This window comes from Cyprinodon tularosa, unplaced genomic scaffold (genome assembly GCF_016077235.1).
Source record: "Cyprinodon tularosa strain WSP-4 unplaced genomic scaffold, ASM1607723v1 ctg377, whole genome shotgun sequence".
Lineage (NCBI taxonomy): Eukaryota > Metazoa > Chordata > Actinopteri > Cyprinodontiformes > Cyprinodontidae > Cyprinodon > Cyprinodon tularosa.
The window spans coordinates 431390-496278 of NW_024039093.1; the positions used below are offsets into that span (position 1 = coordinate 431390).

Below are 64889 nucleotides of genomic sequence, written 5' to 3' on the forward strand. Positions count from 1 at the left end.
ATTATGTGTTGGCATTTGAAAACCTATCAATCAGTTTTTGAGAATGTCCATAGTTTGTCCATAGCTACATGGTTGCCGTAAAGATTAATCAGATTTTAGTTGAAAGCCTTAACTGTGAGGTGTTAGTCTTCCTACTCACGCTGAGTGTTTTGTGGACCACGCTCTCTTTGTCTGCTCTCCTGTAATCACTCTCAGAGTGAATCATCCACCACTTTGAATACATTGTTTCTGACCAGGTTAGAAGCTGTGGTGGGACCTGTGCTGCATCACAACAAACAGCAGCCAGACTTATATCTGCAGCCTTCTTTTAGTTTGCACTCATTACCCCCCTCTTCAGTTTAAATGAGCTAATCTACGGGTGACAAACAACATGAGCATCTGTTTTTCTTTGAACAGATACAGAAATGGCACGGTGGCAGAATGAAAGGCTTTTAGGCTGATGTTTTGCTTGAACAGATTGAGCTGAAGGGCCTCGACAATTTAGGCCAAAACGCACAAGCACAAGCAAAATATTGTTAAAGGGTGAAGATTATAACAGAAATGCTAAATGTTACAGTAAAGGACATATAAAAAAAGCAGAATTAAAACAGGAGATAAAAAAAAATGGAGAATGGAGTGAAATTTGCTCCATTATTTTGTGCAAGCAAAGAATTTTTTTTGTAGATGGAAAATGTAAAAAAGAAATTCAATTCAGAGATCAAAGATCAAAGAGATTGTGATTGACTTCAGGAGAAGACCCCCACCTCACTCCCCCGTGAACATCCAGGGGCAGGACATGGAACCCGTGGAGGGTTTATAATACCCGGGTGTTCACGTCAATGATAAACTAAACTGGACTCACAACACAGAGCTGCCTCCACCTCCTGAGGAGGGTGAGATCCTTTGGAATGATCAGGCCCATGGTTAAAACCTTCTATGACTCTTTGGTGGCATCAGCCCTCCTCCACACTTTTTTCTGCTGGGCCTCTGGCAGAGCAGAGCGGGACAGAAAGAGACTGAACAAACTAGGGAGAAAGGTCGTTTCTGTCCTTGGCTGCATTCTGGAGTCAGTGGAGGAAGTGGCTGAGAGGAGGGTGATGTCCAAGCTTCTCCTTAGTCTCCCCCTCCCCTCAGGTCAAGAGTCTGGGTGTCATCCTCGACTCCTCCCTCTCCTTTCAGTCTCACATAAATAAAATTACCAGGTCTGCATACTTCCACCTTCGCAACATTAACCGTCTCCGTTCCTCCCTCACCACTCATACTGCCTCTGTCCTTATCCACAGCCTCATCACCTCCCGTATTGATTATTGCAATTCTCTTCTTTTTGGCCTCCCTCATAAATCTCTCCCTAAACTTCAACTTCTTCACAACTCAGCTGCTCGTGTCATCACCAGAACCCCCTCCTTCCATCATATTTCCCCTGTCCTTCACCAACTCCATTGGCTCCCAGTTCAATTCAGAATTCAATTTAAAATCCTTCTCTATACTTTCAAAGCCATCCATAACCTTGCTCCTCCATATCTGTCAGACCTCCTTCACATTGCCACCTCCTCCCGCTCCCTTAGATCCTCCTCCTCCATCCACCTCACTGTACCTTCAGCTCGACTTGTCACCATGGGGAGCAGAGCCTTCAATCGCTCTGCTCCCCAGCTCTGGAACTCACTTCCTCCCGACCTCTGCATTATTGACTCTCTCCCCTTATTCAAAGCCAGACTCAAAACCCATCTGGTACAGCTCGCTTATCTGTGAATACACTGCTCTTTTCCCTATCCATAATTGTTTTTTTATGTACCTATATCTGTATTTTGTATTTTCATCTCTTTTTATTTATCTTTTGTATTATTTGAAAAGTGACCTTGAGTGTCAAGAAAGGCACTGCTAAATAAAATGTATTATTATTATTATTATTATTATTATCCATCATGGACAACACCTTTCACTCTTTGCAACAGACTGTAAGGAGCTGAGCAGCTCCTTTAGTCAAAGACTTTTACACCCTGTTTGTAAAAAGTGGAGCTACCGCAGGTCATTCATCCTTCCTGCAACCAGACTCTACAATGAAACACTACAGCAGCAATAACTTGTGCAATGTATAATGTGCAATTACTATTTGACACCCTGTGCTATAACCTGTTTCTTTATATTAGACACCCTTTAGTTTTTTGAAACATACACTCTACACTACCTCAACAGGCGTGTATCCCGCTCTTCATGTACAAAAAAACTATTTAATTACTTACTTTATGGTGTTTTTTTTAAGCATATGGCGACCTGATCTTAAATTGTTTTTTGTACATGACTAAAGGGATACATTCCCGTTGAGCTAGTTGAAAGTGTATTTTTTTTACAAACTAAATGGATTAACGGGACTAGCATTCGTGTATGCAAATTGGACGTCTTGCGCATGCGTATTGACTATGGGTATGCTGATCTGACAGAACACCGGTCCCGGATAAGATGAATATGAAAACAGGTACAAGGAAAACACAACGCCATCATAGTTTACTCTGCATTTGACACTATAAGCACAATTTGTTCACAAGCTAAACCCAGCTGCCAAGACTTTTAGGACATTTTAAAAATTTCCACAGCTCTCTATCAAGTCAAAAAAATCTTTGTTTGTTTACTTTACTCTAATTAAAGTAAGATGGATATTTCTTAGATTGAATCTCCCCCAATGAAGATTCACTCACCTCAGCATGCTGGATGCTTAGAACCTAGAGTGAAGCCGATGATAACTTGACCTACTTTGTAAATAATCCAGCTAGTACCTATCTGACCACATGGGGGCACTCACAGATCATTTAAACTGAATGTCCAGACAATCAGATGATCCCTAAATAGGAAAAAAAGAAGGTCAATATAAAAAGTGACATCACATGAATCACAGCAGTATGCTGATGTCCCCATTATAATCCCCACTAACTGTGCACTGTTCCAAGAAACAGAAGGTGTGATTCTGGTGACTGCTTAACTCGCGCAGACAATCTTGAAATGCTTTGCCCCGAACACAATGACTGCAATAAAAATATTAAACTGCTATTGCTGCTTTCACCTCCCCATAACTATCCCTCTGCCTTAAATCTGTCATCTCTTCCACATTGACAGATAATGCACCAACCGCTAAATTATAGGCTAAAATTATAAGAGCACAAAGTGTTATGTCCCTCGTATCAAGGCATATTTTTTATAGGTGCAGAAGCTCACACCTTAAGACCTGTGATAATCAATTTTCACTTGCATACTCCAGCTGACACCTTGAAGCAGGAGGGAGAGCAGATTAGGAGCTTTAGCACTTATGAACAAAAGCTGTGTGCAGACCTTTGTTTTTATTTTTATTGCACACATTTTAATATTTGTCGTGCCTTTCACAATCATATCAGAGTTTTTTCTGTTCGGATAAGTGTGCAGCGTGGACCCTTAAGGAGATTTCTTCTCCGGTTACCATGCCTACCATGCACCACTGGTCCACTTGAAATCAGTCAACTGCAGCCACCTGCATGCAGTTAGCATCAGTTGTTATTTTCACCCCACTGCACACATAACACTTGGATTTGTGATGCACTTTACTTGCTGTACCTTTTTATATGAGGAGTAATAAATTAAGCAGCTTGTTACTGTTTAGAGATAGAAAACATTTTACTCATTCCTACTTAATGTAGTTATTTCTTTCTAAGCATATATGTTTTTTTTTTAATCACATGTATTGTGTGTACAGTTGGACTAAAATTCAGCTAATGCTGATTATACTTGAAGTTACTTGAAACTCCAAGTAGTTAAATAAAAATTAGCTTGACTCATTAGTAATTTGGCATCTTATTATAGTGCAGGCAACAATTTCCTCCCAGGTGTTTTTTCGAGGCTGATCAATGACAGAGGTTCTGTTTGCTGACATGGTTACTCTCTTGCATGGTCTGAGTTGGCGGCTTCCCTTTTTTCCATTTTTGCCTGATGGAGCTGGTGTTGGTCGTTCCTTTCAGCGAAGCTGTCTCCTCACTTTCACTGTGCAGCACTGAGACAACCTGGCACTCTGCCCTGCCAGCCTCCTTTTCCTTCTCCTGCCCTCATGCATTGTGTTTCCATCTCACCTGTTGTGTATCCAGCCACCTCCACCCCCCACCACCCCTGGGGAGCCACAAATGTGCTCCATCAAGTGAAGTTGTAAACCAAGCTAGTCCAACAGCAACACACCCTCTTCCATTATTCATTTGCTGCTTTAATGAGTTTTCCATCCACCTTCAGGTGTATCAATAAAAAAAAAATCTTTGTTTACTTTAATCTCATTAAAGTAAGATGGATATATCTTAGATTGAATACATCCAACATGTTCAGTGCCTTGAACGATGGTTAAACCCCCATCTTTCCTTTTTTTGCCAACATCATTAAGGTGTGGATTGAGTTTAGGCTGAGTTTAGAGTATATGCACTGGTAGAGGTCAGGCTTTGAGTTATTGTCTGGTTTAAGGCATAGACGTATGAAGGACCAACTCTGCCACGTCGAGAATCAAGAATCCACCTTTCGTATTCCATTTTCAGAGTTTTTTAAAGTGTTTAACAGAGACGTTAGCACCTCGACGTCGGAGTACACAGAGTGAAGCGAAAAGACTACAACTGTGTAAACAGGCCCCATTTCCGTTTCCGGTGGCAGGGGAATATTGACTATTCCAACAGAACTCAATGGGATTTACAAAATGCTAAATAAAACACTACAGGGACGTTTTTTCTTTCCGAAACTTTTTTTGGAACGTCATTGAACAGCGCTGACGACCCGGTGAGTAGCATATTTAAAAAAAAGAACGTTTAAGGTTGTTTCAAGGACATTATCGGACATGCACAATGGAAGCCATTCTAAAGCAGCCAGGGGGGGATTCTGCATGAGCCAAAAAGCAGAGACAGGACCAATTGTCAAAATTTTGGTGTCGATCATTCGATTTCATCCTGGACACTACAGAAAATGGGCTAAAAGTGTTAAAAACCGGAATTCTCCTTTAACTTAGTACTCTGAGCTCTGTGAGTTAAGAAGATGGGCCGCCAAGCCAACCAATGAGCAGAAGTTGACTCTCTAGGATACGCCCCCTCCTCATTTGCATAATGAGACAGAAATGCATAGAGAAATGTAAAAAGGGCAGAGAGAAATGTAAAAAGGGCAGAGAGAAATGTAAAAAGGGCAGAGAGAAATAAACAGCGGCGAAGAAATAACTAAGGTAAAAAAATACAAAGGAAGAATAAAACAGACAAAAATATTATAACATGCACATAAATAAATACTTAAAAATATAAGTAATTAAAAAATAAAGTTGAAGATTATAAAGGACAGAAAAATAAATAAGGTAAATATTACAAAGGCAAATAAATAAAGAAGCTAATTAAGAGTTATATACATTTATGTCTCACTTTTTTGTTGGCAATTAATTGTATGCTTATACATTTATTGAGCATTTATTTATTTCTGTATTTATTTTTAAATATGGCAGAGTTGGTCCTTCATATAGACGGGTTGTAAAGGACTGAAAAGAATCAAGGAAAGTGTATGTAGTGAATTTTTTTTACCATTATTGTTAAAACAAAGTACATTTTTTGTAAATAGAAAGAATGTAATCCAGAAATTAAACTTAAAACTTGATCAAAAAAGGCTTTGAGAGTAAATGTCAATATTTCTTAGATTGGGTCTTTTTTTCATATAGGGTCTAATTTATGTTTCATTATTATATTTTTTTTCTTTACAGTTTTTATTAACAGACTTTTCATTTTTACTTTTGAAAATTTCTGTAAAAAAAAAATTTAAAGTGAAACTTTGAAAAAGGAACCAAATTTAAAAAACTTCTAAGTCAAGAAATGGTTTTGAGATAAGCTTTCCTTTTTTTTTTTTCTTATTTTTTTTTTTAAATTGCATTTTTTGATGTGTTTTTAAAATTCTATTTTTCAGATTTAGTTTTATTAACTGCCCTCTTTTTTAAGTTGCATTTTACAGATCAGATTCTCTTCACTAGTTAGTCTAATGTGAGGACTGAAGAAGCCATTTTATTTTAGCCTCAGAAGGATTCTTGAATCTTAAATCCCTTCTCTCCATCGCAGACACAAGCTAGCTTCTGTCACCTTTACCTACTCTGCCGCTTTCTTTGCCTGCAGGATTTTTCTGATCTACAGCTGTCCTCCTTCTATCTCCTGCTGTTAGCCTCCAGAGCCTCCTGAAAATCCAGGTCCGCCATGTTAAAGTTAAACCGACAAACACTAGATGATGTAGTGGAGCCTTTTAACTGCTTTCTTAATCAATCCATTGTGTGAATTGCTGTCGCTCATCAGGTGAATTTCTGGCAAAACCAGTGAAAAGATTTTTTTTTTCCCTGCTGGTTGCTTGTTTGGTATTAAAGCACTAAAAGAGCCTGGTTCTGCTGGAGGTTTCTCCCTGTTCAAAGGGAGTTTTTCCTCTCCACTGTCGCTACAAGCATGCTTAGTGTGAGGGATTGCCTTTAAGCCAATGAGTTGATGCAATCAACTGGTTTTCCTTAGATATAAAACTTTGAATCAATTTGACTGGATGATCTGGTTGAACGGCAAAGAGCCTTGAGATGACGTGTGTTGTGAATTAGTGCTATATAAATAAACTGAACTGAATAGAAAAGAGGCTCTGTGTAAAGTATATCAACACACAGTCCCCATAGTGAAACATGGTGGTGGCAGCATCATGCCGGTGAAAATGCTTTGCTTTAGTTAAGTAGGAAGAAATAACTATAAGTATTAAATGTTCAGGTTGGGAGCCAAATACATTCCTAACCCTATGGCAAGAAAGAAATTACATTCACAGACGCTTCCGTCCAAACAGACGGAGTCTTTTAAAAAAGAAAGAAGCATGGGTCAAGGTGTCAGAAAATAAAGGAATCACTCTTGCGTTGAATGAACCAAGGTTTAATAAAAGAGTGGAGCAATTTATCACGAGTAATTTAATACTAGTAGTGTCCAGATGCAATAGTCCTCTTTCACAGCCACACTTACTGCACAGAAGTGATTATACTAAACCAGGTTTGCTCACTGGAAAGAACACATCTCTGTAACGTTCCCTGCAGTCTGATCAAATCTTGCTGGAATTAATTTGGGAATTAATCCTCAGCTGTGACCCTCTATTCCTTCTAACGCTGTAGATGTGTCTAGGCTTTCACTAAGAGATTGTGTGTCAATCAAACATAATATGTTTACACGTATGATCATGAAAAGGAGGTCATATAAATATTTGATGGCTTCTTCAAGTTACTCAGGGACCATAAAGTTGGACCTCAGCACCGGGGGTCACTGTTAAACACCTCTGCACAGATTACATTTATGGACATGGCTCTGGATGGTTTTATGGAGGGAATTTTTTTTCATTATTGTTGCAAGCAAAGAAAACTTTTTGTAAAAAGAAATTTGAAAATTATGAGATCCAGGAATAAAACTTTGAAATTGTTTTGACTAAAAAAAATGTTTTGGTTGTTACTTTTCCTCAGATTTTTTCCCTTTCTATTCGTTTTTTTCTTTTGCTTTATACAGATTTTGTATTTTCAATTTGTATTTCTTAAATGTTCTCCTTTTTAGATTAAGTTTTACAAATTGTATATTTTGCAAATTCCATTTTATGGATTATTTTAGTACAAGCCCAATCCAAACACTCGCTCTTTAACCTCACACTGTGGAGAATTTAATTTCAGAAAAAAAATGCAATTTATAAAATGTAATCTGAAAAAGAGATTTAAAATCTCTTTTTCAGATTACATTTTATAAATTGCATTTTTTTTCTGAAATTACATCTCCAGAAAAAAACAAAAAAACATTACAAATAATGATTTAAAAAGTTTTGAGAAAACAAAAAATGATTCTTCTTTGCAGATTTCTTTTTTTTCCTGGCAACTGATTCATTTCACCTTAAGGGAAAAGTCCGGCCACCAAGGAATAATCAGTGGATCATTATTTATACCTAGAACTAGTACGTTTGCAGTGATTTGATTAATTTAGTGTTAATCAGTAAAAAATAAAAAACAATATTTTTACTTGCGATCACTGAGTCTGAGAGCGGCCATTTTTATATATATATATATTGACCCCTCTCTCCTGCCATCTTCCAGCAGTGACGTCACGGTGCGGTAAGCCTAGCGTCATTCTCCCCGCTTTACAAGCAAAATCAATGGGAACTACTAGACACATCTGCAATCAACAACAATTATTGAAGATTTCTAGAGGACTTCACCATTGAAATTCACCAGAGCTATAGTGAAACTGACAATGCCCACGTGCATGGCAGCTGGATGCTGGAATACATCGGATAAAAGTTAAAAGAAAATTACTTATTTCACCTTTCCGATTTCTGACCCTCCACAGACGGGTTGGTCGTTGGATCGCCAACTTGAAGAGGGAGGATTTGCCATCGAACTTCTGGCCAGAAAACAACACGTAATATGTAGCCAACATTTGAAAGAAGAATGTTTTCAAGATGACTTGGATAATAGCGCGTTGTGACAAACACCAGATACAGCACTGGGACTTGATCTACAGCCGATACCGCACCGTGACGTCACAAACTAGTAGGTGGCAGTAGTGTTCTTTGACAAGTACATTCAAATGAAAAATACTCTCAATTAATAACACTTATCATTTATTGAACACTATGTAATAATTTTATATTTAAAGTACTTTCAGAAGTTTGGATTCTGAATATGAGCCGACTTTTCCTTTAAAGACTCACATTCTCCACCTCACCCAGTCCTCTACTGACCTCAGCTTAACTCTCTGACACTTGCATCTTCCACTCATGTAGGAACTCCCTGTAGATGGGGATTAACCAAGCATGTGTCTGCACTCCTTCTGCAGACATTCGGCAAGTCTTGCTGCGCTGCTTGAGTCATCCCACGCTCACCTTCACTGAAATATTAAGAAACTGACAGACATTATTTTGTTAATTTATCATTTCGTTTTCAAAGTAATGACAGAGCTTTTACACCAGCAATTAAAGCCTGTATGTTGTGAACGATGGCTTCCATGTCGTGCAAGAGGATTCAGATCTCTTGAACTTCTTCCATATTTGGTGTCGTTGCACAAACATTTTGTGGGGAGATGACAGAAAGTAGTGTATAGATATGAAATGGAAGGAAACACACATCAAGATTAAAGTGTGGCACAAACTTTCTCTGCAGTTCAAAGACTTGAGTTTGAGACCTCTGCTGTAGACGCATCTAAAAAAAAATTTATATCACTGAAAACTTCATTTATTTCAGGAACTCCAATTATAAAGTGGAAAAACATTGTATAAATTAATTACAAACCTTATGTGTGGTTGTCTGATGATAATTACCTGCTTATTGCTAATAAAATCATCATTTACTATTAGAAAATGACATCAGAACAATAAACAAAACCTAATTGGGAAGGATATTTTCATATATACTTTATTTGTTTCAGTAAAAAAAAGGGTTAATACCTGCTGGAATGTTGTTATTTTCTAAAGTTACTCTGACATCAGAATGCATATCCTAATTTACGGACTATTACTGTATTTCTCTCATATTTTACATCTGAAATGTGTCAGACAGGCAATGTGGACTACCCTTTGCAAGGGAGTATTCTTCAAGGATGACTCACCCCTAAATCAACTTATTTTTCATAATAAACGACATAAATAGTTGTCTAACTGTGTAATCTAAATTTCTCCTGCATTGTTTCAATAATTTACTTCACGTTTGTTGAAATCTTAATTTTGTCTCTAAAACCCTCCCTTTGGTTGCTCCCTTTCAATTATTCAAAATAGGGTAATATATCTGATTTGACTGCATTTAAGATATCTGCAACGATATTATTTAAATTTATCTGCTGCTATTTTAAAGGATACTTTCAATGCATTAACCCACCAAGCCTTAAAAGTGGAGCAACTTGAAGAGACTATTTTAATAGACTATTAGACCCTTTTTACCTTTTTTGTTAATCTGTGCTTATTTTCAGTAATGTTTAGTGTTTGCATCGATATTATATACAATACTTAAGTAATAGGGATTGTTTTAAGGTAATAAAGGTAACCATATTATAACCCATGTTCTTTTGTAGTTATTTATGCAGTGAACTATTTATCACGCAGATCGGATCCACCCTCCTTTGGTTTACATTTGAAGACCCAGAGACAGTTTCTTTGGTTGGTGATTACCAACTGTTGATAGCCATAGTCAAAATTACTACATTGGTGGAGACAACTGGATTTTAAACGGGATAGAGGAGCCCAACCTTTAGTAAAGGACTAAAGAACCTTAGTGAGTAAGCAGGTTACAGTTATACAGTTTACTAATAATCATAAATTGCTTTTACCCTTAATTTGAATGACCTGTTAACTGACTAAACTTTCAGTTAAAGTTATTTAATATATTCATAATCTGCTTGAAAAAATGTACCACAAAATTAATGTATAAATTTCCTTTAAAACTGTTATTATTGTGTCATTAGCATGGATTTATCATATAAAGTCCAAACAAATGTGGAAATGTCACTCATGGTGTTGTTGGGTTAAAGATATGGTTTTAACAGTACTCTAATTTATCATGACCTCTCTTTACCTTGTCCCTTCTATGGCATCACCATGTAAAAGCAACCTTCATGCCTTTTTAATGATGGTTTTTAGGACACCTGACATTCTGATCTTCATTAAAGGTCCAGGTCGACCCAGTAAGACGAGGAGATCCCCAATTAAAGCATCTAATTACCCCGTTGCAACTCTTTAATTACGACATTAGCGGTCCAGGTCTTGCATTATTCTTCATCCCTTTCACTCCTGTTTTCCATGCCGCTGCCTCAACGTTTTTTGCACCATATTTCCCTCGGGGGGTTTCTGAAACCCCTAAATAATGCATGCCGTGTGAAGGGCTTAAAGGGGCTACAAGATGGATCGCCTCCCTTCTTCTGCAGCCGTTAGATTCTTTTTGGACTGAAGCCTATTCATCATTTCCATAATAAAACTGCTCTCAGGTGGATTTCTAAATATCTATATTTACATCAGACAGACATTATGAAAGAGCCCAACCCCCCTCCCCCAATGATCTAGTTTTTACGTGTGACATCACAGGAGAAAGGGGTCATTCAAAGAGATGTTGATAAATCGAATGTATCCAAACTTTTTAAGATATTAGGGGAAATAATTTAGCAATGCAAAGGTGATAGGGATATTTGGATGATCTATGGAGGACTTTGATGAGGTACAACAGAATTGTCTGAGCTGAGTAAATAAAAAAAGGCCTGACTGACTTAAGATAACCATTAGATGTTTATGAATGTCTGCAAAATGAAATCTGCACAAAAGAAAAAGTATGCTGTACAAACTAGAAATATAGCTGCACAGACGCTTGGCAAAGTTTTTGTCAAAGCTTAAGATTATAAAGGAAAATCAATTTCAATACAGTTTATTTATATAGCGCCAATTCACAAAAAATGTCATCTCAAGGCACTTTAAAGACATAATGCAACCAGATCATACAGTCGGATTGATTCAAAGTTTCCTATCTAAGGAACTGACTCATTGACTAAACAGCAATCCTTCACATGAAGCATGCTTGTAGCGACAGTGTAGAGAAAAACTCCCTCTCAACAGGAAGAAACCTCCAGCAGAACCAGGCTCAGTGTGAGCGGCCATCTGCTGAGGCCGACTGGGGTTCAATGAGACAGAAGCAGAGATAGAAAAAGCAGCTGTAAAAGGCGGCCCCGTCCAGGAAACACACAGCCAGGCAGACGAGCTCCGAGCCAGCTCCCATGTCAGAGGATGAAGAGAGCACATCCAATTAGTCACAGTCAGAGAAACAGGACTACACTGAAAAAAAAGGCCAAACACCAACATCTATAAACACAGGTGTTGATGGCAGCAGCACAGCTGATATTTCTCTCCAGGATGGAGTCACAGCCAAACAGGAACAGACCAGATGAAGCTACTATGAGAAAACGCAGAGAGAGCAGAACGTTAGAGATTGAACTAACAGATTCTGCAGAGTGAGAGAATAGAGATAGAATGAAGCAGAATGATGAAAGTGGGGTCCCTATGTCCTCCAGCAGTCTAAGCCTATAGCAGCATAACTATAGAGATAGCTCAGAATAACCTGAGCCACTCTAACTATAAGCTTTATCAAAAAGGAAAGTTTTAAGCCTAGCCTTAAAAGTAGACAGGGTGTCTGCCTCACGGACTAAAACTGGTAGTTGGTTCCACAGGAGAGGAGCCTGATAACTAAAAGATCTGCCTCCCATTCTACTTTTAGAAATTCTAGGAACCACTAGTAAACCTGCAGATTGAGAGCGAAGTGCTCTGTTAGGAACATAAGGAACAATCAGATCTCTGATATCAGATGGAGCTTGGCCATTTAAGGCTTTATATGTGAGAAGGAGGATTTTAAATTCTATTCTGGATTTAACAGGAAGCCAATGAAGAGAAGCCAGGATAGGAGAGATATGATCTCTCTTTTTCATTTTCATTAGAACTCTGGCTGCAGCATTTTGGATCAGCTGAAGGCTTTTAACTACAGTTTGTGGACTTCCTGATAGTAAAGAATTACAATAGTCCAGCCTTGAAGTAACAAATGCATGGACTAGTTTCTCAGCATCACCCCTGGACAGGAGATTTCTAGTTTTTTGCAATATTCTGCAGATGAAAGAAGGAAATTTCAGAAACATCTAGAAAGACTAACATTACTTCTTGGACACTGCAAGCTATTCAATTAGCCATGCTAAAGGAGCTTAATTTACACTTAAAACACCTGTCCCTTTAGCTTCTTCACTTTCTTACAGTCAGTGATTTCAAAAGTTCACACATTTGTTACTTAAGTAGAAGTATAGATACTGCAGTATAAAAACACTCTGGTAAAAGTTGAAGAATCAACTTGACCTCTTTACTCAAGTAAAAGTGGAAAATGTATGTGCTCCAAAAAATACTTAAAGTATAAAAGTATAAAGTAACCTTTAAAAAAACAGCCAGATGCCACTATATGAATTGAAAGCTAAATTTTTCGATTATTTTGAAAAATTCTTTGAGATAGGGCCAAGGATGAGGGAGGTCTTGTTGATCTCCATCTCCCAATACGCTCTCGCCTGTGTCCGACCTTTAAGACATTTCAACATCTTTTTCTGAATCTGACATTGTCGCATGGCATAGACAATTCACGTTAGCAGTTTGGAGAAAACCTGCTTGCTTCTGATGATTTCCTTTAGCTAACCAATGAGTGTTTGCGTTATATGACTCCATAGGCGTAACTTCCTTAAGGACTGGTGTGGACATGTCCCCACCAATCTTGACCGGTAGGGGGACAGTCCCCACCAATATTTTGTACACGTATTTTGCTTTCGGTGCTGTGTATATCTGATTAAAACCCCATTCATGCCGCTCCTCAGAAAGAAAATAAAAAAAGTTCTCCCCGCTGCTCACCGTCCACAAACCCCGACAAAAAACTCAGAAAGAAAGAATCTGTTGCCTCTCTCTTTCTCCCCATCACTTGCAGGTGAGAGGGACTTGTGGAAATATTAAGACCTAATTTTAGTCAGGAGAGACTTAAAGTAGTAAAAGAATAGAGAATAGTGTAAAAATAAGTTAATACCGTATTTAAAATATAACTGAACCGTTGGAAAAAAAACTCAAACCACTCTTTTCCGGCCCTGTTATGTCAGCTACACTAGAGTCCTGCAACGGGTCGGGTACCCGCGAAAAATACATAAAAAAAAATAAACGGGTCGGGCGGATATTTTTTTAGTGCGGGCGGGTAGTTGGTGATTTTTTTTTATGCGTGTGTGTTGTTATGGACATCAGAAATGTTAATCAGGCACTGGGTGCAGCGCAGCGTACAATAGCCTATGATGGGTTAACGGGTCGGGTTGCGGGTTAAATATCAACGGGTCGGGTCGGGTTCGGATTTGAATTGAAGATATCCGGGGGTGACGGGTCGGGTTCGGCAGTCATCCTAACGGGTTCGGGCGGGTGCGGGTTGGTAAAACTCGACCCATGCAGGTCTCTAAGCTACACTACATTCAGTATCGTTGCCATAGAAACAGACAACAGCGCCAATATTTCAGAATTATACTAAAACAACGCAAATAATTTCCCACATAAAAAACAGGACTTTCAGTCCATTACAGTTTTCCGTTTTTAGAGGGTTGTTTATTTTGCGTTTATTAAGTGATGGCTGTGGAATATTAGCTTTCACTGCTATAAGCTTTCTCAGCAGTGATTGATTAATTTAAACACCTGCTCTACTGATGGTCTATCAGAGTTGGTGTTTAGGTTGAACATAAAGAACACCTTTTATTTGAAGCTTCGTGTAGCTACTGTTTTAATCCCGGCTTTACTTAAAACTTTTTCCTGACTTTGATAGTGTTGCCATTCAGTAGCAAGCACTGCGCCCCTTTTTCTTTTATATGTACATTTAAGATTTAGCGTGTTATGTTGACAACTCATGAGCAAGCTGCTTTTTGCAATCTAGCAGGAAGGTAAGGATAGGATCTTGCAGGTGTGACGTCACTCTGCAGGGGGTCCAAAGATAAAAGATTTAAACAATTTTGGCATTGGAATTTCAGATTTAAGGGAGTTATAAAGTTCACTTAGTAAAAGTGCAAATAATAAATCTGATTACCGATTACTTTTAAGCTGGTTGAACATACTGCGACAGACTGGTGACCTGTCCAGGGTGATCCCACCTCTCACCCAGAACGTGGCTAGAGATATGCACCAGCACCTCCTGATCCCACTGAGGGATAAGGTTAAAGAAAATGGATGGTTGAACATAGTCCGCTCTCCCAGATTCTATCAAATCAGTATTGATATCCTCAGGGGCAGATTTAGGAAATTTGGGGCCCTAGGCAAAGACAGGCAGGGGGCCCCCTGAGAAGAAAACCCATAAAACAGACCCATTCTACAGATAGAGAAATGTTAATAGAATAGACATCCATTATTTTTTCTAGGTTTTGTCCCTCTCTTCTTGTCCCTTTTTCCTCTCTATTTATCAGCGTTCTGATGGCATTTTAGCCAAAGGATTTTTATCAAAAACATAATTAATGTGCACAAATAAGGATTAGTTGTATTAACCATACATGGAAACAGAGTTTTATGGGGCCCCCAGCAACTTGGGGCCCTAGGCAACTGCCTAGTATTGCCTAATGGTAAATCCCCCCTGGATACCCTGCTGGTGGATGTTCTTGACAGAAAGACGGAGTTGCTTAATCATATTCTGCTTAAGGCCCCATAAGATCTTGTCCGAGTCCTGGCTTAAAAGTAAATTAATTTTAAAAAGTGACCTAAAATTGACCGTCAATAAATGTTTTACAAAATTTATATATTTATTTGATTTCTTTGATTTGTACTGTCTGTTTAGATTTATGTGATATTTTTTGCACAAAATATATAAATGAATATTTCCAACAGTTATGTTTTCAACTGTAAGCATTAAATTGATAAATGTTATTCGCATTTTTTTGGCTTTATCCTTTCCAACAAAAAAAAAAAAGGCGTCGCGCAGGTAGCTCCCTTTCCTTATGAGCCGTCCCCACCAACTTTCAACACAAAGTTACACCCTTGAATGACTCATCCAATCACACTAGTTTCCACTAGATGTGGATGGAGCCAATGATCTGCATTGGATGGAGCACATGACGGGAAATAAATATTTATAAACATAAAACAGAAGCCAAGAGTAACGAGTAACGTTTGTTTTAAAAATGTAAGGAATAGAAAGTACAGATACTTGTTTGAAATGTAATGAGTAGAAGTCAGAAGTAATAAGAAAAATAAGCAATGGAGTATAGATACTTAAGAAGTGTACTTAAGCACAGTAACAAAGTATCTGTACTTTGTTACTTGACACCTCTGCTTACCGTCTATAAAATCAAAGACTAAACAGATTCAGGGAGCAACAGCAGATGATTTGGGACCACAGTAAGGCGCCCACTCATCACTTCACCTTGGTTCAGGTGGAGTGATGAGTGGGCGTTTAGAGAAAAGACTCGTTTTTTGTTGTGATTTGAAGTCATTAAAGGAAAGCCCTTAAGTAAACTTTATTTCGGTGTATAGTTTAGCAGGCTTCCTTTAATCCCGTGGGAAATGTTCAGTGAAGCCCGGACGGTTTTTAGCTCCTCCAAAAAAAGAAAGAGATGAATCATGAGACTCACTCTTGTCTCTTTTTAGCAAACAAACGGGGTCCCAACAGCATAAACGGTGCACTTTGGTTAAAGGACTAATCCAGCTGAGGGATATTTTGCTGCATTGTTCAAAGGTAAAGCTGTGAACATGGTGTGACCCCTGCTGGATAAAGAATGGTTAAATGTATAGCTGTCAGCATTTTCTTTGTTGTTTTAAATCTTTGCTAACCAGCCTGTGTCCTGGTGGTATTGCTGTAGTGGTAGAAAGGTTTCTCTCTCTGCTGCATTAGAGACACATCTGTCCTCCCTTTGGTTCAGCTAAGTCAGATGTAGTTGCAGGCTCAACTTCCCACTTTTTCCTCGCCTGACCTTTTTGTCATTTAGAAGATTACATTACAATCGGTCTCCCTAGAGGATTTCCTTACAAACCCTAATTTCTGTTTGCGTCACTCGCAAGGTCCTACAGCTGTCATGAAACATTTATCCAACCTTAGTCTTTGTGTCGCCCCCCACTCCGCTTTGTGGGACATTTCTGTCTATGTAGGACACGTTGGTTCCACATTTAAACAGGGGACATTTAATTGGACCGGTTCGCTCCTGAAGACTTCACAGCCCAGATGCCTGGAGTGGTACCTCTGACGTCATCCCAGAGCTTCTCTGAGCCTGCTGTGCAAATGGCTCCATCATGTGGATGCATGCAGGGAATGATAAAGGAGACATGGCCTGAAAACTCTGGAGAATAAAGGGCATTGTCGGCCAAGGTGACTCATTTCAGAGTCTGAAAGCAAAATGGATTGGATCATGTCTACAGTGAGTTTGGGGATGTCAGAGCTCAGTTAATACACAGCTTTGTAGTTTACAGAACAATAATGATGGATGAATGGTGCATGTTGTTGAATTGATCAAGTCAGGTTGATGATCCGAACTTCTTTTCCTTTCACGGCGAGGAAGTGGACCATATCCTGCACTCCAGTCCATCAAACCCAAGTCCAACTTAAAAACATTTACATCTATTTTATTAACGTTGATTTATCCTTATTATAAAGGCATTTAGTCCTTGTTGAAGATTATTTCCTATTGTTTGGTTTAACCAGCATCACCTTCCCAAGGTGATTAATTATAGTTGAAACTTCTTATTTCATAAAAATCCTGCTATCTTAAACGTGTTGAGTTAGTGTAACATATTTTAGTTTTTATCAGTACACTGAACATTTAAAGCTCTGGATTAATCTGGATTACATGTGTATTATTAATAAAGAAAAATTAACTGTAATAAGGAAATTCTGATGCAGATTTTGAAAATAAGACCCATTGGCTGAGAGTTTGGTAGTGGGTGCGTCTAACACAATAACACGTTGGGTTTAATTCGTTCTCTTCATACTATATTTTTTATGTTTTGAGGTTGAGTTATTAATAAACATTGTATGAATAGTTCTAACCAAAGGACCATAATGGGAAATAATATTGGAGAGATCAAATGTGCTGATAATCAGATTTATTTATGGCTTTCAAATCTGCATTTAGTGATAGGATTAGAGAATAACTTTCCAACGGCAGTCTTTAATTCTGGATTAAAAATTCCACTTTAGGCAAGGCAAGGCAAATTTATTTGTATAGCACAATTCAGTACAAAGACAAAGCAAAGTGCTTTACATGATTAAAATACAGGAAGATAAAACAGAATCAAAGCAAGTAGGAAATAATTAAAAAAAAATAAAAAATAAATAAAATAAAATAAAAAATGCAGAAACAAAAAAAAGAATATTAAAAACAGTTGGATTAAAGAAAATATGTTTTAGTTGAATTGTTTAACTAGAACAGTCGAAGGCAATCCTAAACAAATGTGTTTTTAGTTTTACTTTATCTTTATTTTTTTAGATAAAACGCCTTTTTAAACTGGATTTCTGATTCTGGGTTTAGATGTTTAATTTGATTCTCCTAATCCTCCACAAATGTCAGAAGTCCAACTTCATTAAAAAAAGAAAAATTCCAACAATTTTTCGACTTTAAAAAAATTCAGTTTCAATTTAGTTTATTGATATAGCGCCAATTCACAATACATGTCATCTCAACGCGTTTATAATTTACCAGATCATACAAGTACTCATCTCCTCTGTCTTCTTTCTGTCTCAGCTGTTCCTTTCTTACATCCGATATCATCTTCTTTTCATTTCCCCCTCTTCCTTAACGTACAGTATATTCTCATTGGTTCTCGCTGTTCTGCTCTTGTTTCTTCCATCACCTCTTCTTCCTTTCATTCTCCTTCTTACTGCTCCATGGTCCATGTGCTTCCTGTGTCACCTCCTTGTGCAAGACTATTTATGTACGTTCCTTTATTTTATCGTTAGAATACTAAACATCAATCCTGTTAGCTTTGCATATATGTCCTTCAAACGGAACCCTGAGTTACATTTGCATTCTGTACTCCAAATACTCAGTCTGCTTGCACATGAGTCATGATGGAAATGGGAATCATTGACCCACCTGTAGGCCACTGCTACCATTATAAGGATTGTGTGAATACTTTCTAATGGACAAACCGAGTTCCTCTTTCACCACCCAGGAATCATTATAATCCCACTAGCAGAAAGAAGGGTCAAAGTAAACCTGCAATAATATCACCACATGATGGATGAATCGTACTTTAACAATCTGGGTCTTTTTAGCTTACATAAATGTACAAAGGATAAATCTGCTGACATGTGTTTGAGATTAGGCACAAATAAAGCAGAGGGTTTTCTAAAATTGTTTTCATTAAAAGAACAGCAAGTCAGAACAACTGTGATCATATATAGAGGGAATCTTTTTTCCATTATTTTTATTGACGGTAGTTTTCTATTTTCTTTATTTATTATTTTTACAGATTTTGTATTTTCATTTTTGAGAGAGAAGTGTATTTTTTCAGTTCTTTTCCTTTTACCCTCCATATTCCTGTATTTTAATAAATATTTTCCTGGTCTTTTTTTTTATTTATCTATTTGATTATTTTTTCAGGGACAGTACAAAATGCTTGTGCATCATTTCATGATCATTACGGTGCCGCGTGTTATGCATAAGTTAGGCTGTACATGAGTTCTGGACTCGTAATGAATGCTCTATGTATTGCCCAAAATTGAAAAAAATAAATATTCTGAGCTTCATCCTGAGAAAAGAATTAATCTTTATTGGAAATGTCCAAGAATTTCTGACAACCATTAATGCACCAATCTGAAATATTATGAAACGTTATATTGTTTTCTGTTTTCACTGTTTGTTTGTTTTTTGTTTTTGTTTTTTTGGTCTTACACAGTTAAGTTTTAGATATTTGCCTGTTTTTTTTCATTAACTTGAATACATTTTGGTGTAAAGAAGAAAATATCAATCAATCAATTTATTTATTGTCAACAACAAATTGCATTGTAAACGAGATTTCAGTTTCAGTGCAAACCGTTCATCACATACATCACATAAATTGTGGTGGGGTTGGAAGGGCGAACTATCTACTGATGTCATGTGTGCCGCAGGTTTGGCTGGTTCTTATGACTGCCAAGGGCCTCATTCTGAGGCGGTTCCCCATAGCGCTGCCGTTATTCTGTGGAAAGATAGTAGCCACATTGGGGAGGGAGAAGGAAAAAAAACATAGTTCACACTTTATCTTTGACAGGATGCAGTTTGAGATATATATATAAAAAAAACAATAAGCACATGTTGCGGGGTTAGTGTTTCTGTGCCCATAACTTCCAGGGGAGATTTTGATAAATCCAAAATAACACCTATTGTTTTGAGAGCAGGCTGCACAAGAATTTTCCACAGGCTTGAGTCTTGTCTAAAGAAATACGGAAATTACTCTTTTACTCTCTTGCCAAATGACTCATAAGGGTCGTTTGAGTCTATTTCAGACTCTGGCAGTAAAAAGACTCATGAATATGACATGTAAATGGTAAATGGCCTATACTTATATAGCACTTTTTCAAGTCAGGAGACCTGGCCAAAGTACTTTACACTACATTCATTCATTCACCCATTCACACACTGATGGTGGCAAACTGCCCTGGGGCTCACTGACAGAAGCAACGCTGCCGTACACTGGTGCCACCAGGCCTTTTGACCACCATCAGTAAGAATTTAATGTATACAGTGCCCTCCGCAATTATTGGCCCCCCTGTTTAAGATGTGGTAGAGGACTTTAAAAAATTATTCTCTTCTTTTAAACAACAAAGAACCTAAATGCAAAAAACAGAAAAATCCAACCTTTTATTTAAGTACATTACTTTGATGGTAAAAATAAAATCACACATTTAGAAATCAATTATTGGCACTCCTAACAATTCAGCTAAAAAATGTAATTGATTTTCTTTAAATGTGTTTTTCTGTAGTTGCTAAAGTTGATCAGGGTATCTAGGAACTTTTAATTAGTAATTCATGACTTCCTGTTCCCCTGGGGTATAAATATGACGTGACGCAGAGGCCTAATTCTCTTACCAATGAAACAGCATGGCAAAGACAAGAGAACACACAATTCAAGTAAGGCAGATGTGCGTCGGCCTTCATAAGTCAGGCAATGCTAACAAGATAATAGCCACTCGCCTTAACTTACCTGTATCTACGGTCAGAGGAATCATTAAGAAGTTTAAAACAACTGGAACAGTGAGAAACAAGGCTGGAAGAGGTCCCAAGTTTATCTTGCTACAAGGCACAGTGAGGGGGATGGTTAGAGAAGTGAAAAGAAGTCCTACGCTTACTGTCACAGAATTGCAACAAAGAGTGGAATCTTGGGGTCACAAAGTCTCCAAAACAACCATCAGATGCTCTCTGCATGCCAACGAGCTGTTTGGAAGGCATGCAAGGAGAAATACTTTTCTCACCAACACTCACAAACGTAAACGTCTAGAGTTTGCTAAGCGGCACTGGGACTTCAACTGGGATCGTGTGCTTTGCTTTGAACTTTTTGGCAGCAAACGCTCTAAGTGGGTCTGGCGTAAATCAAAAGATGAGTATGCCGAAAAGCACCTCATGCCCACGGTGAAGTATGGTGTAGGATCTGTAATGATGTGGGCCTGTTCCTATTCCAAAGGCCCTGGGAAGCTTGTTAGGGTGCATGGCATCATGAACACTTTGAAATATCAGGACATTTTAAATCAAAACCTGATGGCCTCTGCCAAAAAGCTGAAGATCGGTCGTCAGTGGGTCTTTCAGCAGGATAATGATCCGAAACATGTGGCAAAAACCTACACAAAAATCGTTCCGCAGTCACGAAAACAAGGTCCTCCCATGGCCACCTCAGTCCCCAGACATCAACCCGATAGAAAACCTGTGGGGCGAGCTAAGAAGGAGAGTACACAAGAGAGGACCCAGGACACTGAATGATCTAGAAAGATTGTGCAAAGAAGAATGGTCAAAGATCCCTCTCTCTGTGTTCTCCAATCTTTTGAAATGTTATAGGAGATTAAGTGCTGTCTTGTTGGCAAAAGGGGGCTGTACAAAGTATTAACATCAGGGGAGCCAATAATTGTGGAACATATGATTTCATGTTTTTTACTTTCTAAATGTGTGATTTTATTTTTACCATCAAAGTAATGTACTTAAATAAAAGGTTGGATTTTTCTCTTTTTTGCATTTGGGTTCTTTGTTGTTTAAAATAAAAGGAGAATTTTTTTAAGTCCTCGGCCACATCTTAAACAGGGGTGACAATAATTGCGGAGGGCACTGTATATTCAGGTTTAAACATACGTACATACTCTTCAGTATTATGTTATTCTTATGCACTTTTCTAAGGTCCATATTTGTGGGACCATTTTTCCTATAATCTCTTTGCTACTGTAAACCCAGAATTTCCCCATTGTGGGAAAACAGGGATTTTCTTTTCTTTTTTATTCTATTCTATTGTATTCTATACAATTCGCCCTTATTTTCATCGACGTTCTAACTTCAGCTCGGTAGGTGGCGGTAAATACACCTCCAGTTTGTTTGCCAGCCGTCAAAAGAAGGAAGCGTCTTCTAACGTAGCTGACGTCACTTCCTGGAGTCAGTAGACACAATAGATTTATAAACAAAACCAATTAAAGCCTTAACAAACCATTGGAGTAGGTAAGTTTGCGTTAGCAAATCCATTTCCGTTTTTCTGTGAAGCATCTTCATGTGTGCACTTTGAGGTAGTTTGTATAAGAGTAAACTTAATGAGTGATGAACAGCTAACGGCTAACATGCTAACCGACGGGCAAATTGGTGAATGAATTGCGCAAGCTTTTGATGTTTTTATGATACATAATTATTGCAAGATGCGTCTTTTCTGTGTGTGTTTTTTTATTAGTTCAGGTGTTGAGTCCGACTAGGATGAAGGTGGTGAATTTAAAGCAAGCCATTTTACAGGCTTGGAAGGAGCGATGGAGTGCCTATCAATGGGCAATTAACATTAAGAAAAACTTCCCTAAAGGGGCAACGTGGGACTACCTCAACTTTGCAGGTTTTATGCTCACTTGACATTAAATTGGTTCATTTACTGACGTTGTCTCCTCGGGTTTAAATGCTCTGTCTGTGTTTCAGAGGCTCTGATGGAACAAGCGATGATTGGACCATCTCCCAACCCACTAATTTTGTCCTACCTTAAATATGCTATAAGTTCACAGGTAGAAGAAAAAGTTCTATAACTGAGCATGATGTTAAACTATGTTCTGCTAATTAAGTAAGTGTTTGATTTGTTTCAGATGGTGTCTTATTCCAGTGTGCTCACAGCCATCAGCAAGGTAAACTAATGGCTTATAGTTTGTTATTACAGCCTAATCTCTGCTTCATGATTTTTTTCATGTTTTCCAGTTTGACGGTTTTTCTCGGGAGCTGTGTGTCAAATCACTGCTGGAGATAATGGACATGTTCTGCCATCGTCTCAAGTATGTTTACATTTAACATCTTGTGAATTATGCAAATTATAAACTAGAAAATACCCAAATATTCACTGCAATATCAATTAGGGTTATATGACAACAATCCATATAAATAAATATCCATATAAATATCTGTAAATTATGACATTAGTTTATTTGTCTGATATCATAACCAACTGATGTGTTTGTAAGCGTATGTTTTTGTTATTATCCATGGGAAAAATGATTGGATTACTCCCTCATAGCTGGAAACAACTTGGTCATCTTTTTAATAATGATTAATAATACTGTTTTTTTTTATCTTAAATTAGAATCCTGCTATTTAATGGAGAAGTCCGGTCAGCAAGGAATGATCAATGGATCATTATTTACACCTGAAACTAATACATTTGCGGTGATTTAAAAAATTTAGCTTTAATCAGTAAAAAAATAAAAACAATAGTTTTCGTCGCAATCACTGACTCTAGGAGTGGCCATTTTTGCCCAAATATAGTAACCCCTCCCTCCTGCCATCATCCAGCAGTGACGTCACGGTGCGGTAAGCCTAGCACCATTCTCCCCGCTTTACAAGCAGAATCAATGGGAACTACTAGACACATCTGCAATCAACAACAATTATTGAAGATTTCCAGAGGACTTCACCATTGAAATTCACCAGAGCTATAGTGAAACTGACAATGCCCACGTGCATGGCAGCTGGATGTTGGAATACATCGGGTAAAAGTAAAACATGAGTCATTTCATTTTTCTGATTGCCAACTTGAAGAGGGAGGATTTACCATCGAACTTCTGGCCAGAGAAAAAACCCGTAATATGTAGCCAACATTTGGAAGAAGAATGTTTTCAAGATGACTTGGATAATAGCGCGTTGTGACAAACACCAGATACAGCACTGGGACTTGATCAACAGCCGATACCGCACCCTGACATCACAAACCAGTAGGTGGCAGTAGTGTTCTTTGACAAACATGGATTCCTCCAGTAAAGCACATTCAAATGAAAATTACTCTGAATTAGAAACACTTATCATTTATTGAACAGGATGGTATAATTTCATATTTAAAGTACTTTCAGAAGTTTGAGAAGTTTCAGAAGTTCTCCTTTAAAACCTGTCTTTTAGCTGTTTCCTAACTGGCATTAGGGATGACACAGTCAGTCAGATTAATCCTTAATAATGGATTACTGAAATAATCGTCAACCAATGTAGTAATTGATCAGTCATTAACTGTTGTTTACACCCACTAACATGTGCCAATAGCTGCCAAAGCATCTACCCGGAGCAGTAATTATGCCAAAATTGTAAAAAAAATAGGCCTTGTTCTGGTTCAAAGCCATTATATTGCTCAACAAGCTTAATTTTTTATTGATGTTGATTAACTTAGCTCTGAGCTGACGCTTGTTCTTGTGCATTAAAGAAGCACTTACTAATCCACTCAATTTCTGACGAACGACGAACTTTACTTTTCTTTGAGCAGATATTTCTGAAGGATTGTTAATCTTGCACAGCATTCCACATTTAACGGTCAAAAACTGTAGAGCTCAGGTAACTACACCACATTCTAATTTCTTTCTGAACTGACGTGACACTTTTCGTATATTTTCAATGACTTCTTTTAGGTGGTGCTTTTCTACAAAACATAGAAAAATGGAACCTTATTGTTAAGAAAATATCTAAATATGCCGAAGGCATACACAGTAATGAACAATGTTAAAAAATGACATTTTTGGCTCTGGCATAGTGTTTTATTTACATTCAACAGCAGATTTAATGAAGTAATGATAGTTAATGGTCATAAGCATGGTGACCCTTTTTTTTTTCTTTTCTTTTTTTAAATCGACGTTCGGTTATATCAGTTAATCTTGAGCATCGGTATAAGAATTGATTCTAAATTTGAATACTTTCTTTTAACACAGCCCTACTAGTTTTCTAGTGCTTATTGTATCATTTTTTTTCTCTGCTAAATACACCAAGATTAAACTCGTAACTTTCTAAAAAAAAAAAAGTAACGTTCCACGAGGCTTTTGGAAATAAACAAGAAGAGTCTCTCTGCTTTTTGTTTGGTGCCCATTCAGCTGCCACGGGAAGGCTGAGGAATGCATCGGATTGTGCCGGGCCCTGCTGGTGGTGGTGGTGTGGCTCCTGCAGGGATGTGCGTTTTACTGTGACAAACTGAGAGAACTGGGACCATCGGCGAGCACAGAGGCCGTCCTCAGAGCCTGCCAGGAAAGGCTGCACGGCCTGGTGAGCAGCACCAAGAACAAAGCTCTGGTCCATATCGCCCGGCTGGAGGATCAAGGTATTTAGAGTTGCATTAGAGCCTTTGATATAAGAGCCTGACACCCAAAAGGAAGGAAACCACGTCTCCACATCTTTGAAGCACCCTGCTCTGCCTGCCAGACCTTACAGTTTCTGCTTCTCCACAGGTTCCTGGGCTAACGTTGAACAAGCAATGATTAAAGTGACAGACGGCCTCTGTGACGTACCAAACCAGACACTGAGGACTTCAATCGAGGAAACCTTGTCTTTGGTGAAAAGGTGAAGATGATGAATTTGGTTCGACTCCAACAGGAACCTCAGTCCGACATGATTAACCGTGTCTGTTGTCCCCCAGTATTCCCCACATGCTCTCTGTGCAGTGTGAGCCTCCTGCTCACGCCTCCTTCCCGTCTGTCCACGCTTTCATCATGCTGGAGGGAACCATGAATTTGACAGGGGAGACGCAGCCTCTGGTGGAGCAGCTGATGACGATTAAAAGAATGCAGGTGAACCTGAGCATTTGAACAAACTACGGCTACAACTAACGATTATTACAATAAGCTGATAGCCAAAGGTTTCTTAAAGGAAAAGTCCGGACGGCAAAGAATAATAATGGATCATTATTTATACCTAAAACTAAGACATTTGCGTTGATTTAATGAAATTAGCATTATTCAGTTAGTAAAATAAAAATAATTTTCATCTTGATCGAGTCTGGGAGTGGCCCTTTTCTCCCAAATATAGTAGCCCCTCCCTCCTGCCATCTTCCAGCAGTGACGTCACGGTGCGGTAAGCCTAGCGCCATTCTCCCCGCTTTACAAGCTAAATCAATGGGAACTACTAGACACATCTGCAATCAACAACAATTATTGAAGATTTCCAGAGGACTTCACCATTGAAATTCACCAGAGCTATAGTGAAACTGGAATACATCGGTTAAAAGTGTAAAAAAAATTACTTATTTCACCTTTCTGATTCCTGATCCTCCACGGACGGGTTGGTCGTTGGATCGCCAACTTGAAGAGGGAGGATTTGCCATCGAACTTCTGGCCAGAGAAAAAAACACGTAATATGTAGCCAACATTTGGAAGAAGAATGTTTTCAAGATGACTTGGATAATAGTGCGTTGTGACAAACACCAGATACAGCACAGGGACTTGATCAACAGCCGATACCGCACCGTGACGTCACAAACCAGTAGGTGGCAGTAGTGTTCTTTGACAAACATGGACGCCTCCAGTAAAGCACATTCAAATGAAAAATACTCTTAAGTTATAATTTTTTAAAAAGTATGTAATAATTTCTTACTTTCAGAAGTTTGTATTCTGAATGTGACTGGACAATTTTTAGAAACGTAAACAACAGAGCAGATTGACAGACAAAAACTTTTTTGTTATCTCTAGTGTTTACATGTTTTTCTACAATGTTATTATTGCTGCTCTAAGTGAGTCGCTCTGTCAGATAAAGACATGTTTTAGAGTCTCTATACTCCTGTTAATGATTAATCAATTACTAAATTAGTTGACAATTATTGAAATAGTTGAGTGATCACAATTAATACGATTAATTGTTTCAGCCCAAGAATAAACCCTTCAACTAAACACCCAGAGTCCAACTAAACTAAGAGGTCAAACAGCTGAAAGTACCACTGAATGTTTTATTCTCAGAATGAGCTCACCAAGAAGCCTTTGATCAACTTTCTAGGTTAGGATTCCCTCGCTGCAGACAAAAGGAGAGAAAAAAGATTGTTACTAGCAAAGCATTAATATGTAGTTTCACTCTGGTGATCAGGTGTTAGAACTGGCTTCATTTTAAAACCTTCATGTCTGAAAAGTAGTGAGGAGAGGAGCAGCTTAACCAAAGAGAGGGATTTTATATTTATGGAGGACAAGTCTCAAACTTCTAAGGCTTCAATGAAAACCTTGATTTCCATTCATTTTCTGACACACTTATCCCGAGCGAGGGTTTCTGGTGCCTATCTCCAGCTGTCTATGGGCAAGAGGCGGCGTACACCCTGGACAGGTCGCCAGAAAAAACCTTGATTTATTTATTGTTTTTTTCGCTTAGATGTGCATCGGTATGTTTTTGCCCACTCTGGAGCTTTGACTGCATTTTGTTGTTGCTAATCTTGTAGCTAGACATGAATGTGATGCTTTTTGGGGCTGCAGCTCTACTGAAATCTTCTGCTCTTGAGTTTGTCTTGAAGAAGTGGCTAATGGAACGTTGCCCCTTCTGCATTTTGAGGTCAGGCGCTCGGTGCTCTGGGCATTAGGCTGCTCTGTTTGTTCTTTTTTTTTTTTTTTGCAATCCAGACAGTGGCTTGTCTTTATTGACTCTGAGATAAAAATAAAAAAAAATAGTTGTAAAATGTGTTTAAGCATTTTTTTCAACCTGCAGTGTGATCATCAGGATTTTGATCCGACTTGAATTTCTTTTGTTGTTCCAAGTGGCAGAAAAACTTTAAAAAAGGTTCAAAGATAATTTGGAAAAAACTTCTAAAACTACATTTTAACTTCTATTTTTTAGATTTATATAAAACAAATCCCCCACATCATTTACTGACTGAACTAATCTAGAGCTGCAGCACTGATCAAGAATAAACTGATTGATTATTGCATTTGTAGCTAGAGCTAATGATGTTCGTTGGTGCATCAGCTGAATTTAAACATCAACAAAGGTGATAAATGAGGTTTATACTGAGAGAAAAAGTAGGGTTTATTTCCTCTAATTCTAGCAACTTCATTATAGTTGATTAGGGGAAATAAGAATCTCAGAGAGATCCAATCGTTAGATCCGGTATCATTTTCCTTGTTTATTGATTGGATTGCCTGTTCTCCTCAGCGGATCCCTGGTCCCCTGTTCGTCCTGGAGATCTGGAAGGCTTGTTTTACGGGCCTCATCGAGTCGCCGGAGGGCACTGAGGAGCTAAAATGGACCGCCTTCACTTTCCTCAAAGTAAAAGGAGTTTTTAAAAGGAATCCAACTTGTTTTTTTTTCTCTTTGCCTTTATCTTTTCAAACTTTTTCTTGAACATTTTTCTTTTTAGAAATATCCTCGTGTATGATCTCTTCACTTCAAGCTTGTCTTTTCTCCGTTTCTTTGCATTAGCGTTCACATCAATAATTCAAACAGGCTGACGTATGTGGTCTCTAGTCCTCCATGATGTCTTTATATATTAATAAAAACCCTGGGTCCTTGTCTTTTGTAGATTCCACAAGTTCTGCTCAGACTGAAGAAATATCCTCAAGTAGACAAAGGACAGGTAGATATTAGCAGCCTAACCGACATTCAGTATTTTAGTTTTAGTAATAATGTAATGAGGACAAATGTTTTGTTTTTTTATTTTCCAGGATTTTACAGAGGATGTAAATATTGCGTTCCAGTACCTCCTGAAACTGACACCACTGCTGGATAAAGCTGATCAGAGATGCAAGTAAGGGATCCAAATCGGCCTTTTGTTCCAAATACTCAGTTTCTCTACCTGGAAACTCAGGTGTTCTAATCATATCCTACCCGTCATCTTTTACCCTCAGCTGCGACTGCCTCGGCATGCTCCTGCAGGAGTGCAACAAGCTGGGACTGCTGTCAGACGTCAACACAGAATGCCTGACTTCCAAACGGTACGGCTTGTTTTTTTTTTCTTTTAGAGAGCAGTGAATTTATAGATCTTTACAACCCAGGAACTTCTCAACATTTTGCTAAAAACCTGTATATCCTTTTCGTTTTTTTATTTTGTCATGGACTTTATGTAATAAACCAACACAAAGCAAGAAGAAAAATGTTGCATTAAAGTTCTCTCTGTTCTCTCAATGTTCCACTGCGTTTTGCACCATATTTATTTATTCCCACTGCACTGAACCTTTCTATATCAATGCCTTTTGTACCATGACTTTAAACAGGTTTTCCTTTTCTCCTAAACTGTTGACATTCTGATCATTGTTGCACTTTATAAATGGAAATGTTCATTTCAATGTTAAAAGCTGCTCATTCACTGCTGTAAGCTGTATGCATCAAAATGTAGTTTTGTATACATTCTGTGTATAGTTAGACTCAGACCAAAATTTGTCATACACAGAGTGTATACAAAACAAAATTTCATTCAGTACAGCTCTCAAGACATTTCCATTTCTCAAATTGCAGCAGTGATAAAATGTAAACATGGTGATCAAATGTAAACATACAAAATGACAATAAAGTTTGTCTAAGTCTAACGGAACCACAGAAGGTTCATTCTGGATCATTGGATCCATTGAACAGTGGAAATAATCCAGACTGAGCTTTGAATTGATTGTTTCGACTCCAGCATCTCTCCATTCTGGTATTACTTCCATTGCTCAAGAACCAATAACACCGCCCTCTAGTGGACATCGGATACACTACATCACTGACCTTCCTAGAAGAGGTTATTAAAGGTACACTATGCAACCGGTGTTGATTTTCCAGCGAGGCTCCCCCCAGAGGGCGAAAGTAAAAGTGCACCGTCGTAAATATGCTCAGCTGTTCTCCTGGTTTCTCCGTCAAACCAGGCGCGGTTGTTTTGAGCTTAGCAGACAGGCGAACGCAACGAATGACTGACACAGTGAAAGTATGAACATGCCCACAGAGAGAGAGAAACCATTCCAATGTTACTTACAATCGCATCAGCAGAAACGCGAGGTCCGCGTCAGCCTTGCAGCCTTCTTTTTATTTTAGCTCTCGCCATTCGGAAAAAGCTTGCCCGATGTTCACCCGTGTACGACTCCTCTCTCTGTCCGGAGTCCTTTTCCTCTTTCCTGCCTGCTCCGACATGGGCTTTCGCTGTTTTCACGCTGGTTCCGCCATGATAACTGCACAAAGATCGCCACTGCGCTAGCAACGAGAAGGCTTTTAACTGGGGGCGTGTAGCAGTTCTCGCCGTAAAGCAAGACCGACTCTCGCGAGACTTCTGAGCCTGTGGGTGCGGGTCGGTGCTCCTGCAATTGCAAGTGCGGTATTTTCCCCACAGACCACCAGGGCGGCCGAGAATATCTTTGTTCAACCTGAAATGACTCATTTAATCATCCAAAACGTTATGGAACACATTAATTAACTGAAAAATGTTGCATAGTGTGCCTTTAAATTAAATATTTAATATAATAAAACATGAATGTACGGAAGAGGATTAGGGCCACTGGAAAAGAAAAAAGTTAACTGATTTTTGAATTTTATTTTAGTTTAGTATGGGGGAAAAGTCCGACTTCTGACTTTAATCTAAGAAGTCTGACTTTTTTCTCAGAATTCTGACTGAATTCTGACAATAAAAAAAGTCAGAATTCTGAAAAAAAAAAGTCAGAATTCTGACTAATCCTCTTCCGTATGAATGGGCAGTTAATCACGGATAAAGTATTTGCTAACATTGCTGTATCAAAGACACGTCAGAATCCCTATTGAATGGAGCTGACTGAGGCTCTCAGCACTTTGCGTGTTATTTTCTTATTTTCTTAACCTAAACCTGCTTTAAAACTTCTGCATAACTTCCCTTATCTGCAGTTTTTTGTCCTTCATGATGCGTGCATGCGCTCGTTGATTCGTTAGCACATTCAGCGGCCGTGCCTTCAGATCATGTTAAGCTCATACGTTTTAGCTTCATTCGCTACCCATTAAGGTTTTTTGGAGACTTGTTGATTTATTGTTTAAATTTTGTCCAACATTTTTTATCATTCTCTCCTATTTTCTCCTGTAAATGAGAAAACTATCAGGGATAGTTTAGACTGACGTCAAAATAATCGGCCTTTAAAGTACAGATCTGGTCGTCCTCTGCTTTTATCTCGGTCTATCACATATTATTCCCCTCAAAATTAACAGTTAAGTTTGTGTTTGCAGCTTTAAAACATGCATTTAAAGGTTCAAAGGATGCCAATATTTAGACTTCTTCATTTGCTACTAAATAAAATGTGTTAGTTTTCTGTAAATGGTGGCTGCCTTCTATGTTACCACCTCGACTGATTCTCCATCTCTCCTCCTTTTCTCTGCTGTACTTCTCGCCTTGTTTACTCAGGAATGAGGACCGGGAGTTTGCCCCAAGGCTGAAAACGGCAGAAAATGCAAATATCCAGCCTAACCCGGGCCTCATCCTGAGAGCTGAGCCAACTGTCACAAATATCCTCAAGGTAACCAGGCCTGGACAGCCATGCACTGTGCTGTAGCATAAGAAATGGAACAATCAATGCTTGACTGACAGTAAATCACATCAGTAACTCTGAATTTATTATTTAAAGGGTAAATTAAATATTTTTCCTCTTGGTGTTCTTTAGACAGTAGATGCAGACCATTCAAAATCCCCAGAGGGGCTCCTGGGGGTTCTGGGACATATGCTGTCAGGGAAGAGCCTGGACCTGCTCCTGGCAGCAGCCGCCGCCACGGGTAAACTCAAATCCTTCGCCAGGAAATTCATCAAGTGAGTATCTCAACAATACATCATAACCAAGGCTACGTCTCTTAGATGGCAGTTTTTTTAAAGATGTTTTCTACCTTCTTTGAGGCTCAATGAATTCCCCAAACACATCAGCGGCGAAGGATGTGAGTTTATTTCTAAAATCAACACCTTCTTATGTGAGATTTGAATAAAAACTCATCCTAACTTGATGATCTCTTTAATTTTTATTTTTTTTTGTCTTTTAGCCAAGCCTGCATCTGTTCGAGCCTTGCTCTTTGACATTTCCTTCCTCATGCTCTGTCATGTTGTGCAGACGTACGGCTCAGAGGTGAGTTCTGGTGATCAATGGAACAATTTATTATATCAAAGCCATTCTGGGTCTGATTAAATAATTTAGCTCCAGTTTCCTAGATTATATTAAAACATTACAACCTACAGTTTCCCTAAATTTGTCTGAAATAATAAAACCAAGGCAAAGTTTTTGGATGGGAAAATAAATCTCCCATTTGAAACTGTTGAATTTGACCTTTTTATCTGAGCCTAAAATAAAGAGTTAAGGTTAATTTAGACACTAGCTATCTTAGTTTTTTCCACCAGATGGCGCTACTTCCACCAAATGAAAGGATTCAATAAGAATTCTCCACTCTATGCTGCTTTCTGCAAGGCTGCTGGAGGTGTTGCTGCTGATGTTGGATAATATTGTGTGTTTAGAAATTTATCACCATGTTTCTTAATATGTATTTATTTATTTTTTATTAAAACTGAGTTGATCTTTTTAAACATACTGACCTTGAAAGATTTAAAATCCCAAAAATCCATATTGCTTCAATTTGTACAGGAGCAAAAATGTAATTCATGTTATTTGAGTTTATCTTTAGGCTTTAAAAGACTGAAAATAACAATATATTAACTTTTCTGGAAGCTGTTTTTATTCTAAAATTTTGGGTTTGAGGTTTTTATTGTTTTTAATTCAAAATAAAAAAAATATTAAACAAAGTGAATGTTGCTGCCAATTATTAACCTAACAATAATAAGTTAATAATAATAATATTACTGAAATATTCCTTTATATGTATTGTGCGCAGATATGGATTGCCTTAAAAATAAAACCAAAAGCTGTTTGTGCTTTTTAAAAACACTGCCTTTTAATTTAATAGCTTTTAGCATTTGTGAGACTTTGTCAACCTTGTTGGTTTATTTATTTTATGTTTTTAATTGTTTCTTTTTTTTTTTTAGCCTAATTTATAAATTCAATTGATTGTAATGTATGTTTTTTAATTTTCTGCCAAATATAAGCACTTAGTTTAGTTGTGACTCACATAAAAAGCTTTATTTATAAAGTTGCTTCGGTAAACTTAAAATCAACCAATAATAAAAGATGGTTAACAGTATTAATTATCGATACTTTGGAGTAAAATTGTTGTAAAAGGATTAACTTATTTATTTATTTATTTATTTATTTATATGTCTTTATGTTCAGAAAATTGAGAAAGATCTTCTGAAAATAAAATAGAAATTGATCTTATGGGGATTTTTTTTTTTGATTTAAGCAAATCTTATAAAAAGATGATGCACCAATGATAAAATACTAATAGATGATAATGGATGCATCTTTCTGTGGCAATTATGAAATCTATTTAGTGAATCAAGGATGTAAAGTTTAGTAAATATACTGACATTTAAAAAGATAAATAAATGATTTTCTCTGTTATAAACTAAAAGACTCAGTTTTAAGGGTAAAAAAAAGTATCTGCATATTATAAATATAAGATAGACTTTTTGGAATTTGGGCACTAAGACCTATAAAGGACATGTAAGGAGATCAAGGAGCTTTGATGAAGCATTGATGGTTTGCTAATGTCTGGCTCTCCCTCTCTAGGTGATCCTGTCGGACCCCAGTCCCTCAGGGGAGACGCCCTTTTTTGAAATATGGCTGCAGACGTGCATGCCGGAGGAAGGGAAGACTCTGAATCCGGACCACCCCTGCTTCAGACCGGAGCCGGGGAAAGTGGAGAGCCTGGTGACTCTGCTGAACAGCTCTACAGAAATGAGACTGGTGTAAATGCATATTTTTACTAAGCATCTCTTCACATCTGGTAAAAGTTTATCTCACACATTCTGTATACGCTGTATCAGTCAGATGAAGTGGCACGAAATCTGCCTCAACACTCCGGCAGCCATTTTGGAAGTTCTTAATGCGTGGGAGAACGGCGTGCTGTCTGTGGACGTGGTACAGGTCAGTCCTCGCTGCGCCTTCTTTTTATTATTTTTGTCACTGTTCTTGAAACCGATTATTTCGGTTAATCAGCTTCCAAAACAAACACCACTGCTTCTGTTTGACTCATCCCACCGTTCTGTGTGAAACCATCATTACAAACTTGTCACAGCAAACTTGCAAAGAGATGTAAAAGCACAGCACAACCAATGGGTATATTATAAGTGATGCAATAAACTAACACCCTGATACTATCGCTGAATATTAAGTTGCCCCACTCTTGCCGTCCCTCTTCTAACCCACTTCTCCTTCCTTTGAGAGTTTCACTCATTGTTGGCGGTTTTTGTTTTAGTCAGATTCTTTCTGCAAACCAAAAAGTCGATTTTGTTTTCCTCTTCTTTCTTTTCTATTGAGTGCAGAGGATTACAGACAACATCAAGGGGAAGGTGTGCAGCATGGCTATTTGTGCCGTGGCCTGGCTGGTGGCGCACGTCAGGATGCTTGGACGGGATGAGAGGGAGAAGCCGCAGACTATGATCCGACAGCTAGTTACTCCCCTATATGCGGAAAACACTCTACAGTTTTATAACGAACGGTAAAAAAACACAACAAAGTGTCTGGATTCTGACTGCCTAAATCTGCTGAGGGTAAACAGGTGAAATCATCTTCCTCTTCTTTCAAACCCCCCTTTCAGCGTGGTCATAATGAGCTCCATCATGGAGCAGATGTGTGCGGACGTCTTCCAGCAAACGGGCGCCTTGTTGCGTTCCCCCCTAGAAGGCCAGGAGCCCATCCCGTACCGCAACCTGCTGCCTCCCAAAGAACCCATTCACCGCTCCCTCAGCCAGCAGTTCCAGGCTGTGCTGCGCAAAGGCTGGGTGGACAGTCGAGCTCTGCACCTGTTCGAGGGTCTGCTCAACATGGGGGGGGTCTTCTGGTTTACTAACAACCTGATCAAGGTAACTGGACTGAATGACAACATTTCTTCACATCTCGTCATGTTCAATAAACTTTTATGCTGAATATCTCGGACGAAACACAGGAGAAAAAATGTCGACTGAAAGGTATCAAAAGTTCTTTTAAACAAACAAAAACTGCAGTAAAGTCAAGTTCATTTAAAACACAGTTCAGTACGAATAATAGAATAGGTTTTACATGAAATAAACGGTAAATAAAAGCAAGTAAAGATAAAAACAGGCAGCAAACAGTTGGACCACAAACTTGATTTTATGATACTTCAATTAACAGTTTAATGGTGAATTCACACTGAATGCAGTGAAAGCCATGGATTTTCATGCCGTCTCTATGGAAACCGTGTGGGAAAGTGCGGTAAGCAGCCAGCTGTGAGCAGTCACCGCTTCGCGCTCTCTGTGCTGCTTAGGCGTTGTCATGCAGAGAGGTGAAAAAGATCTAAACTTTCCTGTGAAATGGCATCGCAGCAGCCAATCGAGCTGGTTGTGACGTAGGTTAAAGAATTGCAGTCGAGGCAAAGCTTTTTTTTTAGTTAAAATGGAAAATAGAGAAAATAAGAGACCAAATATGAAATAAGGAACGCTCTGAAGAGGTTTTAGATGGCTTTTTAAAAAGCTGTTTAAGTTTAACCCTAAAGGACCGCTTGTCATCCTCCCTTACCTCCAGCTCAGACCTCGGCCCCTCCTGCTGCTCGGCCAGATAGAAGCGCGTACTGCCGAACCCGACCGTCATCCAGACGCAGTTCTGGATGAACCAAAGTGATCTACTTTTTCAGCAATTTTTTTTTTTTTTTTTACTTGATGGCCTCTCCAAGCTGATTCAAAGGTTCTGCATAGAGATATATTTAGCAGCGGTCTGTAATGGTATGTTTCACCTTTTACTGTAAAGTCCCTAAACCATGATCCTGACGGGTAGACGGTTCTATCGAGAACACAGACAGCAGTGTTTTGGATCTGCTGCAGCTTTCTGACGGAGTTTTTAGGCAAACCTATGAAGATGCTGTTGCAGTGATCAGTTCTACTAAAGATAAATGCATGAATGTTTTTGTCTATATCCTGCTGGGACATTAGTCCTTTAATGCTGGAGATGTTCTTCAGGTGATAAAAGGCGCATCGACGTCATCTGTTCTAAGCATCTTGCCAACATTCTGATGGATTCATAGTCTCCTGATGATATTCTGATGTAAAGCTGTGTGTCGTCTGCATACTTATGGTAAATTATGTTTTTGTTTGCTATAATCTGAGCTAAGGAAGGCATGTAGATGTTGAATAGAAGGGACCCTAGAATGGAGCCTTGAGGAACCAGTAGTTTCCAGATCTACCTTCAGCTGCGTCTTTACAAGCTCTGTAAATTCAGGCGTTAATATTTTACCTGAGCTGGTTCAGATTTCACGGTGAATGTCTGACTGTCTTGCCACATATTTTCAGTGTGAATTATGTCTGAAATTTTTGCCGATTTCACAGGAAAATCAAACGATACTGTAAACTTAGGTTAGATGAGCAACAAGGAGAGAGACAGAAAAAGTACTACTAAAGTAAAGCTACAAAAAAGAAAGAGAGCATCAAAGAGGAAAAAATTTGCAAACACAGAAATGAGACTAAGACACAAAACGCATGCAAAGGAGAAAAGCTGCCAACTAGCATAGCATAACGGAAATGCTCCAGACCACTAGGGGGAGATAATCATCTTTTCATAGGCCCCCTCTCTCTCTTCCTTCTCTTCCTGCATGTTGAAAAAAGGTTTTAAGTAAACTCAATAAGACGGTCATTATTGTGATATTTAACCGTTTTTAGCATCATAAAAGAGGCTCCGAAAAACTGCTTGAGCTAATGGTGCGTCAACTTCCACTATCCAACCTAGGAGATTGATGCGTGTCTGACAGTCGTGATGTTTAAAAGTAAATTTTGTCCCCGTATCGTTGCAGCACGGAAAATGTTTTATAAATGGAAATTAAAAAATATGCAATCCAGAAATAATCCTACATAAAACGAAATACTACTAAGAAAAACTACATAATAAAAAAAGGTTTTTAAAGTAACTTTGCTGTTTTCTTAGAATTTATCTTTTCATTTTTTTGTTCAAATGTAAGTTTTTTATTTAACTGAATTTTTTTGAATTTATTTTTTCAAAATAATTTTGTCAGATTGACAAATCTGGGAACAAATTTATTTGAAAAAATTCTGCACTCTTTTTATTAGTTTTTTACCTAATTAGACGATGTTTGAAGTATAGTATAAAAGCAACATCTGCTTTGAGACATTTTCTCGTCTCATCTGTAAACTGAGGATTCAAGATCAGACCATGCTGACCTGTTGGAGAAAAGATTTATTTTGATATTTTCTCTAATTTCTGAACTGTTCAGACGTTCCTTTTTGTATTAAAGCAACAATTGAATTAAACAGCAGCTCCAAAGGTTCATGGCCTCAGTATCTAAATTGATTAAGTGAATTTTATTTGCAGGTACCAGAGTAAATGGGGAACATAAAAATTAGGGATGCACGATATTGGGATTTTGGCCGATATCCGATATGCCGATATTTTAAAACTCATGTAGCCGATAACCGATATCAATACCGATGTTAAAGCTGGACAAAAATAAGTAGTCATTGAAAATAGCAGTCTTGTTATCCATTCTGACACTTTGAAAAATAATATACTCAAATATATTTTCATATGCTGATATAAAATAGATTTTTAAAAACGCGGTTTTCAAAGTCTCGTGAAATTTCATCATTCTGTTACAAACTCTCGTGATATTTTACAAATTCTTGCGAGATTTTGTTAGTAAAATAGATCGATACCGTGTCAATATATCAAATTTCGTGAATTTTCGGGGGATTTGGTAGCATAACGATGACATATAGCAATATTTCATTAGTGAAAGAGATTGATATGGTGTTTTTAAATGGCAATATATCATCATATGAAGATATTGTGATGTTTTAACGTATCAATATTTTTTCCCTCGTCTTTAGAAGTTTTTAAGTCTGTAAAAAAATAAGTTTTTGAGGAAGAAGAAGAAGTATTTTTTTTTTTTTTCCAGACTTTAAAAACTCAGAAGCTGATCAAATATCGGGTTAAATATCGGTGGGGCGGCCGATGTCCGATATTCAGTTTTAAGGCCGATACAGGCCGATACCGATAGGGGGCCGATTATATCGTGCATCCCTAATAAAAATGCATACCACCCTCTATTATCCATCATTTATAGCGTGTAATAACTCTATACCTGCTTATATGTTGTTTCTAACCTGAAATCCAACATAAATGCGTTAAAAATTGTGCTTTCTCTGCTGTTAAATCTTCAGGTCTACGTTTTCTTGGTCTGTTTTATTTTCTGAATTCCTCACAGATATTAATCTTATTCTTTGAAGGAGCTGCTGAAGGAAACCCGGCAGGAGTGGGCCAGTAGGGTGGTAGAGTTACTCTACAGCATCTTCTGCCTGGACAGTCAGCAGATCACGCTAACTCTGCTGGGAACCATCCTGCCCAACCTTCTAACGGACTCCGCTCATTGGCGCAGCCTGGCCGACCCTCCTGGAAAGGCCCTGGCCAAGTAAGAGTGGATATGTTTTTGTTTGTGTGGGTTTTTTGAGCAGATTAATCCATTCATTTTTTTATTTTGTTTGTTTATCTGAGGTTAAACCCCCCCCCCCGTCATCCTATGGAGAGCCGTTTCATTCAAAATTAAATAGATACTGTTTCTTTTAGTATTTAAGATATTTAATATATTTAATATTTATAAAGATTCCATTACATAAATAAAATACAAAATATATAATGAAAAATGTTTTTTAGCTTATGCTTGTTTATTTCCTTCAGAATAACTTCTGCTCCTTTCTTTGAATATAGAGCAAAACAAGTTAGACAGAAATAAAAAGAGCCCCAAAATTAAATCTTTATTTTTAAAATACAAAAAAATACTTTTTAAGATAACTGATGCAAAATAAAACACCACTGTAAAAATAAAAAAAGTTAAATATATATTAAAAGGTAAAAAATAAATCGTAAAACAAAAATTTTAAAATCCAAATATTTTCTCATGTATTTCATTTGTATATTTCATTTATTTGGAGGAATATTTAACTTATTGATGACAGTACATCTTTTTGTGAAGAATTGTGACTGAAACGGCTTTCCGTACTCCGGAACCCCTCAGGTTGTCGGTGTGGTGTGCTCTCAGCTCCTACTCCTCTCACCACAAAGGAGCGTTTTCAGCCCGGCAGCGGAAAAGGCAGAGGGAAGATATCGAGGTGAAGCTGCCTTTCAGTTCTACGTTCACTCTGAGCCAAAGCTGACCTGTTACCTCCGTATCACTAACAACAAGCCGTTTATTTTCTGTTATGTGTGTTTGGGGGGGCGGGACCACAGGATTACAACAGTCTCTTCCCGTTGGACGACACTCAGCCATCTAAACTCATGCGGCTCCTCAGCTCCAATGAGGATGAACCTGTAGCCCTTTCCAGTCCAGGTCAGTTTATTAAGCTTAAGGCTTTAAATCAGATATTTGCCTTTCAGGCTGAGCTTTGAGTTTAAATAGATACAAACATCAGGCTACAAACCAGTTTCTTCCTGGAGGTATTCAGTTTTTTTTTTCTGTGGCAACCAGTCAGTGACTGCGTGCAAATTTATGGGAATCATCTTCCGAAGGCCAGATTCAAAGGTCCATCATAGCGCGGCGCCGAGGTCTGGTTGGATTTTAAGACTCCCTGATATGCGGCCTACAAATGCGTCCTTTTTTTTGCCCTGATTTGAAGGATTTGAAGCAAGCCAGCTGCTCTGTGATCAGAGGAAAAAGGGCGATGGCGCTCAACAGTGGTGAATAGTGGAAGTGCAGTTAAATGTAATACAAGTATGTCAATAGTTCTGTCTGAAATTAATCAAAATTGTTTTTTAAATAGTTATTGAGTCAGATATGTGATGGGTAACGTTTAATTTATCTAAAGGTTTTTATCTGTTACTGTGTAAATGGGTTTGGCTGTAATTTTAGGACAGGTTCTAATATATCTGCAGTGTGGGGACTATAAATCTGATAGGATTTAAATTTTTTAATTGCTATTTTGCACAATAAGTATTTTTTGTTGTTGAATATAAGATATTTTGCAGATATATTTTTATAGATACATTGTTTAGATTTACTTGTATCTGTCTACCTCTTTTATAGAACAGGAATAGAAAATCCCTTTATTTTCCCACAATGGGGAAATTCTGGTGTTTACAGCAGCAAAACGATTATTAAAAAAATTTCACAGAACAATGTATAAGAATTACATAACTGTGAAGAGTTAAAATATAAACAATAAAATAACGTACTGTAAAGTGTTTTAACAATAAAAAATTGTGTACCTGGAGCAGGGGTCGGAAAAACAAACTGCTCAAAGAGCCATATTGGACCAAAAAAATAAAAAATATATCTGTCTGGAGTCGCAAAAATGTAAAAGTCTTCTATCAGCCTCGTATGGCAACACAGGCTCTAAGTGTATTATCCCACAATAGAAAATGACTATGTGGGCTTAAATGTATATTAAGCAATCATGATTAAATGTTTATCCTGGAGCAAATGTCACATAGCAACATGAGGTGAGAGAGGAGCAGTGAACAAACTCACCGCTTCATCGCCCCTCACCGCGCGGTTTAGGTTTTGTTGCATTGATCAAATTATAGAAACACAATAAAGGAATCTTTCTATAGTGGATGTTTTTCTGTTGGGAGGAGATGATTTAGTCATGAGGAACCAAGCAGGAACTGACATCCATCAGAGCAGTTCTCTCTAACCCTGAAATCCTACATCCGCCGTCACCATCGTTCCTTGGTGTGATTTATATTTTTAGGATCTGGTGAAAAAATGGAAGAAAGTTCCCATCCCTGCATCAAAGCGCTGTCTGTTTGATCTGTGGACAGTATTCCATCCTTGCACCCAAGCTAGCAGCAGGAGTGGAGTTTGGAGATGCAATGCAATCCACTTTTTTAATCTATCTTTGAGCTTTTTTTAATTTATCCAAAAGTTCTGCAATGGCACTTTTTCTCCCCCTCCAAACTTGGCTGTCGGCTCCATATTTTGCCTTCCCTGGAAATACCTTTCCAAATTTTTCTTTTTATTGTTTGACAACCTCTCATTACAAATCAAAAATGTAGGCAATCAAATCAAATGATTCGGTCCATTCTTTGAGTCCTCTTTTCTCATCAGCTATCTTCCCTTTTCCCTTTGGGATCCATGGTCCCAGACACACCTGCAGCTTTGTTTGCCCAGCACCACGACACGCTGGTTGCAAGTTGTGACCACTGATCTCTGCGGCCATGAAGCAAATTATTATTTAAATTTATTTATTATACAAATGTTTACAGCATTGGAAAACATAACCTCCTGCACAAACAAAAAAAATCGATTTTCATACATTTTTGAAAAAGCTCCAGGGAGCCGCAAGGGGGCATTGGCGCATGTGGCTCCGCCGACCTGGAGAATAAGTAACCAATATGCAGCTATGGACATTTTTACAGTAATGGGTATTTTAAAATAGCAGCAACATCAGAGATGTGCAAAATCAAAGCAGCATTTTATTTAACTGACTAAGGTTTCTATCATTACATTTGATTTTGTTTGTTCCTGCTCCCAGTGGTTGGCACCTTTTTTCCACCCTGTAATCTCATGAATGTAGTCTTTGTTCACATTACAATAACAAAAAGAAAAAGTTTTGAAAACTTCGGTATTCATTCATTTCCTGCTTTGTGTGTCAACTCTCATCAACTATATTGGAACTATTTTCATGGACTTGGAAGGATCTAGTCCAGGTAGACGGCTTCCTTGGAGCCCATAAATTCGAACGCACCCAGTGTCTCTAGCTATTATTTAAGCAACAACTCGCCTATCAGCAAGTTCTAACAGGAGCTCTGGGAGGGTTGTGTTAAAAATGAGCGGTTCTGAGATTTAAACAAGCTAAAGCTGTATCATTTTGTCCTTTGCACAGAGCCAGCCACATGACTCCAGTAATGAGCTTTTAGCCATCAGGAATTTAAACTTTTTTTTTTTTTTTGCAGCAGAGAGAACCCCAGAACAAGTTATTGCATGACTTCAGAAAAATGTTAACAAACCTTTTCTTCTTTTTTTTCCCAGTGTTGTTAAAACTCAAAGTCTGGTTTTGTTTCTCAGTGAAATTCGTAGAAAAACATGTTTAGAAATGTTTGATTGTTTGAAATAAACCAAAGAAACATGATCTGCTGGGTTAGTTGAATAATACTTTGTCCAGCAGCCTCCCATGCAGTGTTTGGTTTGTTAAGAACTGAACCCAAAGGTTTTTCTCAACAAACTCAAACGATCCTAAACAGAGAACATGTGTTGGAAAGAACCTGATCTGTGAAGTCTCCAGCAGACCAAACACTGCCCAGTAGACATCAATCGATACAGGGTTTAATTTTAGGCTGACCATTGTTACCTCATTCTAACCAATCCTCCATAAATGTCCTCCATATTTACATGATAAAAACACAATGATAACAAATGTTACGTTATAAGGTAGTGAAAAATAAATGGGTTTTGAAATGTAAAATAAATGTAAAGGCTCAAACTGCTGTGGCACATCTCAGCTTCCCTCTTTTCTATTTCTGGAGTTTTTTTTTTTTTTTGTTGGTTTTGTTTTCCACTGTTACTAAAAACAAATAAAAACATGTGACTTCATCAGCTGTTTTGTCATGTCCCGTTGCCTCACAGGAGACCGATCGATGAGCAGTTCTCTGTCTCCCTCCCAGCTTCACACCGTCAACATGAGGGACCCGCTCAATAGAGTCCTGGGTGAGATATTTCTCTGTTGTCTTAAAATAATCCCTAAACAGTCATATATAAACTAATAAACGAATAAAATCTACACTAATTATTAGCACATAGAAATGAATCGTTGAGGGTTGGTAAGTGTAGTCACATGATGGTGGGGAATACCAGGTTTTGGAAACCCCCCTTATGATGAATACAACAAATGGACATAGTGTTCCGTTGCCCGGACGCGGGTCACAGGGGCCCCACTCTGGAGCCAGGCCTGGAGGTGGGTCACGCTGGCGAGCGCCTGGTAGCTGGGCTTTTGCATGGGAGTTTGCACAATCAGTCTGCATGTGTTTTTTAGATCTGGAGAAGGCATTCGAACGTGTCCCTCGGGAGGCCCTGTGGGGCGTACTCCGGGAGTGTGGAGTACCAGGCCCTTTAATAGGGGCTGTTAGGTCTTTGTATGACCGGTGTCATAGCCTGGTCCGCATTGCCGGCAGTTAGTCGGACTCATTTCCGGTGATGGCTGGACTCCGCCAAGGTTGCCCTTTGTCACCGATTCTGTTCATAACTTTTATGGACAGAATTTCTGTTTTTTTGAGGGGATCTGTCTTGGTGGCCTTAGGATTGCATCTCTGTTATTCGCAGATGATGTGGTTCTGTTGGCTTCATCAGGGCGTGATCTACAGCTCTCCCTGGAGCCGTTCGCAGCCGAGTGTAAAGTGGCCGGGATGAGGATCAGTCCCTCCAAATCCTAGACCATGGTCTTGAGCTGGAAAAGGGTAGAGTGCCTTCTCCAGGTTGGGGAGGATGTACTGCCCCTAGTGGAGGAGTTTAAGTATCTTGGGGTCTTGTTCACGAATGAGAAAAAGATGGAGCAGGAGATCGATAGGCGGATTGGTGCAGCATCTGCTGTGAAGCGTGCGCTGTATCGGTCTGTTGTGGTGAAGAGAGAGCTGTGCCAAAAAGCAAAGCTCTCAATTTTACCGGTCGATCTACGTTCCTACCCTCATCTATGGTCATGAGCTTTGGGTCATGACCGAAAGAACGAGATCCCAGATACAAGCAGCTGAAATTAGTTTTCTCCGCAGTGTGTCTGGCCTCTCCCTTAGAGATAGGGTGAGGAGCTCAGTCATCCGGGGTGGACTCAGAGTAGAGGCGCTGCTCCTCCACATGGAGAGGAGCCAGTTGAGGTGGCTCGGGTATCTGGTTAGGATGCCTCCTGGACGCCTCCCTGGTGAGGTGTTCCAGGCACGTCCCACCGGGGGGAGGCCCAGGAGGAGACCCAGGACGCCAGGGGGACTATGTTTCTCGCCTGGCCTGGGAGCGCCTTGGGATTCCTCCGGAGGAGCTGGCCGAAGTGGCTGGAGAGAGGGAAGTCTGGGCCTCCCTACTGAAGCTGCTACTCCCCCCGCGACCCGACCCCGGATAAGAGGAAGATGGATGGATGGAAACCCCCCCTAACCCCTAATGTCTGTTGATTAATCCATCTGCTAATGTGATTCTTATAAGTGGAGAGTTGTTTTATTCAGACATAAATATACTAATCCTGCATCAAATAACAAATATCCATAAAATAAAATATATATTTTTTTATTTCTGTACTCAATTTCAAGCTAATTCTTTTTTTCCAAAGATATATTTGTTAATTATTTATTTATTTATTACCATAAAATAAATGAGATTTTTATCTTATTTATTTAATTTAAGGTTTATTAATTTATTTGTAATTCAAAATGTATTTATTACTTTTCAAGATTTCTCCATAAAATGACACAAAAAGTTTCTTTAGGTTATTTTTTTATTTATCTATGTTTCTTATTCTTTTTTTTTTTTTTTTTTTTATCAAAATAAATGTGTTAATTCCACATTTTATGTATTTATTTTCAAGATATTAATATTTATTTTTTCGTACGTTTTATTATAGCTTTGTCATGTGCTCCCAGGACTTTTATTTTGTTAATCCCATTGATATTTCAGGGTCTTTTTTTATTTCATGTTTCTATATTCAGATAAAGGGGCGGAGCAGTTAGAGGCGAACGCAGCAGTTCTGCACTTAGACTCAAAGCATAAACTGAGTAAACCCTGCGATGGCTTCACAGTCCTTCAGCGCCTCTTATCAACCATGCAACACATGAGCTGAAGCTCTGGGCTGACAGAACTGAACCTGGCAGCCACATTAATGATGTGTTGCGCTCAGGTTTAGCTCCTCACATTATTAATCTGGGCCGATCCGATTGAATCCGTTTGTAGAAAGGAGAGACATTCAGCAGAACCAAAGTGATGAAACAGCAGCAGACGCCATTAAAAACCGAAACTTATGCTTTTATGCTCTTGCTGTTCCTCTTTGAGATTAAATCTCTGATTCTGATCGAACAGCAGAGGTGTCAAAAGTATTAATGTTTATTACTTCATTAGAAATATAAATCCTGCTGTTTAAAAACACTTTTGTAGAAGTTTACTCCAGTAAAAGTGTAAAAGTACCATTTTTAAAACTACTTAAAGTATAAAAGTAAAAGTAATGCAGGAAAAATTGTTAAGACCAGAAGCTTTACTGCTCTACCCTATTAAAGGGATATTTTTCTACAATTCTGGATGATAATTTCCTTAGATTTCATTTTCTTAGTTTTATAACTAATAGTAACACTGTCACATTTAACTTTGCATCATCTTGGAAAAACTATTTACTTTGCTATGTGGTGAACAACAAGTTGGGGCAGAAATTGTCTGGATGAAGCAAATTATTTTGATTTTTTTTTATTTTTTTTCTAATACCAACAGGTCATGATGAAAAAATGAGCTTAAATGAAACAAGACTAATGAGACTATTTTTAGAATGTGAGGAGTAGAATGTTGAGATAATTGCAAAAAAATGTAAGGAGTAGAAGTAAAAAGTTGTCTAAAAATAATGATGCCAGTGAAGTATAGATACTTGAGGAAAAAAAGTATTTTTACTTTGTAACTTACCAGCTCTGCCGAACAGATATGACGGCAGCCGCTGGGTGATTCTCTGAATTGCTCAAATATACCACAAAAAAATGCTTTTTTATTTGAACAAAGATGGCTTCCTTCTCCCCTCTATCAAACCATCTGTCCTCTCTGTCCAAAATGTTACCATTTTGACAGGTGTGTCCTTTGTTCTTGAGGTCCAAGTCTCCAGTTGAATGTTGCCCAGAGCTGCTGGCTCTCCTGTGCTGCTCCATGCGTTTGTGTTGTTGTTGATGCAACGTTATTCTTCCTTTTTTTTCACCTACCTAACAAAGGCAAATTCCGATTACCACATGTTTCAAGTGATTTCCTGACATTTTTCTGTTCTTTTATTTTCTCCTCTGTCCCTGAGGGAGTTTTGATTACACAAACATTTGTGTTGCAGTGGGTGGTGTGAGTCAAAATGAAGATTGGATTCACACTTTGACTCACATCTCCCACTGCAGGACAAACCTTCTTATAAAACCGATCATAAAACATTATTTAGAGAAAATGGGCTGGTTCAGCAATGATTCATCCCCATATCAGTGTTTTTTGTTGTGATGTTTAAGATTTGAGCCAAAAGTAACGATAAGTTACTTTTGAATCTGTTGTATACACCCAAAATAAAAAAAAATACATCGAAATTTTAGCGTAACTAAATCTTGAGTGATATGAATGACTGAATAAGCTCCTTTTTAATGCAGTTATTTCCTGTTCATTGTACAGAGCAGATATGAGTTAATATACGTGCAAAAAGCTTGATACATTTTTTATTCAGTTAATGGTTCTTATCTTGGAATAAATCAGCAATGTGCAGCAAATAACCTGGAATTCCTTACTTTTCTAACGAGTGTCTCTCCAGGTTGGAACCCAGAGCTTTCGGTAAAAAAATAAGGCTTTTCTGCCTCAGACTCTGAATTTAGTTCAATTATTCTTGTGAATTCTAAGCAGAAGAAAGGGGGATGATTTACGAAAGAAATCTGAACGCTGCAGATTGCTGCATGTTGAGCTGCCAAAGCAGAACGGTACTGCTTTGGCAGCTCAACATGCAGCAATCTTTGCAATCGACGCACGTCAGACTCATCACTGCAGTTTATAGAGGACTGCAGCAGTCAGGATAAAGTTTACATCTGCAGGTTTTAGAGACGTCTTTCCTTTTCTGTTTTCTATTAAGTAAAAAAAAAATGGAAATCTGGAAAAAACATGCAACCATTAAAAATGACATGTTCAATACCTCTAAATAGAAAAAGGGCTGATCAGAAAAAAATAACAAAAAAAATCTAATTTAAAATTAAAAAAAATCTGTTTAAAAGAACTTTTTTATGAATAAAAAAGTAATTATAGATACTCTCAAAATATATTTTTTATTGGAACTTATTTCAGAGTTTCCTTTCTTGGTTTTATTTGTTTTTCCTTTTGAATTCACATTTACAAAAAATGTTCTCTGCTTGAAACAACAATGGAACAAAACTGACTCTATAGCTCAGATCTGATGTGACCAATTGATAACCCTGTTTTAACTATAAATAAGCTTCCACAGGAGCTAGTTTTATATCAAACCACATTCAGAGCTTCCTCTCACTTTATTTGAAACACCTTTCTGACGCTCAAAGACACTCAGTGTTTCCAAGCTGAGGAAACTCATTAGGAAACTCATTTCCCCTCCGTCATCTGTTCTTCTTTGAAGTCGCTTTAGTTTGCCGCAATTTGATGTTGTCTTCAAGCTTCTCCATTTCTTTTTTAACAGTGAAAGTCTAATTTGAAATTGAATTTTGAATTTTAAAAAATCTTTCAATATTGTAATCAAACTACATTTAGAAACTCTTTAACCGTTGTACAAATGCCTGTTTGAATTTTAAGCATTTGCTCAGATTAATTGACGTTAATCACATTAGGATACTGTTTTAGGACTGCCTTCTAGGTCTGAAAATATGAATGAGAAATCTAATCGGAGTGTGTTCTGTTTCTTCTTCGCAGCCAACCTCTTCCTCCTCTTCTCCTCCACCCTGGGCTCCAAGATGGCGGGGCCCCACACCCAGTTTGTGCAGAGTTTTATTGAGGAGTGCGTGGAGTGCCTGGAGCAGGGAAGCCGTGGGAGCATCCTGCAGTTCATGCCTTTTACAATGGTGAGTTATGAGCCGGGAGGAACGGCAGTTCCGGTTACGCCAGGATTTACTGGGAAGGCTTTGGAATTCCTCCTTAAATGTAGGTTTGAAGAAATGCAAAGACAGAATCAGAAGGTCATTAATCAGTGATGCTGAATTTATTTGTTTGAAAGTAAATCCAATAAAGCATAAGAATGCGAAAGGGGCTGACTTATAACTCTGACTCACTGCTCTAAAAATGTGCTGATAAATCCTCTCTGGTGCGTTAGATAAAGCCCAGTTTCTAAAGAGGAAGGTAATGTGAACCATCTGCAGAAACAGACAACAGCTGGGATGATGCAAAGCTTAGTCATACAAAACTATACATTTCTTTTAATGTTAGTACCTTTTTTACCTAAAGCTTTTTTTAAAAAAAGAAACCAAACATAAACTTGCTGCTAATCAAAATAAGCTCCTCTTTTTCAACATGTTTTAGAACTTCTTTTTTCTCCCATTAACGAGCTTTAGAACAGACTTTAATAAAGTTTTTTTTTCTTTCCAGACTAATGCAGTCCTCCTTTTACTTTCTTTTCTACGTCGAAAAAATCTTTTTTCCCTTTTGAAATTAACGCTAAATGATTTAAAGATAAAACGTGTGGAAACAGGCCTGAGGGTAAACTGAACAGGAGTTGAACCTTTGTCCTGCAGCAATGCACCGTTATTGGCAGAGGCAATGGCTCACATTTACTTCTGTAAAGATTTCTTTTATGGCGGATGCCAAGCATTTATATTAGTATAAGTTATAAAGAGAGAAAAAAAGCAAATATTTCCAGCAGGGACTCAGTCCATCATGTAACCTTTTGTGTGCAGCTTATAGGGATAATTTAAACAATAAACAGAGGGCTGGGGGGGGGGGGTAAGATAACTGTTGAGTATAAATGGTACCCAGAAATAAACCAGACCGCACCAGACACAACCGAACTGCACTAAACCGGTACTAGTTCATCAGTAGGGCTCACCGCGGTTCAGTTCTGGATCAGTTTTCTGATAGCAAAGATCGCATGAGCAGACCACCGCATCTCCTTACAGTCAGCCTCTGTAATCATGGAATCTCAGACATTCATAAAAATACTAGCTTCCTTAACGTGCCACTCAATTTCCAGTGATGATTCTGCTTAGCAGGGTGATGAACCTCAACGTCTGTCGATGTTTCCTTCATCTGGAAGCCCTGATTAGGCTATCGTTTGTCGTATCCACTTCCCTAAAGCTGACTCTGTCAAGTAAATTCACCAAAGGCTGCCTTCTCCGCCTTATTCTCTGCAAGCAATGAAATATCACAATTATAATCAAACTTCCTGAATGTTACGGGCGCCATGGAACCGTGCTAGCGTGGTGTGTAAACTGTCTTAAGGTACCAAGCTCAGCACTGTTAACTGCTCCAAGTTCGGCAGGGATCAGTTTTCAGAGGACGGTCTAAACTGGGCTTTAAGTGTGAGTTGATGACAGAGTCTGAAGGACAGAGTTCACATTTTTAGAGCAATTTTCTCACTTTTATCTGCAAATAAGGATGTAAATGTGTTTAAAATATTGTTTCTGTGGCCGTTTATGTTCATTAAAATTCAGCTAGTCGTCCTAATGTGTCATTTGACAAACTTCATCGTAACCCGCGGCTTTGCTGCAACGCCATAGTCTGGTCAAGACCTTTTACGGCTCCATTTTAATTAATTTGTAGTCCATGAATTATGTCCAGCCGTTGAAGAATCTCTCTGGTAAACGATTTCTGTCAAAAAATGTGAGGATACTAAGTGATTGCTTCATTAAGTTCTTCATTTTCATTGCAACATCACTCCATCGCGGTCCCGGGCGTGCTGTTATGCTAGAAGAAAAGCACTGCTGCATTATGGGTAATTCAGGCACTGAGAGTCACGCATCATTATCGGCAGAATTTTTGCATAACTGGGACATGAATAGATTTTAGGAATAATAAGAATCCTTATTATTTGGTCTAAAGATGGATGACCCCTGATGTTTGAATTTAAACCCCCAATAATTCACCTTTAAGTTGACAAAGTGTGAGGGGATGTGAATACTTTCACCTAACAGTGTGAGAAATGAATGATTTGTGTTTTTATTTTTCCAGGTCTCTGAGCTGGTGAAGCTGCCGGCTCTGGCCAAGCCTAAAGTGGTCCTGGCCATCACTGACCTCAGTCTGCCTCTGGGGAGGAGAGTTGCTGCCAAAGCCGTCGCTGCTCTCTGAACCAGTTTCTACTTCCTGCTGCGTCCCGCTCTCTACTTGGACTCAGCTGATATGTTCAGAGAATTGAAATAGAGACGAAGGTCAAACCATAAACCCCAACTGAGAGGAAAGGACTGCAGCTGGATCAGCTAAATTAGCGGACGTCTCCATTTCCTTCCCCTTTTAGCTGACTGAATGGTACGCAGGGGCAGGCGGCGCCATGTTTAACAGCAGCGCTGGAAGTCAATCCCATTTGCATTTCCATTTGGGTAAATTATTTTCTCTCAATCGTTTAAAGTCAATAAAAGATTTTTTTTCATTCCTATTTCAACCTTTTTTTATATAAATATTTCTTGTACCCTTTGTTTACTTATTGCCTGTATTTTTGCCAATAAAGTTCGAAAACAAACAAACAAAATATAATATTATTGTTGCAGCAGAGAACATGTTTTGGAAAAACAATCTAGAAATAAAGCTTTGAAAAACATCTTAATTTGAAAGGTTTAAGACTAACTTTGATGTTTTCTCAGATTTTATCTTTTCAATTTATTTTTTTTATACTTTCCTTTAGCAGAATTTATTTTTTCCCTTTTTTTGCAGCGGTGAAGATATTAATATATTGGTCTGCATGGTTGTGGGCAACAACATTGTGAAGAAAATTGGATGATTTAAAAAGAAAGCAATTTCTAAGACTAAATCTTTAACTTAAAAAATAAAATTTTAAACCTATTGAAAAGATTTGAAAACATGACATTTGAAAATGTAAAATTGGAAAATATAAACGCTGTAAAAAAAAAATAGGGAAAAAAATTTGAATTTTTAAGAAAAATATTTGAAAACATAAAATCAAAGAAATTCGCAAAGTTCCTCTTAAAGCATTTTTTTTTTAATTCTAAAATATCCCAAAGCTTTACTTCTGGATTGGATTCCCTTTTACTAAAAGTTGTATTTTTTTTGGTTTTCTTGCAGCAATAATGGAACAAATTTCACTCTAAAGGTTTAGTTTGAATCTATTTGCTCTAGTTTGTTTCACTTTGTTAAACATTTAATATTTTTATACTATATTTTTAATAGTTTTTCAAATATTTATAGTTTTTTGTTTCCTGTTTTTAATCATTAATCCCAGATCCTAGATGTGACAAGTAGTTTTTTTTCTTTCAGTTTTTACTTTAAGTGAAGGTTTTTTCTACACTTGTTGAAATGTTGCTTCTGTGAAAACGCCGGATGTCTTAATCAGCTTCTTAGTCACATGTTGAGTTTTTTTTTCACATGATGGAATCATTCACCCAGTGACGCTGCAGGTCATCTGCCACTTAAGTCACACCGTCTGCATGATGCTGCAGCCTCTGTTTCAGTTTTTCTTGCGTTTCTGATCGCTTCACTGGAATTTCAAAAACCTGTGTCACTTCCTGTCGAGTCATTTTCAAAGAGGAACTGTTATGTTATCAGGAGAAACAAGTTTTGTTTGTTTTTTTTTTTTATTGGGACATCAAAAAAATAAAAACATGAAATAGCAATACAAAAATAATATTTTCTCCTGCAACACATTATTAATCGATTGACATGTTTTCTTACACTGAAGGTAAACTGACTCTAAAACAAGTCATTTACTGAAAAAAACAACCTCACATTTAAGATAAAACAACTCGTAACGCATAGATTCATATTCATCTATATTGTTTTACATTTTGCCATTTATATATTTTTTTTGCTAAATATCAAACATTTGTTTTTTTAAAGAAATGTTAAGATATTGAAAGCATCTCGTTTCGATTAATAAAAATATTAATCAATAGATTAATCAATTACTTAAATTATCAATAGCTGTAGTTCTAAACATGTGAATCCTAAAAGCTGGCAGGTTGTTTAAAAATACACTCACTTTATTAGGTACACCTGTCCAACTGCTCGTTAACACTTAATTTCTAAGCAGCCAATCACATGGCGGCAACTCAGTGCATTTAGGCATGTAGACATGATCAAGACAATCTCCTGCAGTTCAAACCGAGCATCAGTATGGGGAAGAAAGGTGATTTGAGTGACTTTGAACGTGGCATGATTGTTGGTGCCAGAAGGGCTGGTCTGAGTATTTCAGAAACTGCTGATCTACTGGGATTTTCACGCACAACCATCTCTAGGGTTTACAGAGAATGGTCCGAAAAAGAAAAAACATCCAGTGTGCGGCAGTTCTGTGGGCGGAAATGCCTTGTTGATGCCAGAGGTCAGAGGAGAATGGCCAGACTGGTTCGAGCTGATAGAAGGGCAACAGTGACTCAAATAACCACCCGTTACAACCAAGGTGGGCAGAAGAGCATCTCTGAACTCACAGTACGTCGAACTTTGAGGCAGATGGGCTACAGCAGCAGAAGACCACACCGGGTGCCACTCCTTTCAGCTAAGAACAGGAAACTGAGGCTACAATTTGCACAAGCTCATCGAAATTGGACAATAGAAGATTGGAAAAACGTTGCCTGGTCTGATGAGTCTCGATTTCTGCTGCGACATTCGGATGGTAGGGTCAGAATTTGGCGTCTACAACATGAAAGCATGGATCCATCCTGCCTTGTTTCAACGGTTCAGGCTGGTGGTGGTGGTGTCATGGTGTGGGGAATATTTTCTTGGCACTCTTTGGGCCCCTTGGTACCAATTGAGCATCTTTGCAACGCCACAGCCTACCTGAGTATTGTTGCTGACCATGTCCATCCCTTTATGACCACAATGTACCCAACTTCTGATGGCTACTTTCAGCAGGATAATGCGCCATGTCATAAAGCTGGAATCATCTCAGACTGGTTTCTTGAACATGACAATGACTTCACTGTACTCAAATGGCCTCCACAGTCACCAGATCTCAATCCAATAGAGCATCTTTGGGATGTGGTGGAACGGGAGATTCGCATCATGGATGTGCAGCCGACAAATCTGCGGCAACTGTGTGATGCCATCATGTCAATATGGACCAAACTCCCTGAGGAATGCGTCCAGCACCTTGTAGAATCTATGCCACGAAGAATTCAGGCAGTTCTGAAGGCAAAAGGGGGTCCAACCCGTTACTAGCATGGGGTACCTAATAAAGTGGCCGGTGAGTGTATAATCCCTAAATAAATAAATGCTATAATTTAAATATAAATACATAAATAAAAAAATTAACAAATAAATAATCTTTAGTGCTTCAATAAATACTAAAATAAAGAAGAGTCTGACACCAGCAGGTCAGCTGTCGGTCTCCTCCTGGTCGCTGCGGTCCAAACTCCTGAGGCAACGCGCCACATCCTGGCTGAACACCTGCAGCTGAACCAGGGTGAGGTGCGCTGCCACCTGCACCTCATAATCCCCTGGAAGGTGCAGCTCCACGCTGGTCGGCGCGGGCGGGACTGTGGCTTCTGTGGTTTTGATTTTTAGCATCTGTGAAACATTAGAAAATAAGTTTCTTTAAAATGTGAAAACAAATGTGTAAAGGTTTATTTCAGAAGCAGGATTCAGAAGGTTCCTCACCCTAAAGATCTCGATTTTTAGGTCCCTGACGTCGTATTGTAAAGCATTCATTCTATCTTTCACTTCCAGTCGAGGAGAGATGGAGCGCAGTAAGCCATGGTGCAGCTCCAGGCCGTCATGCATCGCTCTCAGAGCTGTTTCCTGGCAGAAGGAGAGCAGTTTGAACATGTCTTCTCATTTTTTTTCTTTTTATCAAGTTACTTGAATAAACTCCTCTAAGAAGGGACGATGCATACCAGTGAGAAATTGGCTGAAATCGGTTTGATGACAGGAGCTGATGGGATGCCGATTGTGGACCTCATGGTAGCAAGTTTAGCATTTTCTGGAACTTTCCACTGCAGACTCTGTGATGCAGACATAAAACAGTGACTTAAGCCAAAATGCATGAAACAAACTTTAAACACAAAAAAAGAAAATTATTACTGAAAATTTTATGTTTATAAGTATTTAAATTTCATATAAAGTATCAATGTTCGACATTGATCCAGTTCTTCCTTATTTAACATGAAATGTTTTTTTTCCACCTCTAGTTTTTTTTTCTTTCATGTCTGTCGTAATAAATATAAATCCCTCTATTGTCTCAAAATTGGGAAATTCACTCTCTGCATTTAACCCATCCACTTGGGGAGCAGTGGGCTGCCATTGTGCGGCAGACTGGGAGCAATCAGGGGTTAAGGGTCTTACTCAGAGACCCAGACTGGAGGCTGTGGGGATCAAGCCGGGTACTTGCAACCTTCTCAGTGCACAAGTGCACTACTCTAACCCACTAGGCCAAAGACAGAAGCAGAAAAAGCATCATATTCAATAAAGATCCTAAAACTTTAAAACCTTTACTGGGATGTTTGTCAAGTTTAAACTTCATTCTGATGCTTTCTGATCATAAAGTTTAAAATAGTGTAAAAAAGCCTTTATTCTAAGTTTTGATCTGTTTTAAATAATGTGAAGTCCCTTTTTGTTTGCTTAGTTTTCTGAGTTTTTCTTGGTAAATAAAATATTTTTCCTTACAGCATAATGAGCAAACAGTTAAACTCAGAAAAAAAAAATCAATAAATAAATAAAAAGAATAAAACAAAAGTGATATTAACGATCAACACTTCAAATCAAAGCCAATTATCACTGAATACAGATACAAGTTTGATGCAGCTGGAAATATTACAATATTACATTAAATACTAACTAAAATCCTTTATAATTTTAGGTTTTAGAATAAAGCAGAGAAAACTACTTTCCTGGATGCTGAACAAGAAAATATTTCCAATTTAATGATTTAATGTCATTTTTTGTAGAAATTCAATCTAATTATCCACTAAAAATAATTCATCTGATGGATTTAAAACTGATATGTGTTATCATACTATATTCAGAACCAGAACCATCATTTTTAGCCATAATTAGTAGCATCAGTACAACATCCACAGCTCCTGGAGCCACAGGTGTCAGATGCTTGTACTGGATTAAGGCTTGGCCCCCAAATTACATTCTGGGCCATGTGCAACCTTTGCTGGGCTCTCACAAACTAAACTACTTCTGTATGGAGCCAAAATGGGGCCAGAAAGTTGGCTCAAAATTCTTTAAACTAAATTTTAAAAATAACAATTTGATGCTGCAAAATACTTTTTAAATTATAAAAATATTTAAAACAGACTTTTTACACTGATTTTTTCTTTTCTTTTTTCTTCTTTTTTTGAAAAACAACTCTTTTTAAACAGAAAAAAGTAAATTGAAACTGAAAACAAAAAGTTAAAACGAGAACCAAATGTTAAAACAACTTTTTTTTTCACTTGGTAATATTATTTTGTTCAATCATCTAATCATCATTCCTCATCCTCTCTCATCTAAGTCCCGCCTCCAGCAGTGTTGGGCACGTTACTTTGAAAAAGTAAGTAGTTATAGTTACTAGTTACTTCTCCCAAAAAGTAACTGAGTTACCAACTGAGTTACTCCACAATAAAGCATAGTAGCATGGACGACGAGATGATTGAAAATGAACACAACGGAGATCTAGTCCTATTGGCAGACATCCATTTAAAATGTAGGCAACGGCATGAAAAAAGTGGTTTCTACTTTTACTTTTATACTTTAAGTAAATTTACAAGCCTGTACTTTGTTACTTTTACTTGAGTAAAGAAGTTTAATCAGTACTTCCACTTTTACCAGAGTATTTTTTAACACAAGTATCTGTACTTTTACTCAAGTACGGAAAGTGAGTACTTTTGCCATCTCTGCTAGTTACTAGCAAAAGTAACTATTGCGTTACTTTTGCGTTTCTCGCCCCCGTAACCCTCACCACCCAGCCCCCACCTTCTCTCCATGTGTTTCCAAAGCCAGCTGAATAGAGCGGACGACAAAAACAAGAACCTGCAGAGAGTTTAGCATTTATTGCAACTCAACGTAAATGACATCAGGGGGGAACGCGATGTGAAGTTTTTTAACAGGGCATTCAGATCTGGTGAAATTAATAACTGGGGATGTCTAATTCTGAAATCCTGTGTGTTTGGGTTGTTATAGATACTGCAACATCTATCTATCTATCTATCTATCTTTCTAGATCTATACTCTGTGTGTGACATAAAATATGGATCTCCATCCCTGCCACAAAGGCCATCAAATAATGTTTAAAATAAAAAATACAGTAGGTTGAAAAGGCAGAGTATCCATCCATCCATCCGTCCGTCCGTCCGTCCGTCCGTCCGTCCGTCCGTCCGTCCGTCCGTCCATCCATCCATCCAGATTTCTCCCTTTCATTTGATCGTTCGCGCTCTCCATAGTTCTCCTGTGGCGCGAGCACAGGGCGACTGTTGCGCGCCTTTAGCGAGCATGCTCGTTTCCTGTCGCTTGCGCGGTGACTCGTGCCGCCTGCGCTGTGCGGAGATGCAGGGGAAACCGTATCTGATGGGGAAACGCAGCTCGACGTAACACCGGTATTTCCATCTGGAAAATCCTGTTTTGCTGCTGGAGTCCTCCTCACTCTCCATTTCTCTGTGTGTGCTGTACGTTAACAGCCACCAGCAGAAACACCCACCTACCCAACTGACAGACGGAATCTCACTATACATCAGCCATTCTCATCCTCCCCTCTCTCATGACAAGGCGCTTAGAGTCCTATCATGAAAAGAGGTTCATTGTGCGACCTGAGTAACGCGCAGTAACGGGGTGTCGGCAATGGTAACTGCGTTATAGTTACAGTCAAAGTAATTAGTTAGATTACTCGTTACTAAAACAAGGTAACGGCGTTAGTAACGCCGTTACTTTCAACGCCGTTAGTCCCATCACTGGCCTCCACACATTGCTAGCAGTATGAAACAAACAAAACATTTTAAACTATAAAAACTAGAATCTACAATTTTGTTTAACTTTTTTTTAGTTTTAAACCTTTTTTCAATGCTTTGTAAAATAATTTTCAGTTTCTGAGCAAATGCTTAAACTGCTTTCTCAGGGGCGTGCAGGTGGCTCAGCGGTGTAAGGGGGCCTTGGACCCCATCCTCCCCCTCTCTCATTCCCCTTTCATGTCAGCCTACTGTCAGAAAAACCGGCCACTGGTGCCGCAAAAAAAAAAAATATATATTTATTTATATTTTATTTATTTTTCTTTTTAAATAAACTTTATGGTCCCAATCTAACTCCATACTTCTGTATGTTAAAACACTTGATGCGTTGTGAGAAGCAGAGAAACGATTTTCTTTGAGCCTCTTTTTCTCCTGACTAAGCGTTTCAATGACGCAGCAGACCATGTTTAAAGTCCGCATTAATACCCCCCCCCCCCCCACCACCCCCCATCAGGGGTGACAGCCCCCCCCTCACCTGTAAATGAACGCAGGATTTGTGCGTGTCCTCCACGGACTCCAGGATCTTTTGCGTCAAGCTGCGGCTGCTCCGCAGGATCTCCTGAAACGGCGGCTTCTCAACAAGTGCGTCCGTCAGAGGCGCGCTGCGGGCGGTGGAGGCCATGTAGCACAGGAACACTGCGGGGAGGAGACGGTCAGACTGATTAAAAGAGGGAAAGCAGTCAGTCAGCGAGCAGAACAATGCCTTACAGTCTGTCTGAGGCGCGTGTTTGGAGGAGCGCCTCTCTGTGATCTCTGCGCAGAACCCCTCCCTCCCCTGTTCACCCCCCACCCCATGCTGCAGGAGTTCAGAATAGTCTGTAACATTATGCCTCAGCTAAAAGTAACTGCAGTGATTACAGTAGGAGGCAAATGATCGGAGCCCATGCTGGATCCTGCCCTGCAGCCTGCTGTGTTCATCCCTGCAGAGTCTTTGCTTTCTCTCTGGATGATGAGCAGAAAAAGGGAAGCAGCGTTTACAAGGATTACCTCACTACTCACCAAACAGGACATGCATGACTTCACAAGCTGGGTCAGAAGTATTGACCATAAACTGAGCCTATTAATGATTTACTCTACCCTTATTGACATATTTATAGGCTCTCAAAAAGGCGGATTTTCCATTATCATCTCACTATTAATGACACAATGTTTCCTTGAATGTGTCTTACCTTTTTACTCTGCAGTTGGACCCAAATAGAAACACTTCCTTTGGTGAATGTTGAAACCGATTTCTTTCTTTTCTTTTCTTTTCTTTTTTCTTGCATTACTAAAATTGCAAAAATGGAAGTAAATCATGTTAAAAATATAATAAGACGGGTTCACTGGTGTTTCGTGCTTTATATACAGATTTTTTTTAGCATTTCATTTATTTTATGTTTTATCTAATGTTTAATGTCTGCGTAATGGTTAATCCAGGTTAATGGTTAATATGCATCCAGGAATTTCTCATTTGTGAATTAGACCTAAAGGCAAAACCTTCAAACTTTACTCTTTTTTTCCTTTTTTCAGAGCCATGATTTATCTCATCGTCCATCTGAACATTTATAGAGATCATTTGTATCACTCAACATTTTACCAGCTTGTCTTTATTTAACTTGTGAATCTCAAGTGTTTTTAAAAAACGCTGATTTTAGAACATCTGGGTAGAAATTTGTAAATAATGTAAATAATTATTGCAAGAATGGATAGAGATAAGTATTAGGTACATATGTGACGTACATACTGAGTAATTATGTATAAATATTGCTTTAATAATTTTTAAAATCACAAATTTAACATAAAAATAAATTTTTTTAACATAAAGTTATTTGAAAATTAAATAAATGAAAGTTTTTTTTCAAATAAAACTTCTGAAATCAATGCTTTAGAATCAATGTTTTAGATTTAGCTAACTTTGGCTTGTTAAAATTATTTCAGCTTATTTTCTGGGGATTTTACTATAGAGCTGAAAACAGATCTATATTATGAAATAAAGACAATATTTTTTTCCTCTCTGCCAAATTTTAAATTAGGGCTAATTTCAATTTTTTTTAACGTCAATTAGAAATACCTGTATTATTTCTTATTGCTAAACAACATTTTTATTTAGTTATTTTATTACATCATAGTCAGAATTTCACATATGCTAAAATTACTACGATTTGAACCAATTTCGGGAAGCCCGAATGATGATGTCATCCCTTTGGGGCCTGGTCATTTAGTCACACACACCTGTTCAGTTCCTATTTATGTAAACAGTGAAATAACAACACAACCACCCGTCCATCCAACAAATTTCCATCTGAACAGTTTGCTTTCTAAAACTGGGTAAAAAGTCGACACTTTCTCAAGAAGAGAGAAATGAGCTGGCAGTTTATAAAAGCATATTACATAAAAACATGAGCGATATAGTGAAACTTAAAGGAAACAGGATTTTCTCTGAGAGCAGCGAGAGGGTATTGAAACTGGAGCTCTGTTCAGGTTACAGTTGCTTTCTGAAGTTTTGGATTCTTGTTAAACTGTGTGCTTTTTCTTTTTTTTCCCTTGTCTGACCACAATTGTGTTTAAGCTCACTGTTTAACTCTTGTTTTACCATAAATAAACTGAAGAAACAGAAATAGAATGTGCAAGTTTCACCGATATGGAGAGAAATAAGGTCATATAGCATTTGCAGTTTAGCCAGGGTGTTTTTTTATTTCTCCTTCTCCTTGCTCAGATAAACAGAGCAGCTATCTACATAAATTACCAATAAACATGATCAGTTATATATTTTCCTAATTCAATAAAAGGAAAAACATCTGGAACGTTGATTGAAAACAAGTCTGTTAAGTTTTAGGAGCAACTTTTGATGCACTACGTGGTTACTGATCCACTCACATAACATCTGAGTTGTTAAATAAAATCTTATTACCGTTATGATGAGTAAAGAACAGAATGTAACCACAGAAATCCCTGGAAGCTGTGGCTTCATTCCTGTACTCATCTGTGTAGCATTCAGCCTCCCTCGCTGCCTGCAGCAGGTTCTCAGCATAATGACTTTTCATGTGAATTTACATAAAAACTCACATAAAAACAGTCTAAAACAATAGTTAAAGCTAGAACAAAATATCCCAGCTTTTCTAATGCTCACCTTTAAATAAACTAGACCAGATTTAATGACACAAGTGGAGCTTTGCTCAGTTCATGAGTTGTGCATAATATCAAACTCCTCTCATTAGTGCACTCAGTTGTTAACCGCTTTGGGTTTTGTAAACTATTTATATATAAATGTTTTTAGTGTACACATGATGCAGAATAGAGAAAATAGCTTCAGGCACAGGCTCTGAACACTGCTTTACACTTTATCCAAATCAAATATTAAAAAAAAAAAAAAAAGCTTAATTGTTGTCCATTCAATTGTTAGTGTTCAAGGAGGAGAACAGAAGGGAGCAAGAGTTCCCCCTAGTGGACATCATGACAAAATAAAGCTGTTCCACAAAAAATACATTCTCAACTCCTAAAAAAAGGTAAAGGTTCGGTGAGTTCAGTCTTTTAAAAAGGTGTATTTCCCCTTAATTTAATATAGATGATCTGGCAATGGAAAGAGAAATTTTACCCTTAAAATAAGATAATAGAGCTGTTGGTGTTTTTTTTTTTTCTCTTATTTTAAATGTTAATGATCTTATTCCATTGGTAAATTGTCTGCTAAAAAAAAAAAAAAGGGAAAAAAGATACATTTTAAGAAAAAACGACTTACTTGTATTTAATTTCATGCAGTCTACATTTCTTCCTTTCAGGGAATCAACTTCTCTCCTCTAATTCTGTCTCCAATCCATTTACATGCTAAAAATATATAATTATAGAATCAGTCAAATGTCTGGAATCAGGACCATCATTCTGTCCATCAGTTCATGTCTGTTGCTTTTCTGGATTTATTGCCAAATGGAAGCCTTTTATTTTTGTTCCAGTGAGTTTTTTAACACAGACTGATAGAATAGACTCATTGGTTTGCATAAGATGCAGACACACCTTTCCTTTCACCTTTTACTTGATGCGTAGCTCCGGATTCACGGTCACATCAGCAGTAAGTATGTATCTGTAAATCTGTGGCCCTGAAAATGTAAAGCATTGCGATGAGTTGATTATGAAGCTGAGGACAGCTGAACATGTCTTGGCTCGTCTGGCAGTCAGGTTGTAGATTTACTCAGTCAGTCACGCATTCACAAAGAATTAAGGGGTATTTTATTCTAATCTCTCTAAGCTTTGATTTGGGGACTTTTTATTTCCCTATTCTTCTTCCTTCCACCTACTAGATTTTGAAGGGAACTAAAAAGAAGAGAGTTTTAATAATGAAAGTAAAACTCATAGGCTGAAAACAGTTTTCTGTCTCTCTAATGTGTGTTTTACTAAGCCGCAGTTATTTATCTTTTAAAGTGTTTTTGCTAAAACCTACTTGAATGCATCAACGTTCAGGTGAAAACTTCTCTCCCTTTAATTTACAGTGAGGTGCTAAAATATTGTTCCCAAGGTTAATTATATGTTTAGTTGCAGACTATTTTTTTTTCACAATGTTTAGGAGGATGTTTGACAAACCTTAAACAAAAATCCTTCTTTTATTCTAGTAGAAACTGAGGCTTTTAGAAAAATCCATTCCCAGAACTTGAAGGAATTTATTTGGTTTGGAAAATTCCAGGTTAAGAAATTAGAGTTTTTCTGCATAAAATCACAGATTACATAAAAGTTGGTGCTTCTTAAGAAATCCTATAAGATTATATTAAAGTTCTTTATATATGGGGAGCGGCGGCCTAGTGGGCAGGGCATAGAGCTTTGAATCCTGAGGTTTTGAGTTTGAGTCCCACTCCTAGAGACTGCCACTCTGGGTCCCTGAGCAAAGACCCTTAACCCCACGCTGCTGCCCGGGCGCCGCACCATGGCAGCCCACTGCTCCCCAAGGGGAAGGGTTAAATGCAGAGGTACATTTCTCCAATGTGAGATCAATAAAGTTCAATTATAAAGTGGTCATCATATTTTTTTAAAATTCATCTGGATTATTATTATTAATTAATATTAATTAATTTATCCTGAAAATAGTAGTAAAGCATCAGAATCACCATGAAAGAACAAAAAGGTTCTTATTGTCCAGAAATCACAATAATAATAAAAAAACTGCACCAGTCAATCTCTAGTCCAAAAAACACTGCAGGTCACAAATGTGTAAGTATTTTATTTATTTTCAGTTCAAAGTTAAGGATACAAATCTGCTAGAAGTTAACTTAAAGTTAAATTAGAAACACTTTTAAAAACTTTTCTGAAATGCTAAATTAGCTAAATAAAATAATTAATTACGCAGGTCGGACACAAAGGTCTTAGATGAAATTTTTAGGGAACTTCAGCAGTTCTGCTCCACAACTACCAGATGCTATTTGCATTATTTTTCTTTTCCTGCCCTGTTATCCAAAATATAGACATATAGATCTAGCAAATCTCTACCGATTTTTGATCTGGAACCAGATGAGACTAAACTGTTATGAACCCACAAAGCCACAAAGCCATGGCCTCTCTTAGATGCCTCTTTTTTTCATAGTTAACAAGAAAGGGATTGCCTTTAAGTTCGGGAGAAAAAAAAAACCTAACAAAACAAAAAAAACCATTAGGAGCATAACAGTGATGATATGACTTCTACCCATCGACCCCTTCACGCCTTAATCCGTTCATTAGACAGATGGAGGCGGCAACAGCTCCTGCCTCTATTTGTTACATTTAGGCAAAACAAAACGGGGACCAAATGGCTCTAGAGCAGGGCTCCAACTCCAGTCGTCGTTCTGCAACGATTAGGTACGTCTCTTCTTAAACTCACCTGACTCATTAGCTGTGGTCTGCATGGCTTGACTGATGCTACTGAGGCATTTTAGCCCTTTGATTCAAATACATCTGTCTGCAGAATCGTTCAGACCAGGCCGCCATCAGACTTTAACCTTTCGCAGCACCAATGTGACCTGCAGGTGTAAAAGGGCGGTAAAGTGCAGAACTATTCACAGCAGTGACTGCTATGCAGGAGAGGAGTCTGTATGAATGGGTAATAAATAAAATAAATAATTTGAACTTTATTGATTTCACACTGCAGAAATTATAGTAACTCTCCGCATTTAACCCAATCCCTTTGGGGGGCAGTGGGCTGCCACAGTGCAGTGCCAGGGGAGCAACCAGAGGTTAAGGGTAGTTAGAGCCTGGTTGATAATGTGAAAGTAAAATGCAACACAACCACTCACATCATGGAACCATTAGAATTTGTCAGATACATTCCAGACTTAGCACCAAATATGAAAGTGGCACAATCTGGATATTTTTTGTGGCAAAAAAAATCGTAATGAACAATTTTGATATGAAAAGCTGTGGATGACCGCAGCCTGAAATATGAGGAACTGAGTTTGAGACCAGTGGTTTAGAGTGCAAGAAAGGAAAACATGAAGAAAAGCAACAAACATTGGAGGATTTGTACACAAAGGACTGCAAGTATTGTTTGCAGATGACTCACTGCCAGAGATGGCAAAAGTACTCACTCTCCGTACTTGAGTAAAAGTACAGATACTTGTGTTAAAAAATACTCTGGTAAAAGTGGAAGTACGGATTAAACTTCTTTACTCAAGTAAAAGTAACAAAGTACAGGCTTGTAAATTTACTTAAAGTATAAAAGTAAAAGTAGAAACCACTTTTTTCATGGCGTTGCCTACATTTTAAATGGATGTCTGCCAATAGGACTAGATCTCCGTTGTGTTCATTTTCAATCATCTCGTCGTCCATGCTACTATGCTAACGCCACCGCCACCAAGCTGCAATGATTTGCCGCGAATGAATACCGCCGAATCTGTCGGTTCATCTTGTAGTGGTGCGTCAAATGCAACGTAGATTCCCATCCAATTAGATTGAATTTGGTATTGATGACGTGAAAAATAATAACGGTAGCTCCATTGAAATGATTCAAAACTAAAGTAACGAGCCAATTTTTTAAAATGTAAGGAGTAGAAAGTACAGATATTTGTGTAAAAATGTAAGGAGTAGAAGTAAAAAGTCACCATAAAAATAAGTAGTAAAGTAAAGTAAAAACATCAGAAAAATCTACTTGAGTACAGTAACAAAGTATTTGTATTTCATTACTTCCCATCTCTGCTCACTGCTCTCTAATCCAGGACAGTGGAGGTGACAATTCTTTAGAAAAAAATCATTTTGCAGATCAGTGCAACAGAAAGCTATTTACAAAAAACAGCCACCTCAGAGATAGATCTGATGAAGTCAGAGTTTCCCGATCAGTGCAATGCTTACTCATATTAATCATCCTGTCTTCCTTAGAATCAATGTCACATTTTCTATTGTGTTCACCAACTATAAAAAACTTTACAATAAAAGCTGATTCTGATTCAACAAAGCTAAAAATGGATGATGGCTGGGACTTTCAGCAAGATAATGTTCTAACACACTATCCTGATAAAATGGTTTCATAGTCATCCTAGAATGAGATTCACGTCTGTGACTGTACCAATTTATGCATCTAAGGCTTTAAAAGTTAAAACTCAGAAAGTTCTGTAGGCTTTCAGAAAACATTTGTTTTTCTCTACTGGGATTAGATCCAGAGATGTGTGTGTTTAAACCAGATTGGCCAACATCATCGATCCACAGACAGTTTTTCAGTGACTTGTGTCGCCCATGTGATTTTGGGTGAAGTGAAAGCGACGCTGTGACGAAGTTGGAAAAAGAAGTTTCACTATAGTTGCCCCCCTCAGGACGTTATGTGGTAAAACTGTTTACTCTTATTTAGAGGACAGATGTGAAGTCAAGAAAAGATGTTCCTCAGGAAGTGATTTCACAGCAGACACGAGGACAATGATAAGACGTACATTTCCAGGGCATTCTTTTTACTTGTAAAAATGTAAAAGCCTCCTTTCTTGTCATTTCTTTTGATTTTTTTTTTAACATAGAAAATGCTATAAAATGCTTTTATTTTGATTTATTTAATTCTATTATAATTCACACTCTATATATTTACAGCATAACATGCATAAATGTGGTATTATTTTGTTATGTGTAATCAAGGCAATGGTTCTATTAGCCTTTATTCCACAATAGGGGGAGCTGTAAACCCAAAAGTATGTATGCAACGAAATATGCTCCAAGTTAGCTTCAAGTTAGATGCTGACAAGTGACAGAGCTCATCCTCTGTTATGCTGAAGGTTTTCCTTTAATACCAAAAAGGTTCCTTGGATCCATTTTTTTTTAAATATATTGCAGCTTA

The 64889-nt window shown here is 38.1% G+C and overlaps 2 protein-coding genes across 3 annotated transcripts; one reads left to right on the forward strand and one right to left on the reverse strand.

Annotated features, from left to right (window-relative positions):
• Nucleotides 1–22072: 22072 nt before the first annotated feature.
• On the forward strand, nt 22073–50323 carry med24 (mediator complex subunit 24). Of its 2 annotated transcripts, none has more exons than XM_038296777.1 (26): nt 22073–22151; nt 22375–22527; nt 22608–22690; nt 22769–22807; nt 22878–22951; nt 25019–25242; nt 25370–25481; nt 25558–25708; nt 28044–28157; nt 28411–28464; nt 28553–28635; nt 28736–28822; nt 31219–31330; nt 31475–31617; nt 31702–31739; nt 31842–31924; nt 33476–33654; nt 33733–33832; nt 34231–34406; nt 34506–34770; nt 38158–38339; nt 38943–39036; nt 39155–39254; nt 42489–42569; nt 47481–47629; nt 49728–50323. In XM_038296777.1, the coding sequence occupies exons 2-26, from the start codon at nt 22398–22400 to the stop codon at nt 49842–49844; spliced, it is 2970 nt and encodes a 989-aa protein (XP_038152705.1). In that variant the 5' UTR covers nt 22073–22151; nt 22375–22397; the 3' UTR covers nt 49845–50323. The 2 variants fall into 2 exon arrangements, with proteins under 2 accessions (XP_038152705.1, XP_038152706.1); XM_038296778.1 differs by having other exon boundaries at nt 22075–22216.
• A 2587-nt stretch (nt 50324–52910) lies between these two features.
• Nucleotides 52911–57404, reverse strand: csf3a (colony stimulating factor 3 (granulocyte) a). Its single transcript, XM_038296793.1, has 5 exons — nt 57353–57404; nt 57120–57280; nt 53555–53662; nt 53319–53459; nt 52911–53228 (listed from the first exon to the last, which is right to left on the reverse strand). Exons 2-5 carry the CDS (start codon nt 57264–57266, stop codon nt 53037–53039), a joined length of 588 nt encoding a protein of 195 aa, XP_038152721.1. The 5' UTR covers nt 57267–57280; nt 57353–57404; the 3' UTR covers nt 52911–53036.
• Between the last annotated feature and the right edge of the window lie 7485 nt (nt 57405–64889).

Coding starts and splice junctions, on each gene's coding strand:
- med24 (XM_038296777.1), top strand. CDS start 22,398: ATGAAGGTGGTGAATTTAAAGCAAGCCATTTTACAGGCTTGGAAGGAG. Junction 38,340..38,942: donor CCTGGAAAGGCCCTGGCCAA/GTAAGAGTGGAT, acceptor GGAACCCCTCAG/GTTGTCGGTGTGGTGTGCTC. Junction 47,630..49,727: donor AGTTCATGCCTTTTACAATG/GTGAGTTATGAG, acceptor TTATTTTTCCAG/GTCTCTGAGCTGGTGAAGCT.
- csf3a (XM_038296793.1), bottom strand. CDS start 57,266: ATGGCCTCCACCGCCCGCAGCGCGCCTCTGACGGACGCACTTGTTGAG. Junction 53,663..57,119: donor AATCCTGCGTTCATTTACAG/GTGAGGGGGGGG, acceptor TCTGCATCACAG/AGTCTGCAGTGGAAAGTTCC. Junction 53,460..53,554: donor TTTCAGCCAATTTCTCACTG/GTATGCATCGTC, acceptor TCCTTCTGCCAG/GAAACAGCTCTGAGAGCGAT.